This window comes from Camellia sinensis, chromosome 9, assembly GCF_055761805.1.
Source record: "Camellia sinensis isolate YWXY chromosome 9, ASM5576180v1, whole genome shotgun sequence".
In the NCBI taxonomy this organism is placed as follows: Eukaryota; Viridiplantae; Streptophyta; class Magnoliopsida; order Ericales; family Theaceae; genus Camellia; species Camellia sinensis.
In genome coordinates, this window is record NC_138969.1 from 67,255,526 (window position 1) to 67,327,614 (window position 72,089).

At 39.5% G+C, this 72,089-nt stretch overlaps 1 protein-coding gene and 1 pseudogene across 2 annotated transcripts in view; both read right to left on the reverse strand.

The window, feature by feature from the left end:
* LOC114269455 (protein DETOXIFICATION 40-like) overlaps positions 1–1,151 on the reverse strand; it is a 14,419-nt gene extending 13,268 nt beyond the window's left edge. The window contains exon 1 of one of the 2 annotated variants that reach the window (XM_082887020.1): positions 723–1,151. In XM_082887020.1, the coding sequence (XP_082743146.1) occupies positions 723–1,046 (324 nt within the window). In that variant the 5' untranslated portion in view covers positions 1,047–1,151. The remainder of the gene's footprint in view (positions 1–722) is intronic. The other variant, XM_082887021.1, reaches the window with a different exon arrangement.
* An 18,164-nt stretch (positions 1,152–19,315) lies between these two features.
* LOC145799514 (protein DETOXIFICATION 40-like) lies at positions 19,316–52,053 on the reverse strand (annotated as a pseudogene).
* Between the last annotated feature and the right edge of the window lie 20,036 nt (positions 52,054–72,089).

Consider the following 72,089-nt stretch of genomic DNA (forward strand, 5'->3'; position numbering starts at 1 on the left):
TTTTTTCATTTTGACTTTCATATTTTAAATTTTTTTAAAAATTAATTTCGAATTAAAATTAGATAGAAAACATCACATTAATTGATACATGACATAAAAATATATAATTATATTGTGATTTATGTCAAATATTTGAGTTATATATAATAAAATATTTTATGTTACATGACTGTTAGTACGTTATTATTTGTCTAATTTTGAATATAAATTAATTCTTGGAGTAATTTAGAAAAAAAAAACTTGAAATACGAAGGCAAAAGTGAGGAAAAAAAAATCAAGGGACAAAATGAAAAGGATGACAAAACGTAAAAGAGACAAAGTAAGTTTGGGGTTTGGGAGTTGGGGGTGTACTCCTTTCAAGTTGCAAGTTTAACTTTTATTAGGTGTTATTAATTTTTTGAGGTCACGCTTGATATTTATCTGATTCATGTGAAAGAGGCACTTTGCATGGATCTTTAAATTAGTCTAAGTACACTTAAACTGATCGGAATATCCCATTACCCAAAAAAATAAAGGAGGCAAAGTGTAACTTCCCATAATTTTTTTTTATTATTTTATAATAGAACAAAATAAAAAAATAAAAAAAAAATCTTGTATGTGTACCAATTTTTATATGTATGTATGTTCACATATGTTACATGGACACATAGATGAATGCAACATGGATACTCACATAAACATCCACGAACGTGAGAGAGAGAGAGAGAGAGAGAGAGAGTTACCATGACACCATAGGCAAAGACTTGGATGCCATTGTTGCCAAGAGAAGCAGCAGCAAGCTCAAGATTTCCAAGATGGCCACAAAAGATTTGGGTGGCCATGGAAGTGACATTGTTGAGCAAGTAAACTACAATTGCAGGAGCCGCAAGCTTGAAGAGAGTATTAAGTTCAATGGTTGTGGCTCGTTGTAGTCTCTGTACGTACGACAAACTCATATCCGATAGCACATCTTCCAACGCCGAGCTCACCGGCTCCGGTGTGGATGTGGATTGCTCCTTTGATTCTGACATGGTTTGGTTTACCTCAGCTTCTGCAATAGTCTCCATCTCTCTCTCTCTCTCTCTCTCTCTGAGCAAGGGACGGGAGTTTTTAAATGTAAACCTTGAAGGCTCACAGAGAATAAGGTTTTGTTTGGTTTGGCTTTCTTGAGATATCTTATCTTGGGCTGTGTGAGAAGTCAAATTTTAGCTTAATTTTTTTGAGCAAGGATCCTCTAGAGTGATTTTTTCTTAAAGTTTCTTAGAGTATTATATTGTGTGGTTGAGATTTACTTATAAGTCACATCAAAAAAATTGATGTGACTTGCCAGTAAATCTCAACCACACAATGTAGCACTCTAGGAAACTTTAGGGAAATTTCACTCTAGAGGATCCTTGGTGAATTTTTTTCTCTCCATTTTTTTTAAAATCTTTTCGTAAAAAATTAAAAATTTATCCTAAACATACTAATATTTTTACATCATATTTTAACTAAAAAATTAAAAAATTATTAGAAAAACTTGTTTCCAAATAAGGCCTTAGTCTAAAATTCACAAAAAGATAAAATAGACTAAAATAATTAATAAGACAAAATATCATATTTAAATTATAATCATTTCATTTTTTGTTTCAGAAACATCACATCCAATTACAAAAAAAATTATTTATCTTCCAAAACACAAAAATTTAACCTACTAAAATAATTAAAAACTAAAATAGTCTATTAAAATAGCAACTTCTCAGATATCCACCCTATCCACATTAAAGTTTGGCATGTGGTCAAAAAGTCAAAAAGTTATCCAAAAAATTAAAAGCTATCACCATTCACCAGAAGTCAAAAATTATGGCTGCACAACTCACAATCCTAATTTTTCCCTACACACTAATTTATATAATTTTTTAATATACATTTTTTCATAAAAAGTCAAAAAGTTAACCCAAACAATCATATTTTTTTCCTCAATTTTTTAATCTAAAAATTCAAAAAGTGCACTTATTTAGGACATTCCAAACAAATAATCCTACTGTGTAAATGTGAAAATCAAGAAAAGTAACTCAATATCTTATTTTCTTTTTTGATAAATTACAAATATATCCGCTGAGATTTGTTTAAAATATAAATTATTCATTATGAAAAATAAAATAAAATAAAATAATTATGATTTAGATGTGTTATTTTGTTTTATTGACTTCTTAACTTATTTTATCTTTTTATGACTAAAATAGTTTAAAAAAAAAATTAATGCCAAACATAAATGTGGTATTTGTAAAAGGAAAATTTGAAAATGTAATTTTTCTTTTTTTGTCTTTTTAGTTATATCAGCCATTTCCTTTTTTTTAAATTGATGATAAACCAATAGAGGTGGTGAGAGGGTAATTTTTGGGAAAAATGGGCCGAGCTTCGAGTTGGGTTTTGAGGCCCAAAACGCAGAGGACTAGGTAAAAAGGCCGTACTGAATACTCAGGCCTAGAGGGCAAGGTTACTCCGGCCTTGGGGAGACAAAGTTACTTCGGCCCAAGGAGGTGAGTTTATTCCGGCTCAAGAAGAGATAGTTGCTTCGGCCCAAGGAAGAGTAAGGCTACTCCGGTCTAGAGACAACTCGGAGTAGGGCCGGTCTTAGAGTTAGTCCGGTCGCAATATGTTCTGGGAAGACCGGCTTCGGAGTTAGTCCGGTCATGACATACTCTGGCTAGGTCAGTCAGAACTTGTTACTTGGAAGTTTGATCTAAGCACACCAAGGTTGAACAGGGGCAGCCGAAGTAATGAGTTAAAGGAGAAGACCGAGCTAAGGATAGTTCGGCCTTCTCTGTGGCTCAGCATAGCCAGTGTTATTTCGGCCGTGTGGTAGTTCGGCTATGGAGAAAACCATCCCACTTGGTTTAAGCAGTGGGGGAGGGTGTGAAAGGATAAGCATTATCCTTAAGAGTATGAATCCTAGGAGGACTCTGCATGGAGAAATACAAGTCCTACCAGGATTGTGCCACGGGAAACTTATAAAAGCCTACAAGCATCACCTTGGAGGAGGTAATTGAACACAATCTTTCTGAGAACTTAGAGCTTTGTCTATTTGTCAAGTTTTCTGACTTAGGCATCGGAGAGGTTTCCGGCACACACCCGCCGGCTAGCTCACGTTTGTGTTTTCAGGTGACAAAGCGACGTCGTACGGAGGAGCGTGGACTTGGTCAACAGGATTATACGAGGAGAATTATTTCCTCCCCGTACAGGTGGTATTTGTAACAAAAATTTAAACTTTAAGTACGATTATTAGTGTTATTTCAAAATTTCAATATTAATTTCTGTAATTATCTTCAATTTCAAAGGCAGTCAATATAAATTATAAAAGAATAAAAATAAAGAGAAGGTGAATATAAATTATGAAAAAATAAAAATAATCAATAAGTGAAAAACATAATTAATTTGAATTCAATCATTGATTAGTACATACGATTGAGTTAAGAAAAGGATAAAGGTTAGAACCAGCACTACTTATGAACCTTGACCCAATTGTCAGTTTTATCATGAACACAAGTGCCGTCACAGGATTATTATTATGGATAAACGTCACTTTATCCCCTTATAATATAAGTCATATGCGGATCACTTCTTGACGTTGAATATCACTATATAATTTTCTGTGATTGATAGAATGAAATGCATAGTTAGTTTTTTCATTTATTTTAATAGGCTGTGCAACACACGGGAGGGCTGTGCAATTGGTTATGGAAAGATAATTTTTCATCCGAATTAAATGATTAAAATACCCTCATCTTCATTACCAATTTTCAAACGGCCATGCTACAGACCCCAGTGGGGTGACCCCCACTGACGACCCCCAGTGACGTGTCGCACTGGGGTTGGCCGAAAATCTAAAAAAAAAAAAAAAAAAAAAAACAATTTTTTTTGTCCAATGGGAGCTGACCCCCAGCACCCCCAGCTGGGGGTCTCAGTCATTTTTCATTTTCAAAACAGCCTTTCTTCTTCATTTTTTAAAGCCCAGATTTAGAAATCTCTACCAAAAAAAAAAAAAAAAAAAGAAAGTAAATTTACAAACTCTCACCGGTACCTCCATTATCAAACCACTCCCAGTGAAAGTAATAAATTACAAATGTTTAACAAACAAATGTTTAAGTTTGATGGTGTTAAATTATGACATGTAAATAAAAAGGAAAACAAAATTTGAATAACCAACTCTAACATATATATATATATATATATATGTATATTTATAACCTGTAAATGAATATATATTATCCAATCATTCATTATTCTACAAATCAATTTAAAATCTAAATACTAAATTCCTAAAATCATCCACAGCGATGGGTATTGAAAAATCTAGAAATCCCCCATATGTTGATTTGTGATTATGTATCAATTTTAAACAGTATATAACAATCTCAATCAAACAATCAAGATAAATCGACACAACGATTTTACGTGGAAAAACCACAATTGAACACCTCCAATTGTGATAAAAAACCACGGGCAACAGCCACAAAACAATTCACTAAGAAAATATAAAGGAATTACACAGGTATACTCTCAATTACCTAGCGAATCCATGCCCGAATTGAACCAACCTCTATGTGCCTTTTCCAACCCCGTCTTCACCTCGGAATTGTCTTGACAATGAGCCACTCCGGAATCCACCAAAGCTTCAGGCTCGAATTCTTCAGAATCCACCGAAGAACAACTCTCTCTTTTGTGTAGAACAAACAAATAATCCTTTGATGTATACTCTTTAAACCATGAGTTGAATACTCAATCAAAACATTAAAGAAAACTAGCAAAATATCTCCAGATATAAACTCTAGAACCCAAGAAGAAAATCTGGAGAAGTAATCCTAGATTTGGACTGAAACACGTATTTATAGAAAACTATCCCGCGATCTCCGCTCGAGCGTCAAATTGGCCGCTCGAGCGGACCTACGCTCGAGCGTGGAAAGTTCCGCCTGAGCGGGAAAAGACAACATCCAGTATTTTTGCAGGCAAACAAACTTTTGAAACCCAACATTCTCCGCTCGAGCGGGAGAATGTCCCAGCTCGATCCTCATCATAATCAGCAAAGTGGCAATCTTGAAAGTATTAACATCACAAACTTCTCTGTATGGTATAATTTGGGTTGGATTCGCATCTAAGAAACTCATAGCCTCACTGAAATAAAAGTACGAAAACAAGTACAACTGAAAGGAGTTTTGTCAAACGGGATTGCCAAGAATAAAAACGTAACAAGTATCTCTCCTCTTTCTCGTCCAAGACATTGTCATTTTGATCATCTTCGTACACTTCGTATATCACCTCTAATGGTGCTCACACATCCTATTTGACGAACAATTCAGCATAAAATGGGTTTGGTTCCAAACCTATTTCTATTTTGAACTTAGAATTTGATTCGATCGAGACCCATTTGCGATCATTGACTGTCAAGTCATGATGATGATGGGTTTATTCTAGTTCGGTGGAATTGAAAGTAGAGGTTCGACTGTTGTCGGTGGTTTATATAGATCATTATGATTGTGTACAGGTTCTACCTGTGTATTTCTAGGTTCGGCCATGGATGTAACAGTCCATGATTGCTGTGTTTTGTTATGTAATACTTATTGTTTTTGCTAGTTTTGGTTAGTTCTTGATGGTGCAAAACTACTGACTTCGTTTAGTGTTTTGTCATTATTTATCTGATAACTTGGGTGCTGTGTAGAGATGGTCTCGCCATCCATAGTGGCGGTGTTAGTCGTCCACTGTGTTTTTCGTGGGTTTCATCCGTCTATGGTTGTGATTTTGTTTGATTAGAGAAATGGTAGAGTTGTAATTTTAGAGAGAGAAGGAGGAAGAACATGGCATGTCTTTGTTGTTTAAATTAATTTGTTAAATCAAAACCCTAAGTTCTCTCTCTGGTTCTTGTCAAATGCACAATTGTTGAAGAAAAAATGTTAAACGAAGATTTATACATATAAGGGCAAAATAGTCTTTTTAATTCTGATGTTAACAGTGTTAATTGTGCACTTCACCCCATCAATCAAAGGGGGGTTATGCGGTGATATTCGAACATCAGGGGGGATGATTTACACATGGCCTATATCATAGGAGGGTAAAGTGAAGTTTGTCCTGTTATCATATTAGTCACTTGTGTTAGCCAGTGTTTCATTAAATCCACCAACTAATTATTGTCTTTTAATCAATCAAACAAAAAAATAATCATGTCATGGCCAGGTTTGGATGAGTGATTATTTGGTAGTTTGGAAATATTATTCTATATCATTTATCATTTATCATTTGTTAGGATATTTTCTAAAATTTTAATAAAAAATATTAAGTCTCACTCTTGCAATTAATGATTCAGCCGTGCCTTATACCCCCAGTGGGGGTCACACCCCCAGTGAGGTGGCGCGCCCCCACTGGCTGCCAACCAAAAAAAAAAAAAAAAAAACTGTTTTTTTCCGCCCAATCATGGGCCTCCACCTCACTGGGGGTCGACCCCCAGTGGGGGTATAAATCATTTTTGTTAAGGATTATTATGTCGGGGGCATCGCACGAAATTATTTTTGAAACAAAAAATAATTAATTTCTCAGTTTAGATGTGTTGGGGTCTGGCGGATATTATGTAATTATATTTTTAAGTTGAGTCCTTTTAGTATGGCTTTATATTTTATTTTCAAGTTAGTTGAAGAAAAAAAAAAAAAAAAAAAAAAAATTCTAAGAGCACCCACATGTTCTACATATTAATTAAGATAATATAATTTTTAATTAATTTAACCAAATTAGAATGCTGTTCAACCAATTCAAGGTTAGTTGATCAATATTTATAACTAATTCTTTATGTAACTACTATTGCATAATTTATACTCAGAAAAAATAAAGTTAAGGAACGGTAGTTACATAAATCACTCTTTCCAAGTCTGGTCCAGGGCATTAAAAATTTTTCTACCCTGACTTGAAATCATAATTCTGAATCCTATAAATTATGAGCCAATTTAGTGGACCATATCCACCACTAGTACCATTATATTGGAGAGAGGACAACAACAAATTGTTAAACAAGGTTCACGTTGTTTCTAGTTTAACTGGATTAGAGGGATTAGTTTCATGACTGTCGGTGTACTCCAAGTTTATGTTTTTTTATTCAAATTGTTAAATTTGTAAAGATTACGAAAAATCGTCTATGTAAAAAAATTAAGTTGATTGAATATTTATAACTATCTAATCGGATCACATTTTTTTTGAAAAAATAGATGACAAGTATGATTTTGAAAATAGGTCATGTATTTCTTTCAAACACATGAACTAATCACATGGTACCGATTTTATATCAACTTAAGTTTTTGTATGAATAAATTGTTCGATGATCCTTACAAATTGAACAGTTCAAATCAACAAGATAAATCCAAAATTAGGCCTACAATCATGAAACTGGACTCTTATGTTTAATTTTGGCTGGAAACAATCTGAGTTCTCCTAAACATTAGAAGAAAAATGTTAAGCATCCTAAACTCTTGCCGAATTTTATTCTAAAAATAAAGTGTTATAAATTTAAAATTCGTGGAATGCAGGTCACTGTGAGAATGATTATAGTATTGAAATTAGAAAGATCCAAAACTAAGTAATAAAATAGCAAATATAAATATATATATATATATTGTTGTTCAAAATTGTGAAATTAAATAAATAGATTTATGAAGAAAACAAATTATATACCAAGAACATATGCTGATAATTACAACTAAATTTCAACAGAAATACACAAAAAATAATAAAGGGTAAAGAGACAAAACCAAAGCCTGCACGGAAGCAGTTTCCTTAAAACAGATTTCGCTGCCTCACGGGTCGAGTGCTTGAGGAAACCCGGCGTCTGTCTCCCAGGATACGACGGTCAAAACTAGCTACGGCAGAAGCACTATCTGTCTAGCTTAGCGAACAAAACAATGGCATCACTCTCTCACAATAGGAACTATCAAGCAAACTGACTTGTAAAATTAAAACAAAAATTTCTATATTGAAACTTGACAGGAGGGTCTCAATTTATACATGTATAGGGGAGAGAGGAAAAGCCTCCAGCCTTTAAGGCTAGTCATTAAAACACCAAGCATCCATAGCCCCTTTCTACAAAATGAAAAGTATGGATGCCCAAAGGATTCACACCCTTTAGCCAAGAAAAAAGATTTAAATACTCTTTAAAATCATATTCATGAATCTAACATCATGAAGCAATTTCTTGGCAATTTCTTATTCAAAACCCAATGGTTTTGGCTCACTTGGACCCAACACAAAAAATGGTTAGGACCCACTTTAATATTAAATTAAAGTCCCCAAAAATCATTTTTTCCAACAATCCCCCACATGAATAAAAATTGACCGAATGACTCAACAAACAGACATCGTTCAACAATAAAGACTCTGAGAGAGAGTACAACGGACTAACCCCGACATCAGAGAAGGTAGCTTTTGGCTTTGAACCTCTCCCAGTGAAAATCTATCAAGTTTACTAGCAGATCAGTGAATAAGACATCTTGAACTGCTCTACCGTTTATGTAAACTGAGACAATAGATCTCACACGGGAATTACTCCTACCACTATTATGTTCTCACTGGTGTGCCCTGTGTGGCCCTGGACACTAGCCTGGTTTAGCGAGTGGTTTCAAAGAATCTTGGCCTACCCAATTCTTCTAGAAGCGGCCCCACTTCAAACTCACATAGGTGACTCTACTAAAGTATCCTGCAATACTTAGCTCAACAGCTTAACACATAAGAGTCATTAAAAGCTCAGCTTATCCTCTACACTTGCAGGTATCACTAATAGAAGGAATGGCTGGAGCTTTAACCTCCTCAGTGACATACTGTAGCAAGCCCGCGAGGGGACCTTCGCTGCTACAGGCGATTTTTGTTGTCGCGGTTCTTAATCTAAACCAAAGAGTCTAAATCTGGCAAATCGTTTTGAGAAACAGATTTTTGAAAAAGTAGTGCCAAACATGGACTGCTTTGCCAGATACAGAGTTGCCACCTAAATATTTTTAAAATGGGGAAATTTAGGAAACCCTGACTCGGTGCCGAAGGCCACATGTCCGTCATCACCGGAGTTGTCTCGGCTCGGGAGCTTGGGTACGATCGGGAAAGGTCAGCTATGAGCACCCCCTTTCGCCTGGTCCGAAGACCGGCCTCTACTAACCATGATATCCGATTTTGAAAACGTTATGTGTTCTTAAACCAATTATTAGCCTAGCATTTACTATGTTATGCGCGCAACAAACAAGTATAGACTAGATTGCCTAATTTGGAAATAAGCATTGCATATCCGTTTGTTTTGGAAAAATGTTTTGGAATTTGCTACTCGCAAGTAGGCTAAAATACGGATTTCAATGAGTTTTTCCAACTCAAACAATCCAACCTTCAACCACAGGCATCCAAGCAGTATATAACACATAAGCATCTAGCCACATGTTAAGCATGTTGTCATGGCAACATTCACACTCGTGCGATATGCTAAAGCGGAAATACTTACATCGTACTCCGTGCCAAAACAGTAAACTAGTTAGCAAACATGCGTGTCCTAGTTCATGTTAAATTGCCTAATGCAACAAATACAAGATGCAATTAGATAGGCTCGGCTAACCTAAGCATGGCATATGAAATGCGATCAACTATCACATATTCAATTTTTGCATTGAAGTACAAATGCAGTTAGCGTGATGTACCGAGCCTAATGCATGCAATACAAATGCATGGATGCACACATACATAGCATAAGGTATGCTAAATTAAACGTGCCCTAATCTACCATCATAAGCAGGTAAATAAAAGGGAAGAAAGACGTGAGGTTGGAAGACATACACACACTCACGCACACTTAGGCCAAGTTTGGGAAGACTAAATAAGTGCATTTTTTGTCTTTTTGGACTAAAAAATTGAGGTTGAAAATATGGATGTTTGGGTTAACTTTTTGACTTTTTATTGAAAAATGTGTAATAAAAAATTGTAAAAATTGATTTGTAGGGAAAAATTTGAATTGGGAGTTGTGCAGCCGTAATTGTTGACTTTTGGTGAATAATGTTAACTTTTTAACTTTTTGAGTAACTTTTTGACTTTTTAGCTTTTTTGGAACATCCCAAACTTGGCCTTATTACATATTTACCCTCACTCGGAGGGACCAAATAAATATTACAAATTAATTAACTACGCAAGCTAATTAAATGTTACAAATTGCCTAATCAACTAAGCAAATTAACTAAAACTAAGAAAACAGGGAAAATGCCTCGGGAAACGTGCCGCCATGCGTAGGCTGCCTCTATTTTCCTTCCTTCACTCCTCTGGAGGCTGTCAAAACCTCAGGACAGAATCCCTGGACACTGGGGAGTGCCACCGGCTGAGTGGAATTACCACCGGCAGTGGTGTGTGGCCATCGGCACAAAATGAAGCTGTCGGCAGATAAATTGTTGCCGGTCGGCACCTTACACTGCCGGTCGGCATAGTGTTCCTGCAGAATCTGCAAATGACAGCAACAGAGGGCAAGGCAAAGCATGGCAGCACAATTCAAGGCATGTATGCACCAACCATGTCCCTTATCACGATAATGACTCAAAGGGGCATGTGCCTCGATTCTCGGACCACCAATCACGCATTTCCATGCATGATGGCCCAAAGAATCAAGTATGCAACTTTGATTCCAAATGCAATGCAAGCCAATCAAACCAAACAAGGCCCAATTCCTATCATCGAGTCAAGGAACAAGACATGCATGCAAGATGCAATGCAACCTAAGCATACAAGCTAAGGATGCAACATGGCATGGCAACTAACTTATGCAAGCATACAAGCATACATATGGCAATGCAAATGCATGCAAAGATGGACTTAAACATGAATTAGGTAGCTCTAAATAGGCCTAAAACAGTAGCCAAAATGCTATAATGAAGGACCAAATATACATGCACACATGCACCTAATTGAAGGCCAACACTTAAGCACAAATTGAACAACCCTCAAACACATTTGAAAGGGAGAATCATGGACTAATTAACATGCAACATAAGCATTGAAATCATGCTAAAACATGGTGCCAAACCAAGCAATACATCAAGCCAAATATGCAATAAATAGCCCAAGTGTTCAAAGCAAACCAATGGGGCATTGAACTACACTTAGTAAGACCAAACATGGCATGAACTCATTGACTAAAAACAGAGTTTTGGGACATTAATACAAGGCCTAAGGACCACTTAGATGGCATCCAAATGACTCAAAAAAACAAAGGCATGCATAATGGTCAAAACATAGAGCATTGCTACACAAGCTTCCAAAGCATTAAAGAGGCATGCAAGGCAATCAAACAAGCATGGAAATGGGACTGAAATAACATGTGGGGGGACCCCAAATCACCAAATTGATGCAAAGATGTCATGCTACACATGCACATACTCAAGGCCAACAAGCCCAAATACAAAGGAGCTATATCAAGCATGCCAAAATCAACCCAAACAACCTAGGACAGACCTAGAACATGGAAAAACATGCACAAAATCTTCACAAGACTAAGCCTAAAACATGCTCCCACAAAGGCTAACAACCTAAGACATGTTAAGGCATAACAAGGCATTACAAGGCAACTATGATAAGCATGCATGGAGTACCAAAACCAACTTAAAATCATGTTATATTATGGATATATAAGCATGAAAAACAGCCCAAACATGCTCAACACACACTCAAGCATAATGCTCTCTCAAGAGGCCAAAACATGCCCTTTTCAAGGACAACAAGGAGAGGGGGTGGCCCTCTCCTTCTTGGGACTTCAAGGCATCATCTTCACCACTGAAATCCCTCAAGATTTCAGTGGTGAAGAGACCCCAACACCAAAATCCCGGAGCTAGCACAAAATGGCCCAAAATGAGGCCTTTCAAGGCTTAAGGGGGGTCAACCACCCTCAAACAACAAAACACTCTTAATAAACAATAAAGAGGGCTTAAAAACAGAACTTTTTTATGTTATACAATAAGCACAAAAACAGCTATTATGCAAAAATGGGGAATAAAGGTGTAAGTTTCTTACCCTTGATGATCCCTTCACAAATGGTGCTCCAATGACCTCCTTTAGCTTGAATCCAATACCAAAACTTCAAAATCAGTCCCTTAGAACCTCAGTTCCAAGAGGAAGGTGAAACACTAGGTGTTTGTGTGCAATAGTAAGACACAAAACACCTAGTGCACAAAAGAGAGGGAAAGAGATATAGGGAGTGTATCTAACTCAAACCCTAAAACCAGAGCTTAACAATGGCTGTTTTTGCTCTCAAAATATCTAAACTCTCTCCCCCCTCAAGCCAAGAGAGCCTCTCCTCTCCATATGGCACTTCTTGTCTTGTAAAGCTTACAAGACAAGCTTCATAAGAGGGAGATCCCTTCATACACGTGTATGGAGGGGAGCAAAAGCCAGACAGCTGTCTTAAAATATCTGCAAAAGCAGATGCACAGTAATCGGTCGGCCAAAAATGCCATCTTGGCCAAAAAGAGTGCCGGCCGGCACTAAAAAGTGCTGACCGGCAACAAATAGTGCCGGCCGGCAATATACATTGCCGGTGGCAGCAAAAACCAGCCGATGGCCTCTAGCCATTGCCGGTGGTGGGTGGGGATGGTCTACAAGCCCTACCCTGCCCTTGCAAGGCAAAACACAAGTGTTTGGTGCAAAACCAGACACTAAACGGTCGAGTTCGGAGATCCTGGCACGCGAGCCGAGGCCTCCGGGAACTCCAAACGAACACAAACATGGATGATCACCGAGTGTTCAAACGGTGACGTCCAAGTCTTGAGGACGGTCAAAAATGGGGTGTCTACACATACCATCGTTACACGCAATTAGGTTGTCCCATTGAACCTAGATCTTGGGATCTCCAGTCAACTAGGTTGGGTTTCCATTCCGGTAACTTCCAAAGGCCTTAACCCCATTCCTTTTGACGACGTTTCGACTAACACTCGACTTAACCCTTTGGTTAGCGGATCTGTAATGTTGTCCTTAGACTTTACATAGTCTAAAGGGACAACTCCATTCGAGAGTAGTTGTCGTATGGAATTATGTCTACGACGGATATGTCTAGACTTTCCATTATAAATATTACTCTATGCCCTACCAATTGCAGATTGACAATCACAATGAATACAAATAGCTGGCACAGGTTTAGACCAATGTGGAATATGTTCAATGAAATGGCGAAGCCATTCTGCTTCTTCCGTTGCTTTATCCAAAGCAATAAACTCTGATTCCATCGTTGATCTAGATATACACGTTTGCTTGGAAGATTTCCAAGACACGGCTGCCCCACCAAGAGTGAACACATATCCACTAGTGGACTTTGAGTCATTTATATCTGATATCCAATTCGCGTCACTATATCCTTCAAGCACCGCTGGATATCGAGTATAATGCAGCCCATAATCCCGAGTATAGCGTAAATACCTTAACACCCGCACAATGCCCTTCCAATGAGAAGCATCAGGATTACTTGTGTATCTACTAAGCCTGCTAACCGAGTAAGCTATATCTGGCCTAGTACAACTCATCAGATACATTAAACTTCCAATTACCCGAGAATATTCTAACTGAGAGACACTCTCTTTATTATTCTTGGTAAAGTGTAGACTTAAGTCTACAGGTGTCGATGACACACTCGTATCTGATCCACTAAACTTCTCAAGTATCTTATCAACATAATGAGACTGAGAAAGTACAATTCCGCCAGAGATTCTGGTAATCTTAATTCCCAGAATAACATTTGCAATGCCCATATCCTTCATGTCAAATTTAGAGTTTAACAACTTCTTGGTAGTTTTGATCATTTCATCGTTACTACCTATAATGAGCATATCATCAACATATAGACACAAAATGACATAACCTCTGTCAGTATCTTTGACATAAATACACTTGTCACATTCGTTGATTCGAAACCCATTTGACAACATTACATTGTCAAACTTCTCATGCCATTGTTTAGGCGCTTGCTTCAAACCATACAAAGATTTGACAAGTTTACAGACTTTCTTGCTTTGTCCTGGAGCTGAAAACCCTTCAGGTTGCTCCATGTAGATTTCTTCATTCAAATCCCCATTTAAGAAAGCTGTATTTACATCCATCTGGTGTATCTCAAGATTACGCAAAGCTGCTATCGCAATCACTATGCGAATGGATGTTATCCTAGTTACAGGTGAGTACGTATCAAAGTAATCCAGGCCTTCTCGTTGCATGTACCCTTTGATAACGAGCCTCGCCTTATACTTGTCAATAGACCCATCAGCCTTCATCTTTCGTTTAAAAATCCATTTGCAGCCTAAAGGCTTACAACCTGGAGGTAAATCTACTAACTCCCAGGTGTGGTTCTGTAAGATGGAGTCAATCTCACTTTTGATCGCTTCTTTCCATAAAGGACTCTCAGGAGAAGTCACAGCTTTGTGAAAAGTTTGAGGTTCGTTCTCAACCATATAAGTCAAGAAGTCTGGACCAAAAGATTTGGATGTCCTAGCCCTTTTACTCCGTCTGGGCTCATCTAAAACCTCAATTTGATCATCACCTGGATCATCAACATGATCATCCTTACTAGCAAGCTCATCAAATTGCTCCAAAGACCTTGGAACCCCTGCATGGGTTCGGTAAGGAAAAATGTCTTCAAAGAAACATGCATTCCTTGACTCCATGATGGTATTCCTGTGTATGTCTGGAATTTCAGACTTATGAACAAGAAACCGATATGCACTACTATTATGTGCACAACCAATGAATATACAATCCACAGATTTCGGGCCTATCCTAACCCGTTTGGGTGTAGGAATCGCCACTTTTGCAAGACACCCCCATATTCGTAAGAATTTATACGAAGGCTTAACGCCTTTCCATAACTCATACGGCGTCTTGTCTACCTTCTTCTGGGGTACTTTATTCAGAATGTAATTTGCAGAGAGAATTGCTTCCCCCCACAAGTTCTGTGGCAATCTAGAACTTATCAACATTGCATTCATCATTTCCTTTAGCGTCTTATTCTTCCACTCAGCAATCCCATTAGACTAAGGAGAATAAGGCGCTGTGGTTTGGTGGATAATCCCAGATTGAGCACAAGTCTCAATAAACGGAGATTCATACTCACCACCACGATCACTACTTAGAGCCTTAATCTTGCGGCCTACTTGATTCTCAACTTCATTATTATAAAGAACAAACTTGTCAATTGCCTCATTTTTGCTTTTGAGCAAATAGACATAACAATACTTAGTGCAATCATCAACAAAAGTGATGAAGTACTTATTGCCACCACGTGATTGTATAAATTTTAAGTCACACACATCACTATGTACTAAATCTAACGGTTCTGAACTTCTTTTAATAGAATGAAACGAAGATCTTGTCAACTTCGCTTCAACACAAGTTTCACACTTATGTTTCGGATTAATCTTAAAAGATGGTATGTGATCTAGCTTGATTAATCTACGTAAAGATTCAAAGTTCACATGTCCTAGTCTACCATGCCACAAATTGGAAGACTCAAGCATATAAATAGAAGAAGATGCACCTTTATTCATCTTTGGGATAACAGTCATAACATTGAGTTTAAACATACCCCCCAATATATAACCCTTACCCACATACATTCCGCTTTTGGTAAGAACGACCTTGTCGGACTCAAAAACCATGCGAAAACCATGTTTACTAAGAAGAGATCCTGAGACAAGATTTTTACGAATGTCCGGAACATACAGGACTTCGTTCAAGGTCAGCTCCTTTCCTGACGTCAACTTCAGGACCACCTTTCCTTTCCTCTCAACAATCGAGGTAGCAGAGTTTCCCATAAACAACTTCTCACCGTTTGTAACCGGTTTGAAAGTTGTAAACAGTTTCTGCTCGGAGCAGATGTGGTGTGTAGCTCCAGTATCAATCCACCATTCTCTTGGGTTTGAACCCACCAGATTTACCTCAGAGACAACGGCAGACAAGTGCATATCATCCTCCTCATGGGAGTGCTCTTGTAAGTCTGCCATATGAGCACGAGGTTTGGTCTTGTATGGCTTCTTCTGCTTACGGCAGTCACTAGCCCGATGCCTCTCGTTATCACAGTTATAACACTTTCCAAAGAACCGATAACCAGGTTCCTGCAGTTTGTAAGCCGACTTCTTTGCAACACCACACCTTGGCCCTAGCTTAGAGCTCTTGTTCACAGGGGGCTTCTTCCTTATCCCAGAAGATTTGCCATGCTCAACAACATTGGCTTTTACTGAGGAGGTACTCCCTCCTTTCTTTCTATTATCCTCTTCAATCCGGAGTCGGACAACCAGCTCTTCAACAGACATTTCCTTGCGCTTGTGCTTCAAGTAATTCTTAAAATTCTTCCAACCATTGGGAAGTTTCTCAATGATCACAGCAACTTGGAATGACTTGTTCAAAGGCATCCCCTCAGTATGAATTTCATGCAAGATCACTTGGAACTCCTGGACTTGGCTTATCACAGTGTTAGAATCTACCATTTTAAAATCAAGGAAACGGCCAACCACAAATTTCTTTGCCCCGGCATCCACAGTCCTGTACTTTTTGTCCAGAGATTCCCATAATTCTTTTGCTGAGCTCTTGGAACAAAACACACTATAAAGTGAGTCTGCCAAGCTGTTGAACACATAGTTCCGGCAAAGATAGTCTGCCTGCTTCCATGTGTCAAGCGCCATGACTTTCTGCCTGTCAGGCTCATTCTCTGCCACGGCTAGAGGATCCTCACTCAAAACCTTGGCAAGGTTTAGCGTGGTCACGTAAAACAGCATCTTTTGCTGCCATCTCTTAAAGTTTTCCCCAGCAAATTTTTCTGAGCACTCATGGTGACTAAGCGGTCCTCCCGGAACAGTCGGAGTAACACCAGGGTTGACCACAGAGGCCACAGCAGTAGGGGTTGGCAATCTAGTTGCCCCAGGGTTGAAATCCCCACTAACATTAGCAGTAGCAGCAGCATCAATGATAGTTTCCATTTCAAAAATTACACCAGAATATCACTTCTGTGTTTCCAGAAATTAAACTTAACCCTTAGAAAATCCCCTTAGAAGAAAAATTAATTCAAAAATTAGTTTCACCACAAAACCTAGAATCGAACATGGTCAAGAAAGTTCCTAGGAAGACTGGAGGGGTCACATCGGTCCCACTTAAAACCCAGTTAACCTTTTGACAAAACTTTTAAGAGCATATTGACTCCTAGTCCGTGATAAACAAATTAAGAATTAAATTTTCTTAGGGATGAACTAGGTTAAAGCAAACCAGGGTCCAAAACTTTTACAAGCAATGTAAAACCATTCCTACAACAATATAAGCAAATAAAACTTGCTACTACAAATTGGTAAACAAATCAATTACATCTCAAGCAAACATGCTTCAAACATTTTGATAAAATAGCCAATCCATAAGGATTCTATGTAGTCCAAAAGCTTTTCCACGCTTAGGTATTCCTATTCAACACAAACGTTAGTAGTTCAAACATTTTTGTTTTTACATCCCAAATTCTATTCATTTGGTTTTATATTTGTATTTCGCATTGGTATCCCTACAAAGAAAGTTAGTAGCAAACCACAACAAAATACAAACAAATAATCTAAAAAATTTAATTATAATAAATAATTGAAACCATCTAGCTAACTATTAATTATATAAGTAACCAACTAATATAAGGTACCAAAACAAAATACAATTTGTAACTTCAAAATTAAATTACAACTTTAAAATAAAGTTCAATACTCATGAGTCATGAATGAAATTAATTCATAATAAACATTTAAACTAATAACTCCAAATAGATAAGTCAAATTCAAAGTTAATGCACCTAATTAAATAATTCAGATTAATGCACCTAATTAAATAATTCAGATTAATGCACCCAAATAAATAATTTAGATTAATGCACCCAATTAGATAATTTAGATTAATGCACCCAATTAAATAATTCAGATTAATGCACCTAATTAAATAATTTAGATTAATGCACCTAATTAAACAACTCAGATTAAAGCACCCAATTAGATAATTTAGATTAATGCACCTAATTAAATAATTCATATTAATGCACACAATTAGATAATTTAGATTAATCATGTACACAATTCATAAAACTCTATAACTCCAAATACATTAAATTATGTAATCTAGCCTAGAAAATAATAAGCATGTAACAAATTGAGACTAGAATAGAATTAGCATGTCAAAATTGCAACATCCACAAATTATATTTTATAACCTTAAAATTCATGCAAATCATGGTAGGGAAATGATGAACCATACGTATAAAACAAGATTATACTAATACAATTAAGTATGCAAATTATAATAGAGCATTCTAATTAAACTAAGCAATTAGAGAGTACCATTTCATAATTTACAATTATTGAAATAGTGAGCAATTCTGCAACAATTCCTAGTAACATTATACAAAGCTAACCTAATAGTCTATATAAATCTATTTGATCAATTTCATAGAAAAGATATATAAAATCTGTTTTAAGCTTGTTGTTCAAAATTGTGAAATTAAATAAATAGATTTATGAAGAAAACAAATTATATACCAAGAACATATGCTGATAATTACAACTAAATTTCAACAGAAATACACAAAAAACAATAAAGGGTAAAGAGACAAAACCGAAGCCTGCACGGAAGCAGTTTCCTTAAAACAGATTTCGCCGCCTCGCGGGTCGAGTGCTTGAGGAAACCCGACGTCTATCTCCCAGGATACGACGGTCAAAACCAGCTACGGCAGAAGCGCTATCTGTCTAGCTTAGCGAACAAAACAATGGCAACACTCTCTCACAATAGGAACTATCAAGCAAACTGACTTGTAAAATTGAAGCAAAAATTTCTATATTGAAACTTGACAGGAGGGTCTCAATTTATACATGTATAGGGGAGAGAGGAAAAGCCTCCAGCCTTTAAGGCTAGTCATTAAAACACCAAGCATCCATAGCCCCTTTTCACAAAATGAAAAGTATGGATGCCTAAAGGATTCACACCCTTTAGCCAAGAAAAAAGATTTAAATACTCTTTAAAATCATATTCATGAATCTAACATCATGAAGCAATTTCTTGGCAATTTCTTATTCAAAACCCAATGGTTTTTGGCTCACTTGGACCCAACACAAAAAATGGTTAGGACCCACTTTAATATTTAATTAAAGTCACCACACTTTAATATTAAATTAAAGTCCCCAAAAATCATTTTTTCCAACATATATTTGGAAGGTGGTAAAACTTGTTGGCAAAAAAAAATAGGATTGGACTTGCGATAGAGAATTAAAGTAAGAGAATTTCAATATTTGCCTATAAACTTTAAAAGAAAAGAAAAAAAAAATTACTTACCAGACAAAACAGGTTGAACACCCTTGAGTACGACGGCAACTACCAAGAAGGGTGCAAGTTCGGAGACTGCTTTGCGACGGTGGTGATGCCGGTGAAGGCGTAACTGATGACGCGGCACAATATTACAGCGATAAAAAATGAGCTTAAGGTTACAATTATAACCACAAAAGAGACTGATTTTGGATGTCTTGCCCCAAGTTCGTTGCTCACTCTCACACTATAAAAATTAAAATAAATTTTATTCTCAATAAAATCCTTGGAGATAATACCATGTTGTTTTGTGATATTAATTTTATATGCATGTACACATGTTTATAATAAAGTCATCATGGTCAATTTGAATTTAGAGTTTATTAATGGAGTAACATCCATGCTACAGAAAATTTTAAACATACTTTGGTTAAAAAAAAAAAAAATTGTACCTAAACTTATTTTTTTTTATTTGAAGTCTATGGTTATGCAATTGCCGTTGACATAATTGAAATTTTGAGAATTAAGATGGTATAAAACACATAATTTAATCACCAATGATTTAAAGAAAAATAGCAAATGAGTGGAACACTCATAAAATAATTGCATTATAGATGAAATCTTTTTTGGTACAATTCTGACACATAAAAAGACTTACACTAAACACAAAAATAAACTTGCATCATATACATAGAAAATTTGCTCCACTATAAAAATGAAATTATTTTTCCATTGCTTTATGAAATGCAATTTTTCAACAGTTTAATGAAAAAATTGATAATTTTAAATATTTTAAGAAGATATTACGGATTTACAATTTTTCATAATTTAATTACCCCTATGAGTTAAAAAAATACATACTTGGCAGCGGCATTAAACCCCCACAGCAATCGTGTACACCCATCCAGATATAGTCATACTGCATGTGATATGATATCTCTTAGCTTCTTTACAACAGTGTCTTGTAGACAGTAGCTTGCTTATGTTGGTGAAAGTAGAGTGCAAATTATTTATGGTGGTTCACAAAAAACAAATACAAGAGAGAATGTATAATTTAAAAAACAGATTTATTTCACTCAAATATTTAAAATACACTGAGGAAATGAAAAACATATTTTTTACTCTCTAACTCTCTTCTTTCTCCCACACATTGAATTCTCAAAATACAATAGCTATACATAGATAAAACTAACAATGTGAAAATATTAAATGCAAATACGGCTGAGGCTACGAATTTCAAACGGTTACAACCACTTTTGACAAACTTGATTGCAGCCTCTATTCTTAGGCCGGTGGAAAAACAATTTTTTATATCAAGATTACTTCACAATATTCCCCCTTAATCTTGATTCTCCATGCTGCTTCATCCCGAGCATCAAATTCATTCTGTTGAACAGATCATTTTTTAATGGCGTCGTGAAAATATCTGCAAGCTGATCTTGAGATTTGTAAGGAGATAATTCCACCTCTTTATTTTTCACATGCTCTCGGATGAAATGATAGCGGGCGTCAATATGCTTACTTCTTTTCATGATAAACTGGGTTCTTTGCTAATGCTTTAGCACATTTCTTAACCAAATTTCTTAACATAGATCTCAGTAGGATTTTCTTGTGAAAATCCTAAATGCTTCAGCACATTTCTTAACCAAATTGCATGACACACGGCTGAGTTGGCTGCAACATACTCAGCTTCGTAGGTTGATAGTGTCACAATAGCTTGCTTTTTGGACGACCAAGTGAAAGCTGTATTTCCCATAAAGAAAGCAAACCCAGTAGTGCTCTTCTGCTCATCTAAGTCACGTCCCCAGTCACTATCTGAATAACCAACAAGGTAGCGAAGAATAAACCATCATCGATTGTACCTCTAATGTAGCGAAGAATTCTCTTTGCTGCATACAAGTGTGACTGATCCGGTGTTTCCATATATCTGCTAATCAGTCCTACTCCATAGAGTATGTTTGGCCTGGTGCAAGTAAGATAGCGAAGACTTCCAACTAATCTCTTGAAATAAGTTGGATCCATATCACCAACATTTGTACCTTTTTTGAGCTATACTCCACTGTCTACAGGAGTGTTCACTGGATTGCAATTCTCCATTCCATATCTCTTGAGAATCTCCTTGGCATAGACACTTTGGAAATAAAAATTCCATCTTTTCTTTGTGCCACTTCAATGCCGAGAAAATGAGCCATCAATCCAATATCTGTCATTTCAAATTCTTGGATCATGCTTCTTTTAAATTCTTTGAACATGGCTGGATTGTTTCTGATGAAAATTAAATCATCAATATAAAGACAAGCAAGCAACATGCTTCCATCAGCTTCCTTCTTCAAATATAGTGCGTGCTCATATGGGCATTTTTCAAAACCATTGTCATGAAAATACTGATCAATTCTAGCATTCCATGCACACGGAGCTTGCTTCAATCCAAAAAGTGCTTTCTTCAATTTGTAAACTTTGTCTTCATGCCCATTTTGAACACAACCCGAAGGTTGTTCAATATAGATTTCTTCCTCAAGAAAACCATTAAGAAATGCAGATTTCACATCAAGTTGATAGATCTGCCATTTGTGCTGAGCAGCCAAAGAAATCATTAGCCTGATAGTCTCAAACTGGGCAACTGGAGCAAACACCTCTCCATAATCAATTCCAGCTCTCTGCTTGTAACCTTTTGCCACTAATCTTGCCTTATAGCGTTGCACTTCGCCTTGTGCATTCCTCTTTGTCTTGTATACCCATTTCACTCCAATGGGTTTGTGCCCCTCCGGTAGACTGGTAAGCTTCCATGTGTCATTTTTCTCAATGGCATGAATTTCTTCATCCATTGCTTTCTTCCATTTATCTTCTTGGATGGTTTCTGAGAAAGTAAGTGGATCACTATCTGTGAGTAGACAGAACAAATTCAGATCTGCTTTTTCTGTAGCTTCATATATCTCCTGCAAATTTCTCATCAGCCTAGGTTGTTTGAAAAAACTATCATCTGATGATGATGATGCATCACTTCTGAGAGAAACTGGCGATCTAGGTACCGGTATTCTATGTGGAGGAGTTTGTGGCTCATCTTGAACGTCTCTTGTAATTTTAATCGGAGCTTTTGATGTTTCATCTTCAAGAATGAGTCCTGCATCTTTAACAACTTCATCTTGATTCCAGTTCCAAGCTTCTTCTTCTTCTTCAAATATCGTATCTCTACTCATGATCACCTTTCTGGTAATGGGATTATACAACTTGTATCCCATTGTTCTGTCTCCATATCCGACAAGGATATATTTTTCTCCCTTATCATCGAGCTTGGTTCTTCTTGCTTCTGGAATCTTGGTGTACGCAACACATCCAAATATTCTGAGATGGTTAGCACTTGGCTTATGTGAACTTCAAACTTCTTCTGAAGTCATAGAGTGAAGGATCCTACTTGGACATCTATTTAGTAGATACACAGCACATGATACGGCTTTAGCCCAAAATTGCTTGGGCAATCCTTTTCCTTTCAACATGTTCCTTGCCATATCTAAGATTTTGCGATTCTTCCTTACAACAACACCATTCAGCTATGGCGTATAGGATGGTGTTGTTTGATACTTGATTCCATGCTCTTTGCACTAATTCTCGAAAGCATCTGATGTATATTCTCTACCTTGATCTGACCACAATGTCTTGATTTAGTAGCCGCTTTGTTTTTCTACAAAAGCTTTGAATTCTTTGAAGATAGTGAACACCTCCGACTTTCTTTTAATAAAATACACCCATGTCTTCTGGCTATAATCATCAATGAAAGTGAGAAAATATCTATTTTGTCCATTTGATATTGGCTTTAATGGACCACACACATCGGTGTGCACTAGCTCCAGCGGCTTTATTGCTCTCCACTTCACTTCTTTGGCAAAGCTAGTTCTGTGATGCTTGCCAAGAATGCAGCTTTCACAGACCTCATTAGTATGAGCAATATGAGGGAGCCCTTTCACCATATTCTTGCTTGACAACAACTTCAAGCTTCCAAAGTTGAGATTTCCAAACCTCAAATTCCATAGTTAGTCTTTGTCTTTGATGATGGCACTTAAACACTTTGAAGCATCATGTTGGATGTTCAATGCAAACATCCTATTCTTGGACATTCTCAACCGAGCGATCAAATTACCATGACTGTCTTTGATGGTAAGATGACAATCTTTCATGCTGATGTCGTATCCTTTCTCTAGGAGTTGTCCTATACTTAAAATGTTGTTCTTCATCGCAGGAACAAAATAAACATTGGGAATGTAATCATGATCTCCATTCTCGAGCTTGCTCAGCATATTGCCTCTTCTTTTCATTGGAGTCTTTGAAGAATGACCAAATGAGACTTGTGCTTGTCCAGTCTCGTCAAGCTCGATGAACAACTCTCTTTTACCACATGTGATTACTGTCTCCCGAATCTAGATACCAAACATTATTTTGGTTTTTAGTATCTCCATGGTGGACAAACAGGACTGTTGGTCCAACTTTGTTTGTTTCCTGCTCGGCAAAATTTACTTGCTCTCTGGCTTCTGTTGTTGCTCTACTCCAGCATTCATTGTTGTAATGTCCGAACTTGTGGCAATAGTAGTTCTGAACATTGCTTTTGTCAAATGCTGGTCGGTTGTTGTAACCACCTCCTCTTTCTCTTGCTCTTCCTCTTGGAGCAAAATGTGGTTGACTTCTTCCTCCTCTAGCTGGACCTCTTCTACCTCTTCCTCGAAAAATAGAATTTCGGTTGTTGTAACCACGACTTTTTCCTCTGCTTCTTTGTGATGTCCCCCCTTGCTCGTTTTTGTCATCTCTGAAAGATAGCTTTGATTGAAGAGCTTGCTCTAGGGAACTTGAGGGAGTCTTCTTGTTGATCATTTGTTCATGAATCTTAAGTGAGCCCATCAACTCATCGGTGGTCATGGCACTGAGATCCTTGGGCTCTTCTATTGTTACAACCACGTGCTCGAACTTGGGACTGAGTGATCTTAGAATCTTCTCTATCACTTGAAGAGATTCCATCTTCTCTCCATATTTTCTCATCTGATTAACAATGGTCAATGTTCTGTTGAAATACTCAGAAATTGACTCATTCTCATTCATGTGCAACATCTCGAATCACCACGTAACACCTGGAGGTGAACTCTGATCGTCTTCTCAATTTCTCGGTGTGAATTATGAAGAATACTCCTTGCCTTTTTAGAGGTTGTTGCTGCTGAAATCTTCTTAAAGCTTGACTCATCAATGCCTTGATAAAGTAGATATAAGGCCTTTTTATCTCTCTTCCTTGAATCTTTTAATGCCGTCTTCTGAGTTTCATTTAAATTTTCTTCATCTTCGAGAATAGTTGGCTCGTCATATTCTCGATCCACTAACTCCCACAAATCTTGTGAGGCTACTCCAATTTTCATAGTTCTCCTTGCTGAGTTTTGGAAACTGTGGCTGAAAGAAATTGTTTATGTTGGCCATTGGTTGACTTTAAAAATCTACAAATTTTTAGGATGTTATTTGCAAATTCTGATCTTACAGATGTGTCCGGAATACTCCAAATAGTTGAAAAACACTATTGGATCACCAAAAACAGACTTCAAACGGCTTAGATCCAGCAAAAAACAATTGAATGGTTAAGATCGGCTGAATCTGAGACTCTGAGAAGCACCAGATAATTTTTCGGATCGGATGATGTCGACGTGATGTCAGCGACGTGGCGTCTTGGCTAGGCTCGGTTTGTGGCTTGGCAGCGCGGCTCCTGCAGCTCGGCTGGGCTTGTGGCTCGGCTTGGCTGAACGACTTGGCGTGACGTTAGCAATGACGTCAGCTCTTGGAACGGATTTGAATCCAGGCTAATGGACCAGATCGTGTTCCAGATGGGTCAGACCCTGCAACTCTGGGCGAAAAAGACGCGTGGTAGCGCGTGGGCACATTTCTACGCGTGGCGACGGTATCAATAGGCACGTGTGGTGCGTGAGGGCTCTGTGTAGCTAGGTTTTCAACATGATTTTTTTCAGTGTGATCGTCTCGATGAGACCCACACATTGGTGTGATCAAAAGTTTATTTCAACAACTTTGATTTCTGGGCAAGATTTGAAACGACGCTCTGTTCTACTATTTTTTTGAAAAAACAGACCCTCTTGGTGCTCTAATACCACTGTTGGTGAGAGTGGGGTGCAAACCACTTATGGTGGTTCACAAAAACAAATACAAGAGAGAATATATAATCTGAAAAATAGATTCATTTCACTCAAATATTTAGAATACACTGAGAAAATGAAAAACACACTTTTTACTCTCTAACTCTCTTCTCTCTCCCACACACTGAATTCTCAAAATATAATAGCTATATATAGATAAAACTAACAATGTGAAAATATTAAATGCAAATACGACTGAGGCTATGAATTTCAAATAGCTACAACCACTTTTGACAAACTTGATTTGCAGCCTCCACTTTTGACAAACTTAATTGCAGCCTCTATTCTTAGGCCGATGGATAAACAATTTTTTATATCAAGATTACTTCACAATAGTTTATAACATTAGTCTATGTTTTTCAACACAAACACAGTTGGCTTTGTTTGTTCCTTACACCTATGGTAAAAGGATATAGGAGAAATTATATATAAAAAAAAAATTAAAATTTGATTCTTGTAGTAAAATAAATTTTGAATTTAATTAATTTTAATCTTTTGATTTATTTTTAATCTAAATCATCTGCTTATTTTCGTTGGATAAAATAGACAAAAAAGATATTTTAGTCATTAAATTCAATGTAGGTATATATAAAATATCTAATTTTTTTTTTCTTCGATTTAATTAACGGAAATAATCAAAGGATTTAGTTATTTAGGGTTTAAATTGATAAAATTAAAAATTAAAGATTTATTTTATTACAAGGATTAATCCTAATTTTTTTTAATATAATTATATATATAATGAATATTCACTATGAGTGAACAATACAAATACACATACAATACAGCCACCCCTTAATTAATAAAATTAATTTCTATATGTCCTTGCCACTACAATATATAAGCGTTTTAGACATTAAATTTTTTAGACTCTAAAAGTAAAAAATTTGTTGCAAAAGATAATTAGGGACCAATTTCTATCATCTTGAGGATAGTCGTTAAAAGCTCGTCTCAAAAAGTCAAAAAAAAAAGTTTTTAGCGACAAAATTTTGAAAATGTCACTAATAAATAAACTTGTAGAGACAAAATAATTTAATCTCAGAATGGTTTATTTTTTGAGACAGAAAAGATAATAATTCATGACTAATGTTTAATTTTCATTACTAAAAATATAATGACATTTTTTGCAACAAAAATACTTGGTCCTTAAAAAATAATTTTACTCCTAAATTTTGGTTTCTAAAACTTTAATTTTTTGTGGTGTGGAAGGCACTTGACAAAAATCAGCACCAAATGCAAAATATTATTTGAAGAATGAGTAATGATAGTATAAATAGAATATTCATATAGAATTTCTATAGAAAATGATATGAGTTAATACTATAAAATAAATTTTATCTATCTATGTTTAGGGGTGTTTGCAGATTGGGTTGGGTCGTATGGCTTCGTTCGTCATCCGTTCGAACTTAGGTAGATAAAAAAAAATAATATGTTTCTGTCTGCTTAATTAACGGATGCGAACTGAGCAAGCCGTGCAAGTTGATAGATGAATATGGATTGATTGGAAAGTTTAGAACTTACTATTTTAAATTTTTTTTAAACTACTTAGAGTAATTTTTTACTATTTTGGACCTTATTTGAGTCCAAACTTTTTTGTTCTTCATTTTTTCAATTTTCATATTTCATAAATAATTAATATTATTACTAAATAAAAAGTTTTGTTTTTAACATACAAAGTATGAAAGCATAACATCATTTTTTTAGGATGGATTGGCAGACCGGGTTGGATCAAATGGCATCCCATCCGCCATACATCCGAACATAAGCCAATAAAAAAAATATTAGATTAGATTGAACGATTTTAACAGGTCCAACTCGGTCTGTAAGAACCACTAGCAAAGAGATTTTTTTTGTTTTTACAAAATAAGAACTTCATTGAAAGATTATAAAAAAACATACATAAGACTACTCATGTTCAATTTACATACGCAGATAGAGAATTTACACATCGAAAGTTAGTTGTGGAGATAGGGCCCCAAGGTCTAGGAATGGCAACGGGGTGGGGCGGGGCGGGGCCGGGGATCACCCTCTCCGTTCCCGATCCCCGATGGTAAAAAAATCCCCGTCCCCGTCCCCGATCCCCGACAGGGACGCCATCAACCCCCCCCCGCCCCCGTCCCCCAACGGGGATCGGGTTTCCCCGACCCCGAAAATCCCCGACTTGTTTGTTTTTTTTTTTTTTTTTAATAATTTTGTTCAACACAAAATAAATAAATAAATCTGTTTTTCAGTATATTTGTTCAACACAAAAAAAAAAACAATTAATCTGTTTTTCAGTATATTTCATCAACAATCATCCTCAACAACTTAAAAAAAAAAAAAAAAAATCTAAAATTGTATATATCATCATCATCAACTCAACAACATAAAAAAGAAAAAAAGAAAAAGAAAAAAAAAGAGAGATATGAGATTGTTCATCTCACACACACACAGACATATTTATATATATATATATATATATATATCTATCTATCAGCATCATCAACAATCTGTTCAGATTTGTTCAGAGAGATTCACGTTTCACGATCGGTGGCAACGGTTCACGATCTGTTCAGATCGGTGATCGGTGGCAACGGTCACGATCTGTTCACGAGCAGCGGTGAGGGAGGAGCGACAGCCATCGGTGTCGTGCGTGACAGAGTGAGAGAGGGAGGCGAAAGCAGCGACAGTGAGGGAGTAGCGAAAGTGACAGCCATCGTGTGTGTGAGAGAGAGGGAGGGGAAAACAGCGGCAGTGAGGGATAAGCGGCACTGCCGTGCCGTCGTTGTGAGAGAGGGGGAGGTGAAACCCTAAGCGGTGAGAGAGAGAGAGAGCAGCACCTAATCTGTGAGTGTGTGAATGAAGTGAAGTGAATTAAACCTAAGCATAAACATATATATATATATATATATACTGGGCATAATGGTAATTTTACATCGGGGCTATTCGGGGCGGGGGTCGGGGCGGGGGCGGGCCGGGTTCGGGGCTAGGATATGTATCCCCGTCCCCGGCCCGAACATCATCGGGGAATTTTTTTTTAATACCATCCCCGGCCCGTAGGGGATATTTTTCGAGAAATAACCGTTAAATTCGGGATCAGGGGGTCGGGTCACCGTCGGGCCGGGTTCAGATTGCCATCCCTACCAAGGTCCCTACCATAAAACACACACTTCGAAGGGTACAGATATATATACCATATACTTTTGTGTTGTGCTCCTTTGAACTACCTACTTATATCTTGAGTAACAAGGAAGATTTGTTCTACAGTTTTGATTTTAGAGGTTTGTTTGAATTTGAATTTTTTATTATATAACTGATTCACATCTTTTTTGGGCTTTTCTAATTGGCTAATTTCTCTTCCATCCGTTCAATTTCTATATTACTTTGATTTATAACTCTAGATTTCTTAGAGAAACCTTCACCAGGTACTAAGTCAGAGAATGACTTAGGCTATGTTTGGTTGTGCTTTTGAAATGTGATTCTACATGCTAGTTTCAGCTCCATGTTTGGTAAGAGTTTTGGAATTAATTTTCCAAAACTCTGCCGAAAGCTCTGTCCATTCTGCGCGTTTTTTGTATTTTTTTTGGCCAGGGGAAGACAGCCCGGTCGTCCCCAGGGACTACCACCCGGACATCCTTGGGGACATCCACCTGGATGTCCTCTGCTATATAGATTTTTTTATTTTTTTTTTGCAATTGATTTATATAATTGGGAAAATATTTTCTGAATTTTTTTTTAATTTTTAATGTGCTTTAAAATAATTTTGAGTTGTATGTTTAGTTAGGAGTTGTAAATTTTTGTATCACATATCAAATATCACATCAACAATTCCCACTCAAATCAAACATCTTTTCCAAAACTATTTTCAAAACTCTTTACCAAATAAATTTTCTACACTCAAATTATAATTCTACAACACACAAACTTAAAATATAACTCATACTCTCAAATCACATTTACAAAACACAACCAAACGCAACCTTAAATATTCTTTCCATAATAGGTAATTGTAGTTGTCAATAGTTAGTTCTACTTAAGCTTTGTTGATCTGCAACGACTTCCTGCCTAATTAATTTAAATGGCTTACAGCCGTCTACGATTTAGGTGTTACACCAGCTAACTACTATAATTAGTAGGAATATAAAGAGAGACCTAACTTAAGGATTGACTTTGATATTAAGGACTCTCAGGTTATATAATCTCAGTGACAGAAGCTAATTGAAAATTAAGATCTCATTTGGTAACATAATTTTTTAATTTAAAAGTTAAAATGTCACTAAAAAAATCAAAAAACTAACAATTTATATAAAAAAGTCAAAGATTCTATTTTCTCTTTACTTTTTGCACATCTTTTCATAAAAAATTAAAAAATCATTCTAAACATACTAATTTTTTTTACATCATATTTTAATAAAAAAGTCAAAAATTTACTATAAAAATCTGTTCCCAAACAAAACTAAACTTTTGTAACAATTTACGTTGTCGATTTATATTAATTTATTTTTATTTTATATTTGATTTAATATTAACAAGTTTTTTTTTTTGGGTAATAATATTAACAATTCTTTGACTTACCTACCCAGCCATAGAATTGGCACATCGAAAGTTAGTTGTGGAGAGACCGCGTCAAGGTCCCTCCCATAAACACACACTTCAAATGTAGGGATATATATGACTCTGTTTGGTAAGGTTTATTTCTAATTTATTTTAATTTTTACTTTAATTTAAGTTATTTTGATGTATTTAGTTCAGTTTAACAATATAACTTATAGTTTTTTGTAAGTCAAAAATTAACTTATTCTGTGAGTGGGAGAGGAGAAGCTTAATTTATAAGTCAAAAATCATCTTATGTTCACAGTTATAAGCTATAAGCTATTAAACTATAAGGTATAATTACTTTCTCACAGCTCTACCAAACGGGACCTATGTATACTTTTGTCGTGTCCTTCCTGGACGGAGAATATCTCATTTTTTTTTTGTATCAAAAAGAAAATTTCTTTATTCTATTAAAAATTATTTTATTATATTTAAATATAATATATATATGATTTATATATCATATTATATATACATATATATATATATAACAATTTTTTTTTTCTTCAAATCCTCCAATAATAAAATTTTGATTCTATCCTATACTCTTGGAAAATATTTGAGAGCCACAATAGCTCAAAATTGTCAAAACGATGTCGTTTTGACATATTTTGCACCTATAATGACGTCATTTTGACAATTTTAAACTATTGTGATCATAAAAATTGTGATCCTTTAACAATATTGTATACTCTTTTGAACTTTGTTTTTTGTTTTCCTTTTCTGCTGGGAATGGTAATGATTGGACTTGATTCATGAAAGGGATTTGCATGATTGGACACGTCGCACAATACACTTTTTATTGTCATAAATGACAAAATCGTATACATTTAGATCTTATTTGGGAAGCATCGGTTTAGTCAAAAAATTATTAAAAAAATTAAAAAATTAATAATCTATTTCTCTATATTTTTACACATTTTTTTGTAAAAAGTCAAAAAATATCTCAAATATACTAATTTTTTTTACATCATATTTTAACTAAAAAGCCAAAAAAATATTTAAAAAACTTGTTCCCAGGCCTTAGTATTCTTCTATTTTTATCAAAATTTCATTTTAATATTTTTATTTATAATTGTAATAGTTAATTTTTTTTATATTTTAAAATTAAGTTTTAATTTCATCTTTTTGTCAATTTATCGTAATTGAATTATTTTAATTTTAAATTTTTTTTTGAATATTCTACATATAAAAGTCTATAAAACAAATTATGCAAATAATTAGAATGAGACAGATCACATAAAACTGGACTTCTTGTCGTTGTTTTTATTTATTTATTTATAATTTTTGTTTGACATTTCTATCAAGAATGTTAGAGGATCAGGACCAACTGGTCCAATGGTGATATGTGCTTGTCAAGAGTAGAGATGGTAATCTGAAACCGGTCCGACGGTGACCCGACCCCCCGTCCCCAAATTTAATGGTTATTCATCGAAAAATATCCCCTACGGGCCGGGGACGGTATTTAAAATTTCATCCCCGATGATATCCGAGCCGGGGACGGGGATAGATGTTTCATACCCGGACCCGGCCCCGCTCCCTGGCCCCGGCCCCGCCCCGCTAATTCCCCGAGACGAAATTACCTTTTTGTCCTTGCATATATATATATATATATCATATATGCTTGTATTTGATTAGGGTTCCTTTCATTCAGACACCACACCAAACTCCCTCTCACACTGTCACACACGGCGCTCCTCTCCCTCTCTCGCAGCTCGCCACTGGTCTCTCCCTCCTCACCGGCGATCCTCCTCACCGGCGACCCTCCTCACCGGCGATCCTCTCACTCACCCACGGCGCTCCTCTCTCTCTTTCTCGCTCACCACTGGTCTCTCTCTCTCGCTCGCCACTGGTCTCTCCCTCTCTCTTTCATCTGTCACCGCCGAGCCTCCCTCCTCACCGGCGATCCTCCGATCGTCCCTTACCGCCGCTCCTCCGGCTCTTTCTGTTTCGGTATCTCTCTCTCTCTCTCTCTCTCTCTCTCTCTTTCTAGGGTTTACATATATATATATATATATCTGAGTGTTTAGTATTTAGATCTGTAAATATTTTGTATATTTGAGTTTAGATCTATAAATATTTTGTGCCAACAGCCTCTAACCCTATCGTAAGGATTGCCTAAACATTATTTTTATTTTTATTTTTATTTTCATTTCTTTCGGGGAAGTTGTTTGGGTGTAAATAGAATTTCCTGCGAGAAGAAGATGGAGAAGATCCAATCTTCGACTCGCAAACACAAACACACAGAGAAAAAGAGAGTGAATGTGTGTGTGTGTGTGTGTGTGTGAGAGAGAGAGAGAGAGAGAGAGAGAGAGAGAGAGAGAGAGAGAGAGAGAGGGAGAGGGCTGTTGATTTGGGAGGTGAAATCATCGGCTCAGATGATCCTTGATTTGATCATCTTTTATGTTGCAGAGAGGGGCAACCACCCTCAAAAACGTCCCAATCTCTCTGCTGGGAGCCTTATTCATTCTTTGAGCCTAAACCTGTAATTTTGTGAGATTCATGAACCTGCCTATTCACTATTCTTCATATTTTGTTATACATATGACCATTTTATTTCACAAAGATAAAGATTATAAACTGTATGATTGAATTTAAAATCTGAAAATTAAAATGAATTTGGAAAAATGAAAGTTGAGAGATTTGAAAAAAATCTTTAGCCATTAGGACATTTTAATCTGTTTTGGGCCTTGAGTTTAATTTGAAAATTTTAGGCCTTGAGTTTAAGCCTAAAAATCACCAAGCATGTATGTACCAAAAAACAGTCATGGAAAACAGAGATGCCTACTTATCAGAACACAAAGAGTCCAGGCTTTGTTCTTCCACAAGTTGATCTGCAGTATCAAGAATGGTGCCTACCTGCAAATTTTAAAAAACACACACACACAAAGAAAACCAACACATAGACTAGCATGATTAAATCACTGGCCAAAGAAACTAAAATTATATAATTTTTGCCAAATACCAAAGCATCATAGGAAACTAAGTGGCAGGTCAGTTAGCTAACTAATTAAATTTGATTTCTCTATGTGATGCACAATCATAATGGCACACGAGAAGGCCTAGTAGGACTTCAAGTTCAGTTTCATATTTGGATTTTACTGCTCATTCTGTTCATTATCATGGAATTTTAGTAGGAACTAGGCACTTGCACTTCTAATAGTACAAACTTAATTCTATCTTCTAAATTTTAAGCCGAGCTTCAATGAAGCTGTCAAACATCATCCACATTTGGATTGAACTGAAGCCTAGTCAAGACAAACTTAAGGTGATATCAAACATATAGATGTTCTAGTGTCAGCTCAATTACACACAAAAAATGTACCTTTTATAATACATAAATAAATAACCTAGACAGTTTTACTTATTTTATCCTTTTGATGCCCATGGTTTATAAGGCCTTCATACTCATTTTAGAGGGTATCGGTTTGCTTCTCTCTCAATGTCTATGAACAAAAAGACACAAGTTAGTAGTCAACTTACAGCTTACAAATTGGAACTTATAATCATATTGAATCAACTCTAAAGTCTAATGTGTACCACATCATAATTTATTCATAGTTATTTCTATTAACAAAACAACTGCTGATAATCCGAGGCATGCTAAACAACACTAGCAATGCATTCTAATGATGAAAATAAAAAATTAGAGAGCTCCATTACATCTAAGTAGCACAGACCTGCACGGACATTGACTGCACATTGTAGTTGTTACATAAATACTTTGATATGTATACAAATTATATCATACCATATATAACTTTGATATGTTTGGTTTCTATGTTAACAGTTCCATAACATGGAATATGAAATCTGACATCATTTACCTTCTTCTTTTTTTATAGTAGTACCACTTCTCCCATTAATTTTTTTCCTAACATTGTTCCTAACTTAATTCAATCCATATTATTTTTATAAAGGTTCAAAATGTCAGATGTTAACTCTGAAGTAGCAGTTAACTCTGAAGCACCCGTTAACTCTCAAGTACCATTTGAGAGTGACGCGTCACAACATTCATCGCCACCTACGAACGCACCTATGAACTCACCGTCTCCCCTCTCTAATCAAAATGTTATTGATTTAGAAGAGTCTAATACTACTTGTGGAGGAACTAAAAGAAAATCAAGTGTTGTGTGGGAACATTTTAAAAAACAAGAAGTCAATGGGGTGTGGAAGGCAATATGTAATTATTGTAATAAGCATCTAGGAGGTGATTCAAAAAATGGAACAAGGCATTTGCATGATCACCATAAGAGTTGTACTAGGAAGAAAGTGATGGACATAAGGCAAAAAGTGTTAACTAACAACTTTAATAGAGAGATTCCAAAAATGAATTCTTATATCTTTGATCAAGATTTTGCTAGGAAAGAGTTGTCACATGCCATAATCTTGCATGAATATCCCCTCTCTATCGTAGACCATGTTGGTTTTAAACGATATTCAGCAGCACTTCAACCATTGTTTAAAGTGCCTTCCCGAAATACGATAAAGAGTGATATTTTAAAGATTTATGATTATGAGAGGGAGAAGACATTGAGTTTGGTGGAGCATAATAAAAGTAGGGTGGCAATCACAACTGATATGTGGACTGCTAGCAATCAAAAGAAAGGATTCATGGCTGTCACCGCACACTTTATTGATGATTCATGGACATTGCAAAGTCGCATTTTGAGGTATATTTTTGTAAATTTGCAAATCATTGAAAAATTCTATCTTATTCAGTTCAGTTTGCATATTAATACTTGTTTATGAACATCATATTTTAGGTTTATTTATGTTCCATGTCCACACACAAAAGAAGTTCTTTGTGATACTTTGCTTGAGTGTTTGATGGATTGGAATATTGATAGAAAAATCTCGACTGTTACTGTTGATAATTGCTCCACAAATGATGCCATGATTATCATGTTGATGGATAAGTTAAGTAATTCATCGCTTTTGTTGGGTGGTACTTTATTTCATATGCGTTGCTGTGCGCATATTTTAAATTTGATAGTGAAAGATGGATTAGATGTCATCCGAGTTGGTGTGGAGAAAATTCGAGAAAGTGTAGCTTATTGGACAGCAACACCAAAAAGAGTAGAAAAATTTGAAGAAACAGTCAATCAATTGCGTATTCCACATACTAAGAAATTAGGACTTGATTGTGCAACTAGGTGGAATTCGACCTACTTGATGCTTCAGACAGCCTTATTGTATAAGGATGTCTTTTCTAGGTTGAAAATTAGAGAGCCCCAATATAAGACTGTGCCAACTGAGCAAGAATGGGAGTTTGCTAGAGAGATTAGTGGGAGGTTTAAGATTTTTTTTTCTATCACTGAGTTGTTTTCTGGTACAAAGTATCCCACAGCCAATGTTTGTTTCCCAGCTTTATGTGAGATTAGGATGACACTGTCTCAATGGCTCTCTTGTGAAATTGAAGTGATCGGAACAATGGCATCAAAAATGGTGGAAAAATTTGATAAATATTGGTTAGTGATACATGGTGTTATTGGGGTTGCAGTTGTACTTGATCCTAGGTATAAGATGAGTGTATTGGAGTTTTATTTTGAAAAACTTTATGGAGACAAAGCTGAAGATGAAGTTGATAGGGTTCGTCATATTTGTTATGATTTGTTGCAAGAGTATCAGCACCGAGTTGGTATGGAGACTGATGTTGTTGTTGGTGACTCTTCTGCTCATCCAGAAATTGTTACAGAGACCCTTTCTGAATTTGATTTGTTTATTAGTAGAAAGAGAAGTAAAAAAATGAAGAATGTAAGATCAGAGTTGGACCATTATTTAGAAGATGATGTTTTGCCGAGAACTTCGGGTTTTGATGTTTTGAATTGGTGGAAAGCTAGTGGACCGAAGTATCCGACTTTACAGGCAATAGCTAGGGACATTTTAGCTATTCCTGTATCCACTGTTGCTTCTGAGTCAGCATTTAGTACTAGTGGAAGGTTGGTGAGTCCACATCGTAGTAGATTTCATCCAAACACATTAGAAGCATTAATGTGTGCACAAAGTTGGTTGTGGGGTGAAGAGATGAAATGTATTATTTCATCCAGTTTACATATTATTATTTCACTTTTTATTATTTATATTACCATGGAATAATTTCACTATTGAATTTATATTCTTTACTTTTTAGGAAATTCAACATTGGAATCGGTGGGCTATGCAACTATATATGATGATGATGAGATCGAGTCGGATTAGTCATGTGCCACTTTTGTGTTAGTTGTTATCTTTTTTGTTGTAATTAACATTTTTTACATTTTATTATTAGTATTAATTATTTATTTTTTTTCCTTTTGTTATTTAACAGGAGTTCAAGTTGAAGGAGATAATGGAAGTTGTGTGGTTTGTATGGGTTTGAAGAAACAATGGAATTGTTTTTTTTGTTGTAATGGATATTTTTATTTTTATTTTTAATTTCAATTTTTGGGTAACCTATCCCTTGCGGGTTGTGCTTGGGATTAATTATTTTATTTGCTACTTGTTGAATTTTGTTGTGTGCTGCTGGACACATGTTTTGGTTGTGTTATTTTGTTCATGTTTTGGTTATGTTATTTTGTTGCTACAGGATGCTTTGTGTGTGGGTTGTGTATGTATGGGCTACTGAATTAATGTTTATTAATGTTTTGCTACAAGATGTTTATTGATATTTATTGATTAGGATGGATGTTGTTACAAATTTATTGATGTTGCTACAGATTTATTGATGATAGCTTTGTTTATGGATGTTGCTACAGATGATGTTTTTTAAATGGATGTTTATTGATATTTATTGATCTAATTAATTAAAAAAATGATATTCCAACTGATAGATGTTGCTATAGATTTATGGATGTTGCTACAGTTTTAATTAATTAAAAAAATGAAGCTATTAGGGTTGATATTGATAAATTTCAAAATTTATACATCCAGTATTGAAGGGTGATTGAGAATGTTTATTAATGTTTATAGAGTTTTACATTAAAAAAAAAAAAACCGGGGATTATCCGGGGTCGGGGATCCCCGATCCCCGATCGGGGGCTGGGATGGGGCCGGGATAGGGGTCCCCGTTGGGGATCGGGAACGGGGACGGGGGGGAGTATTACTTTCGGGGATCGGGGACGCGGGGGGGGGGGGGTAGTCCCCGGCCCCGCCCCGCCCCGCCCCGCCCCGTTGCCATTCCTAGTCAAGAGTGTGGGTGTGGTTGAATTCTCTCTGATTGTAACTTTCATCGATAAAATATATGTTGGAAATTTATAATTAAAATTTTGAATTCTTTTAAAATTATATATTAACGAGTTAGACTTTATATGTTTGTTGAGTATTGCATCTGAGATATATAAGTACATTCCATATCTTAAATTGTACTCACTAGGTCAATCCCTTGAAGTTGAATTAATTTTTGAAATTAGTTGATGAGAGGGAGATTTATGATCTGGATGTGGGCCGAGGTAACGGCCGAGCAGGTTGAGAGCCTAATGATGCATGGGGCCGAGATGACCGGTGATCCGCCCGTTGACGAGCTGACAGGAATTGGGCCGGGCAAGAGTTAGGCCAAACATGCGCCGACCAGACCGTAAAGAAGTTGCTCGGCAAGGCAGTGCTCGGTTGGACCGAGCTGCTTGATCAGGCAATGGCGGAGCCAGTCAAGCTGAGTGACCGGCGCCCGGAAAGGCGTGGTTAGCCGAGGTAATCATTTGATCGGCAGGAAGGCCGACCACAGGAGGTGCCCCGGGCTAGGCTTTGCCGAGATGCCGCCTAGCCCGGTCTTCCTTGGCCTTGGCCAGTGAAGTGCTTGGGTATTAAGCACAGCTCGGCCGTGGTTAGAGAAGCTCGGCTGCCGGGCTCTGGTTAAGAAGGCAGGCAGTTGAGATTAGGTGATGTTCAGCAAGGTTTATGCTGACAGATGGGATAGCAGAGTCACGTGTCAGGAGTTGACTGGGAGTGGATATGGGGCGCAGAAGGTATATAAGCATGTCTGCGCCCCCATACGCGACGGATGAACACCTTGTAAGGAAATTCTTACATTAAAACACTGCTCTCTCTCTTTCTCTCTCTCTCTCTCTCTATCCTAAGGTGTGTGCTAACTTGATCGTCGGAGGGTTTTTCCAGCCACACACCACCGGGTAGCTCAACGTTATTTGCTTGCAGGTGATCGGACATAAACGGAGCTCGGAAGAAAGGAGTACGGGCTCGCCGGAATATTTGCTCCCCGTACAATTGGCGCCATCTGTGGGAAGCTTGACAGACAAAACCTTGTCTTCCAGGTTCATCTGATCGCCGTCCATGGCGAACAACGACGAGTTTCCGTTGTCTGCCATAGACGGAGCCACCCCGGAGTTCATCCGAAGGAGAGAAGGTCCTCCCGCCATCCATCCAATGGCAGACTTGGGGACGCCCATTGGAGGACAGTCAATAGACGCGCGGGATAAGCGCGGAAGAAGTCATGGTCATTCTCGGAGTCCAGACGGTCACCAGCGGAGGAGAGACTCACACGCCAGGCGACTGGAAAGTAAGTTGAGAGACCAAGATGCTGTCATCCGGCGAATGGCGGTGGAGATGGAGGATCTGAAGCGGCATGTCAAAGGGAAAGGTGTAGCTGGAGTGAGAGACCACAGTGAGCGCACCTCATCCCGCCGCTCAGGCGGACAGAGTCAGCGACGTACTCAGTCCATATCTATTACCAGAAGTTACCAGGTTGGTGATTCCGACGCGGGTGCAAAGAAGTCCAGCGCGCAGGACAGCACCTACAAACCCTCACGTCCGGAGACGACGTCGAGGTACTCTTACTCCGCTCATTCAGAGGATTTGCGGGCAGTCTTAAAGGAGCGGGCTCGCCGGCGCGAAGCTCAGAGAATACCGGCGTTCCAGCGGTTATCCTATGGGGTTCACGCCAGCGAAGAGGTCGGAATACCTCCACCCCGCCAAGCAGTGCCACTCTTTGAAGATACGGACTTGGCCAGGCTGAGCGCCACCCCTTTCTCCTTGGAAATAGAAACAACACCGCTTCCGGCAGGTTTCCACCAACCTAAGTTCACACTCTGCGACGGAAAAACCGATCCTTACATGCATGTGAGCCACTTCCGACAGGTTATGGCCGGACATAGGCGAAATGACGTACTTATGTGCCTAATCTTCCCGTCAAGTTTAGGCGAGCTAGGCTTAAAGTGGTTCGAGAGGTTACCGGAACGGAGCATACAAAGGTGGCATCAGTTGGCCGAGGCGTTTGTTACACGCTTCAAAACCAACACAAAAACACCGAAGGAAGTCGATCACTTGCTGAGTGTCAAGATGGAACCGTACGACACACTGAAAGCGTACAACTCAAGGTACTGGGAAACCTTCAACGAGATCTTGGACTGCCCGGTCAACCTCGCAATCACGCAATATAAGCGTGGTCTCTCGGTCGGTCATAGATTGCGGGACTCGCTGACTATGTACCAACCGACCTCCATGGGCCAGCTCATGTAGCGCATCAATGAGCACATCCGAGTAGAGGATGACGCGTCAGCTTCTACCGTGAAGGCAATTCCGGTAGCAACAGACAAGAAGACAGCAGGCAAAGTGCACGTAGTTGGGCAAGAGTCCAGCCGCACAAATGAACGAGCAGAGGAATCAGACCGTGGCTCGAATCGCAAAAACCGGGGTAGAGGACGTCGGAACGACCGGGATGACTACGCCCAAGATGATGTTGCGGATGCTAACAGAAGATTGAAGGCAAGGACTGGCATCACCACGGTTTTCAAGATTCCAATTTATCGCATACTTAGTGAAATCCGAGACGAGGAGTATGTCCAGTTTCCTGCTAAGTTGGGTGATGGACAGAAGGGCTACAATCCGCGGTATCGTTGCACATTCCACCGGGAGAGGGGCCACCGAACAGAGGATTGTTTTTCTTTGCGGCAACACTTAGAAGAGCTGGTCACGGCCGGGCATCTAGATCTTTACATTGATGGCGGCGTAAAGCCGAATCAGGCTCCGGTCGATCCCAGGGGACAGGATGACCGAGACGCACCACCACAGAGAGTTATTAATGTCATCCACGGCATCGTGGAACCGGAGCGTGTTTGCGAACTCCGGGGCATGATAAAAAAGGCAGAACATATGCGGGAAGTTTTTTCGGTATAGCCTGCCATCAAAAGGGGAAAGACTGAAGAAAAAGACGTGATTAGATTCACCTCAAAGGATCTAGAGCGTATCCAGACGCCACACAATGATGCCCTAGTAGTAACACTGCGCGTCAAGGAATTTGATGTTAAACGGATCTTGATCGATCAGGGAAGCTCGGTCGAGATCATGTATTATGATGCGTTCAAGCAGCTCAAACTCCGGGAAACAGACTTGGCTCCGGCAACCTCGCCACTGGTTAGATTCAACTCACAACCGGAGTGGCCCTTGGGAAAGATTATTCTGCCGGTTAAAGCGGGATCCGTGGTCAAGCAAGTGGAGTTTTGGGTGCTACAAGTGCCTTCGACGTACAACCTTATCCTTGGAAGGGGATGGCTTCACGCTATGCAAGCTGTAGCGTCGACCTACCACCAGGTGATGAGATTCCCCTCGGCTATGATCGAGGAGATTTGGGGCGATCAGGTCATGTCTAAGCAGTGCTTCGTGGCAGTCAACGGGAGCCGGGCTGCCAAAGGATTCGTTCAATGAATGAGGGACCGGAGGACCAGGGTGTCCTGGATAATGTGGGCACTAAGGCCGAAGACAAGGCTGTTGAGGAATTGGTTGAGGTGCGAATTGATACAGAACAGCCGGACAAGTTCTTCTTGCTCGGCTCAAGTCTCACGACCATAGAGAGGACCGAGATGGTTGAGTTTTTGATGGCCAACATCGAAGTCTTCGCGTGGTCGCCTTACGACATGCCTGGCCTTGATCCAAGTTTCATCTGCCATCACCTCAATGTCTTCCCTGGAGCGAAACCAGTCATCCAGCGAACGAGGAGATCGGCACTGCATCACGCCGAGGTAGTTGCAGAGGAGGTGAAGAACCTGCTTGAGGCACGAGCAATTCAGGAAGTGCACTACCCTCGGTGGATTTCCAACACTGTAGTGGTGCCCAAGAAGAATGGAAAGTAGCGAGTTTGTGTCGACTATAAGACAGTCAACCGAGCTTGTCCCAAAGATAGCTTCCCTTTGCCGCGAATTGACCAGCTTGTGGACTTGACGGCTGGACATAATAGGCTCAGTTTCTTGGATGCCTACCGCGGCTACCATCAGATTGCCATGCATGGGCCTGACCGAGAGATCACCTCTTTCACGACTCCAAGGGGACTCTTCTGCTACCGAGTCATGCCTTTTGGTTTGAAGAACGCCGGAGCAACCTTTCAGAGGATGGTGACCAAAATGTTTGCTCCTTTGCTCGGCCGTACAATGGAGGCTTACATCGATGATATGGTGGTAAAAAGCCGACAGGAGGCAAACCATTTGTTCGACTTAGCCGAGATGTTTGCCATTTTAAAGAAGCACCAGCTGCGCTTGAATGCATCGAAGTGTGCCTTTGGCGTGGGATCCGGAAAATTTTTGGGGTTCTTAGTCACGAACCGAGGCATCGAAGCAGACCCTACTCAGATCAGAGCCGTGCAAGAGTTGAAGCAGCCCAGCTCGGCTAAGGACGTGCAGCATCTGGCCGGGATGGCCGCCGCGCTTAATCGGTTTATAAGCCGGTCATCAGATCGCTGCCGCCCTTTCTTTCAAGCGTTAAAGTCAAAGTTCTCGTGGGATGAAGAGTGTGACCGAGCTTTGGCCGAGCTCAAGGAATATCTGTCCTCTCCGCCACTGTTGGTTACCCCAAAGCCGGGTGAGGAGCTCTATCTTTACCTCGCCGTCTCCCAGCACGCAGTCAGTGCGGTGCTAGTCCGCGCTGCAGGAATCAAGCACCTCCCAATTTTTTATGTCAGTAAGACCTTGCTGCCGGCTGAGACGAGATACTTGCCGCTGGAAAAGCTTGCGCTGGCATTGATGATGGCTTTAAGGAAGTTGGCGCATTATTTTTACGCCCATACCATCATCGTACTGACTGAGTTTCCCCTCAAGGCCCTGTTTGAACGGGCAGACTTTTCAGGCCGAATTCTTAAGTGGGCGGTCGAGTTGGGACAGTTTGATGTGAAGTTCCAACCGCGCACTGCAATCAAAGCCCAGACTTTGGCAGACTTCGTTGCCGAGTTCTCACCTGGCACTCATCCGGTATGCCCGGTCGATATTACCGTGGCAGATGATGAGATGCACGCAAGACCATCTGAGATACAACCAGTTGGTGGAGGTAGCGACGCGGAGTTTGCGCGCACCGTCGAAGCGCCCTCAATTTTCACGGTTTTACCACCCGGTGATGCGACGACAGAGTTGAGTATCACCGACCCATCTGCTCTGTCCGGTCCCGCATCACCAAGGGGGGAAGAAATGGAGGAACAAGTGGAACACCACAGCTCAGAACCTGCGGCCGGCATAGCACCGCAACCTGATGATTTGCCTACAGACTTGAGCATTACAGACCGACTTGCTGAGTCCGGTGCCGAATCACCAAGGGGGGCTGGAGTGGAACCCATCATCACAGAACTTGAACCCAGACAGCCGAGAAACCGTGATCCCATTGCCCTTCGCAACTCTCAAGACCCATTAGACTGCTGGAAGCTTTTTGTGGGGGAAATGTGGAAGCTTTTTGTTGATGGAGCGTCCAACCGTCATGGTGCCGGCCTAGGTATCGTTCTTATCTCCCCGGATGGCCTAACCATTGAACATTCTATCATGCTTGGCTTCCCCGCATCTAATAACCAGGCTGAGTACGAGGCCCTTCTCGCCGGGCTCAAGAGCGCTATTCAAATGAAGGCCGCCGAGCTACTTGTGTACAGTGATTCCCAGCTTGTGGTTAACCAAGTCTCTGGGATTTACGAAACAAAGGACGACAGGATGGCGAAGTACCAAGCTCTGGCAAGGGAACACATCAGGCAGTTTCAGGCAATCAGAGTCCAACAGATTGGCCGTGAAGAAAATAGCCGAGCTGATGAGCTGGCCGGCCTCGCTTCCATGGTAGATTATACGTCTCCAAACCCCCTGTTAATTGACTTTCTTCCACGGCCAAGCATTGAAGACGCCGGGCAGTCGGATGTTCTCTGCGCCGCGCTGGGTCCTTCCTGGATGGACCTCTTAATCTTGTTCCTCAGAGACCGGACTCTACCCACTGACAAGAAAGAAGCACACAAAGTCCGGGTGAAGTCAGAGCGGTTTTGGCTCTCTCCATCTGGTGCATTGTATAAAAAGTCCTTCACCGGTCCTTATCTAAAGTGCGTGCACCCGAGTAGTGTGGAAGCCTTCTTGTACGAAATTCACGAAGGCATTTGTGGCAGCCACATAGGGGGGAGGTCCTTGGCCTACCGAGCTATTTCACAGGGATACTGGTGGCCGTGCATGCAGGCCGACGCACAAAAGTACGTCCACATGTGCGAAAAATGCCAAAAATTCGCCCATCAGATCCATCAGCCTGCTAGGGAACTTCTCCCCCTCACCAGTCCTTGGCCCTTCGCCATGTGGAGGCTAGATATAGTGGGGCCACTGCCAACAGCACCGGACAACCGGAAATTCTTCATTGCGGCCACAGATTACTTCACAAAATGGGTTGAAGCTGAGCCATTGGCAACAATCAAAGAGAAAGACGTGAAGCGGTTTGTCTGGCAGAACGTGGTCACGCGGTTTGGGGTGCTAAAGATCTTGATCTCTGACAACGGCACCCAGTTTGACGGTCGCCTATTCCGAGGATTTTGTGAAGATTTGAAGATTGAATTCTACAACTCCACTCCGGCTTACCCGCAGTCCAATGGTCAAGCCGAGGCATCGAACAAGACTATTCTGGATGGGTTGAAGAAATGGCTGGAGAAGGCAAAGGGAAAATGGGCTGAGGAGTTACCCAGCGTCCTTTGGGCATGCCGAACAACCCCGCGGCGATCTACCGGGAAACTCCATTTGCTTTGGCTTATGGCATGGAGGCGGTCATACCTTTGGAAGTTGGAATGCCCACCCTTACAAGCGAGAGTTTTGAGCCCGAGCTGAACGCCGAGGCTATTGCCTTGGAGCTGGACCTAGTGGAAGAACGTCGGGAGAAGGCCCTCATCCATGTGGCCGCCTACCAACAAGAGCTCTCAAAGAAGTATAACAAGACGGTGCACCCCAGACCATTCAAAGTTGGTGATTGGGTTTTGAGGAAAGTTATGGGTAACACCCTGGTGCCAGGTGAAGGCAAACTAGGGGCAAATTGGGAAGGACCCTACAAGATCATCGGTCTAGCGGGCAAGGGGGCTTACCACTTGGAGGATCTAGAGGGAAGAGCAATACCCCGGCCATGAAATGCGGCCAACTTGAAACTGTATTATTTTTAAGCTTTTGCTTTCTTTTCTTTTGCAAAGGGGATTTTTGGGCATTGCACTCCAAAATGTAATTCTTTTTGTCAATATAATGAAGTAATTTTGCTTTAACATTTGGACTGTTGTTTTAATGAAAAAGTCGAGATGATTTACTCCGGTTGGAAGAGTTGGTGTTTTGTCCAACTTTGGATTCCCAACCGAGATGGTTTACTCCGGTTGGAAGAGTTGGAGTTTTGTCCAACTTCGGATTCCCAACCGAGATGGTTTATTCCGGTTGGAAGAGTTGGTGTTTTGTCCAACTTCGGATTCCCAACCGAGATGGTTTATTCCGGTTGGAAGAGTTGGTGTTTTGTCCAACTTCGGATTCCCAACCGAGATGGTTTACTCCGGTTGGAAGAGTTGGTGTTTTGTCCAACTTCGGATTCCCAACCGAGATGGTTTGCTCCGGTTGGAAGAGTTGGTGTTTTGTCCAACTGCGGATTCCCAACCGAGATGATTTATTCCGGTTGGAAGAATTGGTGTTTAGTCCAACCCAGGATTCCCAACCGAGATGATTTACTCCGGTTGGAAGAGTTGGTGATTTGTTCAACTTTGTTATTGCCAACTGAGATGGTTATTTCGGTTTAAGAATTCGTTTTGTTCTGCATAAGTACTTCAACCGAGTTATGAATTCCGGTTGGCGAGGTGTTTTGCTGAAGATGGAATTGATAACAACCGTGGCGAGGTGTTTTGCCGAAATTTGAGTTTTTTCATTGATAAGAAAGTAAATACAAAAGGTGGGGACAGAGCCCGGTTACATCAAAAGCGCGAAAGCAAAAATAGAAAAATAGAAGAAAACCTAAACTAAGGGGGAGAGATTGGTAAACTCGTCCTTGGCGGCTTCAAGGTTGATGGTTGGACTTTTGTCTTGTGCACCGGGCTCGTCATGGCCGGGCTGCTCCTGCACCTCGGCATCCTCCGCCTCTGAATCTGTCTCAACGTCTCCCTCTTCAAGCCCTTCCTCGACCTCAGCTTGTAAAGCGCTGAATACGTCGTTTGCGTATGGCACGAGGTAGACCGGTAGCGAAGCAGGAGAAGGATTGGCAAATACGTCGGTGTCAGAGCCCTGGCCGAGATGCTCACAGGCGGTCTTCCAGCCAGCTTTGAAGTAAATGTCTTGTGCTGCAAAGACTTGTTTTTTATAGCTCTGCTCGGCTTCGTTGAAGCCGGCGTTGTTAGCAGCCCGGCAGTCTTTCTTCTTTGACTTTTTGAGCGCGCGTACCTCGGTCTGGAGCTCATCCCGTTTTTTCTCAGCCTCTTCCAGCCGACCGAGCAGTCTGTTGTTATCTGCGTTTGCCATCTCAAGCGAAGACTTTGCCCGGCCGAGCTCGGCTTGGAGGCTCTCGACTTGGCTGGCTGTGTCATTGGCCTTTTGTCGAAGTCTATGGATGCGCTCCAATACGAGGTGTTGTTTCTAAATGGCCTGCAAGAAGCAAAGTTGATTAGAAAAGGAACCGGGCAAACACTTGTGAAATTTTTAGTGGTACATTGACTTACCCTGGCCATGGACTTCACTGACGATTTTACCAACCGAGTGTCAGGGACGTGGTCGCTGTCGACCACGTCGCTCAGTAGAAGAAGAGCTTTGGAAAGATCGAAGGCGAGCAAATACTCTTTATCGCCCTTGATCGAAGCCGTAGCCGGGATGTCTTGACCCCGGTGCTTCAACTGTGGACGCCAGGCCGGCATTGGGACAGGAGCGTCAGATGGATGCTCGGTAGTCAGCTCGGCGACAAGCTCGGCAGAAGGGTCTGCCCGAGCTCTTTTACCAGCACGGCGTGGAGCAGGTTCTCGGCTAGACTGCCCGGTCGCTTGAGAGGCAAGAGCAACCACGGCGCCGCTGGATTGATCGGCGGTTGGCGAGCGAGTGACAACGCTCGGCATCTCGGCGGATGTGGCGGTGAGCAGGTTCTTGATTCTGCTTCGTTTGGCCATTTCTTGTTCCTCTGTCAGGTGAATGAGGGGAACGTCTGGCAAAGTTGGATCTGGTGGAGGTGTTGGAGCGCGTAGGAAGTCTGTAACTTTACTCCGGCGGGGAGCGGAGTATTTGTATGTGGGACTGTAGCCGAGCAATTGGTTGCAATCTCGGTCGCGATAGCGGAGCGCGGTCCTGATTGCCTCTATGTTGGGGAAATGATAGTTGGCTTGCAAGGCTTGGATTGCTACAAAAGAAATAAGAAAGAAAATGATTAAAGTACAAAAACACGAAGGAAGTGTATTAACCGAGATAGTTTGCGCGGCTTACATGTGCTGCCAAAGTTTTTGCTTATCATCCAGCCCGGTACCTCGGCTGTCTCGTAATTGCCAGACACCCAGAAGAAATCATCGTCGTGAAGATCCTTGTCTGGTGTGCCGGTCACGATTTTCTCTCTGCCCGGTCTAATCTTGAGATAATAGGCGAGACCGTCGCCGGTGTGGCCTAGGGTGTATTGGCGCAGGATCTCGGCTAAACCTAGGCTTATGCCTAACCGATTGTTTAGCTCGTGCACGCCGTTTATTATCCGGTAAGTGTTGGTGGACACTTGGGTGGGTGCTAGCCCGGTTCAGCGTAGGAACTCGGTGATAAGTGGGTTCAAAGAGAAGCAGAGGCCTCCTTCGACGATCGACAGCATGGTGAAGGGGCATTGTTCTGTTCTACCCTAAGGCGTGGTCTCTTCTTCGGCGAGCTCCAGGTGGACATCGGTCGGGACGCCGTATTCCTCCCTGAACGCAGCCAGCGCGGCCGGAGTATCCACTAGGAAGCGGAATTTCCCCATTTGTGGCCGGCCTAGGATAGCTCAGCTGAGGGGTTTGGCACTGTGGTAATTGGTTGCTACTCAGTCCTAAAAGCCTCAGGAATGGACAGTGGTCCCCTTGGACTCTGCAGGAAAAGGATGGCAAGTGTAAGTGTGAGCACGGTCGCGCGAAAGGAGCTGGACTTTAGCTCGGTCATTAAGAGTGCCAAACCACCTCGGTTGTCTAATCTAACTAAGGAGCTCGGTTGCCCAAGCAGACCAGATGTTAGCCCGGTTGAGCGGCCAAGTCCTTTTGTTATCTCGGTTTTTGCTGGGATTGAGACAAACATGTTATTTGCTCGGTTAGATTGGTTTTTTGGATCAAACGAAGACCAGAAGCCCGATCCGCCCCAGTTCTTCAGTGTTCTTCAGGAAAATAAAGAACACCAAGAACAGTGGGAGGTTTGGGACGGTTTCTATGGCCTATGCCCTAAGAGCTACGTTTTAGTGCCCTAATGTGTGTAATATTAAAGAAAATAGCAACTAAAGAGGGATCGGAGGTCTTACCAATGAGGGGCAACTACTTTTCCTTCGAGCACAAACGCAAAGAACGACAAATGAGGCCTGGACAAAGATGCTAGAGCTCTGGAGTCGAATAGCAGAATGGCAGTAAGAGGAAATTGAGTTTGGGGAGGTCTTGTATGTATAGACAAGGGTGAGACCGCCCAAATTCAAATTCTGGCAAAAACGGCGGGTTGGCTGCTCGAGAACCAATGGCAGCCCGCCACGTGTCCCCATTTATGGCGACGTCAGAACTGAGGAGACAGGTTGAAGAGTCGAAGAGCCAACCGGGCTACTTTCGAAGAAGAGGACGTCAGCCGAGGAGTATAACCGGGCAAGTTTGCAGACAGTTATGTTAACTAGCCCGGTCGCCCTTTGTCATCTTGGAGACCGAAGAAATGTTACCCCGGTCGCAGTATAGGTAATCCCAGTCATGCTCGCGCGGACGGAATTAAGGGGCAATTGAGAGGGAGATTTATGATCTAGATGTGGGCCGAGGTAACGGCCGAGCAGGTTGAGAGCCTAATGATGCATGAGGCCGAGATGACCGGCGATCCGCCCGTTGACGGGCTGCCAGGAATTGGGCCGGGCAGGAGTTGGGCCAAACATGCGCCGACCAGACCGTAAAGAAGCTGCTCGGCAAGGCAGTGCTCGGTTGGACCGAGCTGCTTGATCAGGCAATGGCGGAGCCAGTCAAGCTGAGTGACCGGCGCTCGGAAAGGCGTGGTTAGCCGAGGTAATCATTTGATCGGCAGGAAGGCCGACCACAGGAGGTGCCCCGGGCTAGGCTTTGCCGAGATGCCGCGTAGCCCGGTCTTCCTTGGCCTTGGCCAGTGAAGTGCTTGGGTATTAAGCACAGCCCGGCCGTGGTTAGAGAAGCTCGGTTGCCGGGCTCCGGTTGAGAAGGCAGGCAGTTGAGATTAGGTGATGTTCAGCAAGGTTTATGCTGACAGATGGGATAGCAGAGCCACGTGTCAGGAGTTGACTGGGAGTGGATATGGGGCGCAGAGGGTATATAAGCATGTCTGCGCCCTCCATACGCGACGGATGAACACCTTGTAAGGAAATTCTTACACTAAAACACTGCTCTCTCTCTGTCTCTCTCTATCCTAAGGTGTGTGCTAACTTGATCGTCGGAGGGTTTTTCCGGCCACACACCGCCGGGCAGCTCAACGTTATTTGCTCGCAGGTGATCGGACATAAACGGAGCTCGGAAGAAAGGAGTACGGACTCGCCGGAATATTTGCTCCCCGTACAGTTGAGATATACATAAACTACGTCACACACCTCAATTATAATAAATAATAATAATAATAATAATTAAAAATAGACACATTCTATGTTGTTGCAGGTAAAACTTAAGGTAGACTTTTTAAAGATTTTGAATTTTCGTACCAAATAGAAAGAGAGTCCAAGGCAATCTCAGCATCTTCAAGTAACCCAGCAATCAAAACAAGAATCTGATAATACCAAGTCTCCAAACACAGCATAACTCCAGAAGCAGCAGACAGTTCCAAGAAATTCCACAGCCCAGAAAATGCTAGCAAACTGAACCCACTCCATCTCTTCTTGCACCTACTAATCATCAATATATACACAAATTGAGCCACCACCAGAATCCACCATGACAAACTCAACACCAGTGGAGTTGGCAGCGTATGCGAAGATTTGTGGGATGAGACCGTATACGAATATGGCAGCTGCAGACGGTATTTCTGATGATTCGCCGAGCAAGAGGAGGGGCTTAGAGAATATGTAGATGAATGTGAGTGGAATGCCTGTTGCCATGAGGAGGATTGTTGATCTTTGTAAATATATGCCTAGCATTCCATACTTGTGAGCTCCATAGGCTTGGCCACATAGTGTCTCCACTGCACTTCCCATTCCAAGCTGAAACATGTATTATCATGTATACATTTGTTAATTTATATTGTATATACCATTTTAATGTTTGTGTTTGATCTTAACATATATGTACATACTTATGTGTATATACGACATGTATGTTTATAAAATTATTATTGATTTTTGGTAATTCATTTTTTTATGTCTATGTTACAATACTCATCTGGCTCAAATAAAAAGAAATTACTAATATATATCACTTTTCAACAAAATATCAATAATATATAAATATTTAAGTAAAATGGCCCCCTTGCTTCTGTTTTGTGGGCTCCATCAAATAAATAGATGGCCCAGGGCCAGTCTCTTCCCCCCCCCCCCAAAAAAAAAAGAAAAAAGAAAAAAAAAAAAAAAGCTGAATAGAAGGAAAAGAAGAAAGAAAAAAACCTAAGGGTTTTAACTTGCTGCAGCCACGCCGTCTTATTATTGAAAGCATAGAGTTTTCTTGGTGTCAAATAAATTTGGGAAACATAAAAAAAAAAAAAAAAAAAATCTTGCTTCTGTTATTAATTTCCTCATCATTACAAGTATGTGATTCAAATTTTCTTTGTTGTTTTCAATTTGTAATATTTTTATTATTTTTTTTTCAATGTCATGTTGATACAGTTGTAATTTTTTTTAATTTTACATATTAAGAAAAGAATCATGATTTAGGACGTATGATTTCAATTACTAAGATTTTTTTTTTAACCATATTTGGACAAATTTAATTTTATTCCGATTACGTGTTATTTTTTACGTACTAATTTACTATTAAATTTTAATTTACTTTTTGAATTCAAAAAAATAATAATTTATATCAATTCATATAAAAATATTTATTTATGTCTTGACCACAGCAAATGAATTTTTGATTCTGTTCTTGAGTGGAATGGAATATATTAAAGTAAATTATTGAGTTGAATCAATTTAACATTCAAAATATGTGATATAAAAATATATTATTATATTGTGATTTGTGTCAAATATGTGAGTTCTATAAAATAAAACGACAATGCTAGGTAGTTCAAATTTTTGTAGCTCAAATGGCTCAAATCTGTCAAAACGACGTCGTTTTGACAGATTTTAAGTGTAAAACGACGTTGTTTTGACAGATTTGAGCCATTTGAGCCACAAAAATTTGAGCTACTAAACATTTTCCAAAATAAAATATCTTTATGTTCATTACTGGTAATGTGTTATTATTTGTCTAATTTTAGACATAAATTAATTTTTGGAGTAATTTAGGTGGGGAAAAAAAAGTTGAAACTTGAAGGCAAAACTAAGAAAAAAATTTTAAGGAACAAAATTTTTAAGGGTTTGGGGTGTACTTTCAGGTTTCAAGTTTAGATTTTATTAAGGTTAAGTTTGGCTATTCTAAATAAGTACACACTTTTTATCTTTTTTTTATCACATCATTTCTCTATTTTTCTGCATATTTTTTCGTAAAAAAACAAAAAATACACTTATTTAAGTCATCTCAAGCAACTCCTAAGTATTATTAACTTCTTGAAGCTACACTTGATATATGTCTGATTCATATGAAAGAGGCCTTTATCTCTGAATTAGTTTAGGTGCCCTGAAACTGATCCGGACAGTCCATCATCAAAAAAATAAAAAAAATAAAAGAGACAAAGCGTAACTTATCATAATTTTTTTAATAGGACAAAATAAAAAAGAAAAAAAAATCTTGTATGTGTACCAATTTTATATGCATGCATGTTCACATATGTTACATGGACACAAAGATGAATGTAACATGGATGCTCACATAAACATTCACAAACATAAGAGAGAGAGAGAGACAGTTACCATGGCACCATAGGCAAAGATTTGGATGCCATTGTTGCCAAGAGAAGCAGCAGCAAGCTCGTATCCGATAGCACGTCTTCCAACGCCGAGCTCACCGGCTCCGGTGTGGATGTGGATTGCTCCTTTGATTCTGACATGGTTTGGTTTGCCTCAGCTTCTGCAACAGTCTCCATATCTCTCTCTCTCTCTCTCTCTCTCTGAGCAAGGGACGGGAGTTTTTAAAAGCAAACCTTGAAGGCTCACAGAGAATAAGGTTTTGTTTGGTTTGGCTTTATCTTGGGCTGTGTGAGAAGTCAAATTTTAGCTTAATTCTTTTCTCTCTAATTTTTACACATATTTTTATAAAAAAATAAAAATTTATCTTAAACATATTAATTTTTTTACATCATATTTTAGCAAAAAAGTCAAAAAGTTACTAAAAAAACTTATTTCCAAACAAGGCATTAGGCTAAAATTCACAAAAAGATAAAATAGGTTAAAATAATTAATAAGATAAAATGTCATATCAAAACTGTAATCATTTTATTTTTTCTCTCACAAACATCACATCTAATTATAAAAAAATTCAATTACCTTCCAAAAAACAAAAATTTTAACCTACGAAAAAATAATTAAAAACTAAAATAACTTACTAAAATAGCAACTTTCCAAACACCCACCTTATCCACATTAAGTGTAATAATCCCGTTGTATAAATGTGTAAATCAAGAAAAGTAACTCACTATGTTATTTTCTTTTTTGATAAATTATAAATATATCTGTTGAGATTTGTTTAAAATACAAATTATTTATTTTGAAAAAAATAAAATAAAATGATTATGATTTGAATGTAACATTTTATTTTATTGACTTTTTAACTTTTGTGACTAAAATAGCTAAAAAAATTAATACCAAACATAAAGATGGTATTTGTAAAAGGAAAAATTGAAAATGTAATTTTTCTTTTTTGTCTTTTTAGTTATATCAGCCATTTCCATTTAAAAAAAAAAAAAAAAATTTGATGATAAACCAATAGAGGTGGTATTTGTAACAAAAATTTAGAGTTTAAGTACGATTATTAGTGTTATTTCAAAATTTCAATATTAATTTCTGTAATTATCTTCAATTTCAATGAAAGTCAATATAATTATAAAAGAATAAAAGTAAAGAAAAGGTGAATATAAATTATGAAAAAATAAAAATAATCAAGAAGTGAAAAGCACAATTAATTTGAATTCAATCATTGATTAGAACATATGATTGAGTTAAGAAAAGGATAAAGGTTAGCACCAGCACTACTTATGAAAGTTGGAGTCCGGATTCTCGGCCGCCATTCTCGGCAGCTCTTCCCTGCAGCCCCCAAAACGACGTCGTTTTGGGGGCAAATTTTCACAAAAAAATGAAAAAAAAAAAAAAATGAAAAAAAAGACCATGTTGTTGGTGTTGGTTTATGAATACTTGTGGATTGAAAATCTGAGGCTTTGACTCTGGGTTTTCAAGCTAGTAGATCAGATTGTTGATTGAAGAACCCAAAATGGGGATTTGTGTGTTGTTATTGTTGAACCCAAGATTTGAAGCTCTGGGATTTCCTGTTTCAGAAGAAATTTTTTGGCGTAGATGAAGATGAACGAGAACCACCATTAGAGACACCGTCTACGGTGGTGGAGCCTTGATCGACGACGGCGGCGAGGGCGACATTGCCGTCGTCGAATTCGGTTACAATCCACCGGAGAATATACTCATCTTGACCCGATTCAGACAACAAACTCTCCCAATCTTCCAACCCAATCCCAAATCTTTCGCCACCGGAAACCTCCAGTGCCGCCGGAATCGACTGATCTTGACCCATTAAATTGCATTCCTATCATCTAAACAAGTAAACACCCAAGAAAACGAAGATCTGAAGGGTATGAAAGAGGGGGGGGGGAAATGGATTTGGGTGTTTCAGATCTGAAGGGTTTTTTGAAGTGTTGTTTAATGGGTTTTGAAAGGTTTAAGTTTTAAACCAACCTCAAAGCCATGAATCTGAGAAGAGACCCATTTACCCAGAGAGCTCACTCTGTTTTCTTTCCAGCCTTTTCTCTTCCTTTTGAGTGCCATATCACCATATGATGAGCTTCATTTACTTTGATTTTCTCCCTCCTCCTCCTCTCCCTCTGTTCTGGTTTTGTGTGTGTGTTTTTTTTTTTTTTTTGTGAAAATTTGCCCCCAAAACGACGTCGTTTTGGGGGCTGCAGGAAAGGGCTGCCGAAAATGGCGGTCGAGGATCCGGACTCATGAAAGTTGACCCAATTGTCAGTTTTATCATGAACAAGTGTCGTCACATGACTATTATCATATTAGTCACTTGTGTTGGTCAGTGTTTCATTAAATCCACCAACTAATTACAATAAAGCTTGGTAGCTCAAAAAATAATTGGTCTGAATGGCTCGATTGTCTAAAATGATGTTTTTTGGATAATTTTATTTATATTTATATATATATATATATATATATCTAAAACAGAGGGAGGAAGGAAGAGAGGGAGAGATAGAGATACAGAGAAGAGAGAGCCACAACATCTACTCTGCCTTCGTCTTCTTCTATACTCTCCAATTTCCCTCTCTTCTCTGCTCTCATCGCCTTCACCATGGCTCAATCCACCAAGTTCTTCACCTTCTGGTATAGCCCCTGTCATGTTTCATATGTATATACATAAACGCAATTAATTCAATTGCAATTTTACATCTTAATTTTTTTGCCGATTTAATGAACCAATGAAGAAGTTATTGGGTATACCTCCTTATTGGAGTGTGGGACCCAATTGATTTGTTAAAAGGAATTTAATTTGGTTTGGTATTAGTTATAATATATTTTTATATATTATATCTAATTTTGTGGGGACCCAATTCAGTTTGGAAACAACTAAGGTTTTGATAATAAACCCTAGATTCACAATATTTTAGGTATTGTTTTTGCTCATCCCGAAGTTGAGAACGACTGCTACACACACTCCACTTTGGTGGAATCAATTATTTGGGTGTGTGAAAAGTGGAATTAATTTGGCTGCTTCTTTGCTTCGTTTTCGGTGTTGATTTGGTTCGTTATTTTAGATCTTCTTCAACTTTAGTTCTGAAGATTTTTTGTTCATCTATTTGGTGAGATTTTTCCTCTTGTTTATTTGTGATTATTTGGAATTCACTTAAGGGTGGTTTGTAAGACTATTCGTGTCTCGTTTGTAATCGTTTGGAAACTTATTTGGTTGATAGTGGAATCAGATTTCGATCCCGTGGACGTACCTTACATTGAGGGAACAACGTAAAATTCTCGTGTTGCCTTTGATTTAATTTTTCCGCATTAGTTTTATTCCCATTAATTGATTTACTTGTGGAAAATCATATATTTTCCCTAACAACTGGTATCGGAGCTTACGGTTTATTTGGGTTTGTTTGTGTAAATCAACGGAGGGAAATGTGGGTCGCATGTCTAGCTTCAATGGAAGTAATTGGGTAACTTGGAAAACTCAAATGGAGGACCTATTATTTTGTAAAGATTTGTATGGATCCATTGAGGGTGATAGTGGCAAACCCGAGAGTATGAAAGATGATGAATGGAATAAGCTTAATCGAAAAGTCGTTGGTGTTTTCCGTCAATGGATTGATGACAGTGTGTTTCATCATGTTGCTGCTGAAGCTTCGGCACATGATTTATGGAAAAAATTAGAGAGTCTTTATGACAGAAAATTAGCCACAAATAAAGCCTTTCTGTTTCGTAAGTTGGTTAATTTAAAATATAAAGATGGTAGTCCAATTCTAGAATACTTGAATGAAATAAAGAGTTTTGTTAACTAACTTGCTTTTATGAAAATTATTTTTGATGATGAGTTGCAGGCTTTGATACTACTTAGTTCTTTGCCCGAAAGTTGGAAAACTTTGATTGTGACGGTTAGTAATTCGGCATCTGATGGAGTTGTCACAATGGGCCAAGTCTATAGCGATCCCGGTTGTCCCTTTACTGTTTTGTTGTATTCTGGACTCGGTTCCGTGAAGTTGGTAGTGGTATCTATCTTGTTGCTGTCCTTTAATTCCCCTTGATTGAGTTTTAGGATGATTTGAGCAGGGTTGTTACAGGTTGGTTAGGCCTTGGTTTCAATTCCTTGTTGTCCAGTTTTTAGACGTTCCGCTCGAGCGGGTCTTCTTGCGCTCGAGCGGGGATTGCAGAAAGCCAGTATTTCGTGTTCCTGCAAAACTTCTGCAGATGTGATTTTTACGCTCGAGCGGGTTTGTTTACGCTCGAGCGGTGGCGCTCGAGCGGGTCTTATGGCGCTCGACCGGGTGGTACTTTCTGGGTATAAGTTCTGGGAGGTGGAAATCTACACTCGAGCGGACTGGTTTTCACACTCGAGCGGAAGTGCTTTATTCTTGTGTCTTGGCGCTCGAGCGGGCCTTATTGCGCTCGAGCGTGTTCAGAATTTTGTTCTCGGCGCTCGAGCGTTGTGTTCTCCGCTCGAGCGGGTCATACGTATATGAGTTATCCGCTGGGTGATTTTAAATCACTTTTTGCTTTTCTTTCTTTCTCATACTTTTTCTAAAACCCATTTTTGAGAGCCTCTCTCTCTAGAAACTCCCTTCTCTCTAGGGTTTGATCTAGTTAGAGTGTCCTCCTTCTCTTCGGCCTTTGTAAAAGTTGTGTGGATCGTCGAGGGCGTCGTTTTGATCCGAGAGTCTTGGTCTTTGGAGCATTTTGGTTTTGGCTTCTTCTCCATCCGAGCTCTAACTTCGAGGTAGGGATAGCCTACTCCTTACTATGAGCTTTGTCTTTAAATTTTAGTATTTTGAGATGTTGGGGTTAGTTTGGTAATTTTGTGAAAGTTTGGGGCCTTTGTATAATTTTACAAAAGTTGGGGTTTTTATTTATATAAAACCAAAGTGCATGTTTGGCATGGGAAAGTGGAATTAATATTGAAACATTAATGAAAAATGGAACTTAAGGGTTGTAATGTTAATTATGGAAAATGCCTTAATTACATTGGTTGATTAATTTGCATAATTAATTATGAGAAATGAGGAATTGATTTGGAAAGGTATGGGATTAAAGGGTGTAGTTGGATTACTTATCGCTCACCTAGTTGAAATGTTGATTATATATCCAGTGTTGCATTTATTTTCTATATAGAAATAATTGCTTTGGGCTATCGGTGGAAGATAGTCTTGATTGTTGTAGACAATGCATGATGATTAGGCAAACTGAAACTAATCACTGGAATGTGTCATTGAGTATGACGTTTGAAAGAATACATTAAATTTATGTGTTGTGTGTTAATGTGTATAATTATTGTTTATATGCATTATGTTGTGTTGGAGGAGATAGGGGATGTACTCCACGGTTTAGGGGAAGATAGGGGATGGACCTCTAAACCGGATGTGTTGGGAGGAGATAGGAGATTGACTCCATAGATAGAGCTCATATGCTTATCTATTAATGTGTTGACAGAGCTCATATGCTTGTCATTGGAAGTGTGATAGTACTCATATGCATATCTGTGGGAGTGATGATATAGCTTGTATGCTTATCTGTTAGTGTGTGATATAGCTTGTATGCTTATCTATTATGAAATAGGAAAGTGCTTAATATGAGTTACTGTCTCATATGAGTTGTTTGGCCAGGTTCTGAGCCGTGGTTATAAATTGAGAATTTGAAAGGAATTGGAAAATGAATGGTGATATGGACTTGTATGTCATGAAAATATAAAGTGTGATAAGGGAAAGTATAAGTGTTGGCCATCTATCAACTGTTAATCTTTTAGTCATTGTTCATATTTGGTTTAGTATATTTCTACTAGGCTGTGGCTTACCCTATATGAGAACATCATTTTCAGGTACAGGTAGCATGCCACATCCAAGGACGTAGCTTGGGAGGCTAGAGGCAGACGAGCTTTTGTTGTTTTATTTCTTTGATGTATTACATGTATATTCAAGCCAAGGGCTTAATGTGTAAATGAGTTAGCACTCTTTTTTTTTTTTTTATTCTAACCAAGTGTTAACTTGGAAAGTTGTAAACCTTTAGGGCATTTGCTTTTATTGTTAACATGTAATACTTCTGGTAATGAAACTCTAATGAATAGAAGAAAGTGGAGCTTTTATATATCAACGCATGTTTCTGTTGATGGGTTTAATGTTATTATTTTGAGGGCGTTACAACTTGGTATCAGAGCGTACCGGGTTCGAATGCTTTGGGTACGTGGGAAGTGATTAGCATCACAATGGGTTTGTCTCGCTTGATAGAGACTTAGATGTAGAATCATATGCTATGTGCTTAATTGATAACATGCTTATATGACTATGTGGGTATGGGATTTAGTTTCTAGGATGTTGATTGGATCCTTGGGTTTCTGTGAGTCTTGTTGGAAAGGCACTTGATCAATGCTGTTTCTAACCGGAACTCTAGTAACGCCTCGGGACTATCATTATCCGGAAATGAAATTCGTAAGTGCTTATGTGTTTATGTGCTTACGTGGAGTGAATTACAGTTGTCCATGCATTAGGACGTGAGTGTTTAGTTTTGGCACATTTGTGAATGTGCTAATAGTCTTGGTTGCCTTTATTAGGATGTCAGAACGAGGACGTGGTAGGCGTGGCAGACGTGGGAGGCAGGAGATGCCATTACCGGAGGAGGTTCCGGCAGTGCAGGAGGGAGTTGGTCAGGCCAATGTGGCCGAGCCAGCAGTTCAGCAGGCTATGAGTGCCTTGGCACGAGAGATAGCAGGAGCTTTGGGTATTCTCAGAGCAGGGAATCAGGCAGCTGAGGCAGGGCCTTCTTTCTTGAAGAGGGAGTTCTTTCGGTCTAACCCGGATGAGTTTGTTGGGGATCCAAAGGAGCCACTGAAGGCTGACGAGTGGTTGGAACAAATGAGTAAGACGTTCGAGATGCTTGGCATCGAGGACGGAGCTTTGAAAGTGACCTTGGCATCCTTCCAGTTGAAGGGAGATACGGGTCAATGGTGGAAGTACAAGAAGGCTCGTGTGGGTGGTACATGGGAGGCGTTTGTGAATGCTTTCCAGGAGAGGTTCTTATCTGCAGTTGCTAGGGAGAAGCTGAGGGATCAGTTTAGCCGGCTTAATCAGCAGGGTATGTCTGTGGCAGAGTTTGAGGCCACTTTTACTAGTTTGTCCAGGTTTGCTCCTGAGTTGGTGGCGTCCGAAGAACGCTGTTGCTATGAGTTTGAGCGGAAGTTGAGGCGGGGCCTCAAGTTGAGGGTTGGTGGGTCTTACATCCAAGAGTATAGACACTTAGTGGATGCTGCAGCTCATATGGAGCTTATGATGCAGGAGGAAGACGAGGAGAAACATAGAGGCTCCAAGCGGGGCCAGGACGGTTAGGGTGATGGCAGGAGACAGAGAGGTTATAACCCTCAGTAGTCTCAGGGTGGAGTTGCTAGATCGACCTTCCCGGTGCTGAGTGCAGGCTCGGGGAGAGGTAGTCAGGGAGGCTTGACTTGTTTTGCGTGTGGCTAGCTGGGTCACAAGTCTTCGGTTTGCCCGTAGAAGGGAGGGGGTCAGCGAGCTGCTTCCTCTTCAGCTAGACCTCAGGGCCAGAGTCAGGGCAGGGGCTAGCCCTTGTCTTGCTATCAGTGTGGTCAGCCTGGGCACCTGAAGAGGTATTGCCCGCAGTTGAGTGCTATTTCAGGAGCGTCTGGTTCTAGGCAGACGCAGAGTTATCAGCCAGCTCAGTCTGTGCAGGCCTCGAGGGCCAATCCGGGAGCTTCGTCATCGCAGTCAGTGCAGCAGTCGTATGCTCCAAGGGGTGAGCAGGTGGATCAGGGGCCTACAAGGCGTGTGTATGCTGTTACCGCGCAGGATCTAGTACCGGCTCCATCAGTAGTGAGAGGTACCTTTTTGTTTTGCAACTCGGTTTCTAATGTGTTGATTGATACAGGTGCATCTCATTCTTTTGTATCTGCTGCATTTGCATCTGTTTTGGAGTTGGAGTTAGCACAGTTAGCATCTCCTATTTGTGTAGTGTCACCTCTTGGGGATGAATTGATCTTGAAACAAGGTGTTAGAGGTTGTGATATAAAGGTCGCCGATCATAGGCTTCCTTTTCCGTTTGTTGTCATGCCCATGAAGGGCTTTGATGTTATTTTGGGTATGGACTGGCTATCGTCATACCGGGCTGTTATCGATTGCTACCGCCAGAGGGTTACGTTATGTACCTTGAGCGGGGGGTGGTTTCATTTCTTGGGAGACCGGGTTGGTAGTGTTTTGCCACCGGGGTATGATTCGCGAGGGCGGAGTGAGCTTAGTGGTCTACTTGCTAGCTTTGAGAGTGGCGAGTGTGGTGAGACCCAGCTTGTGTTGCCGAAGGTGGTTTGTGAGTATTCGAATGTTTTTCCCGAGGATCTCGTTAGTTTACCACCTCACCGAGAGATAGAGTTCTCTATTGATCTAGTGCCCGGCACGGTGCCGATTTCTATGGCACCTTACCGTTTTGCTCCAGCAGAGTTGGTTGAGTTGAAAGTTCAGCTCCAGGAATTGCTAGATAAGGGTTTTGTTCGCCCTAGTGTTTCGCTGTGGGGAGCACCGACCCTCTTTGCTAAAAAGAAAGATGGTGCCTTGAGATTGTGTATCGACTACCGAAAGTTGAATCGGGCTACGGTCAAGAATAAGTACCCTATGCCCCGTATAGATGATTTGTTTGACCAGTTGAAGGGTTCCCGTTGTTTCTCTAAGATAGACTTGAGATCGGGTTACCACCAGTTGAGGGTCAGGGAGGAGGATATTCCTAAGACGGCATTCCGTACGCGGTATGGCCATTATGAGTTTTTGGTGATGCCATTCGGGCTTACCAATGCACCGGCAGTCTTTATGGACTTGATGAACCGGATCTTCCGGGAATTCTTGGATCGATTTGTAGTCGTTTTCGTGGACGACATCCTAGTTTACTCGCCTTTAGAGAAGGAGCACGAGGAACACTTGAGAGTGGTGCTTGAGTTGCTTAGAGCCCATAGGCTGTACGCCAAGTTCGGGAAGTGTGAGTTCTGGCTAGGAGAGGTGAAATGCTTAAGCCACGTGGTATCCAGGGAAGGGGTGTCCGTTGACGCGTCCAAGGTGGAGGCAGTGCAAGATTGGGCACAGCCTAAGAGTGTGTTTGAGATCCGCAGTTTTCTGAGATTAGCTGGGTATTACCGTCGGTTTGTGAAAGATTTCTCCAGGCTAGCTTCGCCGTTGACCAGATTGACGCGGAAAGGGGTCAAGTTTGTATGGAGTGAGACTTGTGAAAAGTCGTTCCAAGAGTTGAAAGTTAGATTGACCACCGCTCCGATTTTGATTATTCCGGAGAGAGGGTTGGGTTACGCGGTTTATTGTGACGCCTCACGAGAGGGTTTGGGTTGTGTGTTGATGCAAAAGGGGAACGTGGTAGCTTATGGCTTACGTCAGTTGAAAATTCACGAGAAGAATTATCCTACACACGACCTAGAGTTAGCAGCAGTGATCTTTGCCTTGAAGATTTGGAGGCACTACCTTTATGGTGAGAGGTTCGAGGTGTTCTCGGACCACAAGAGTTTGAAGTATCTGTTTACACGGAGAGACTTAAATTTGAGGCAGAGGAGATGGATGGAGTTCATTGAGGACTATGATTTTGAGTTGCACTATCTTCCGGGGAAGGCCAATGTTGTGGTCGATGCCCTTAGTAGGAAATCCATTAGTGATGTAGCTTGTATAGCCATCCGGGAATGGGGGATGTTGGGTGTACTTGGCGAGTTTGATTTGCATCTGGGCGAATCTGTTGAGGCTGCGGCCTTGTTTTCTGTTGTTGCACAGCCTACACTTGTGACTAGAGTGTTAGAGGCACAGAGAGGTGACCTTGAGGTAGAGTCCTTCCGAGAGAAGATCTCCGGTGGGAAAGTTGAGAAGGGTTTGACGGTGTATCCTGACCAGAGTGTGAGATACCGAGACCGTTTGTTTGTGCCGGAGTCTTGCCAAGAGGAAGTACTCTGAGAGTTCCATCATTCACGCCTTGCGGTGCATCCGGGAGGCACTAAGATGTATCGGGATTGGGTCGCCAGTTTTGGTGGCGGGGTATGAAGAGAGATGTGACTGTTTTCGTATCGAAGTGCCTTACTTGCCAACAAGTGAAGGCCGAGTATCAGAGGCTAGCGGGTTTGTTGCAACCCTTGCCTATTGCCGAGTGGAAGTGGGAGCATGTCACTATGGACTTCGTTGTAGGTCTTCCAAGGACTCAGCGGGGTAGTGATGCTATTTGGGTGGTTGTAGACCGGTTGACTAAGTCGGCATACTTCATTCCCATGCGTGTGAGAGATTCCGTAGATCATCTCGCCGACTTGTATATTCGGGACATAGTGAGATTGCACGGGGTCCCAGTGACGATCGTCTCGGATAGAGATCCTCGTTTTACTGCTAGGTTGTGGCAGAATTTGTAGAGTGCCTTGGGTACTAAGTTGACCTTTAGTACGGCTTATCATCCTCAGACTGACGGGCAGTCCGAGCGTACTATTTAGATCCTTGAGGATATGCTTCAGGGTTGTGTCCTTGACTTTAGTGGGACGTGGGAGAGGCACTTACCATTGGTAGAGTTTTCCTATAACAACAGCTTTCAGTCTAGCATCGGTATGGCACCGTTTGAGGCCTTGTATGGCTGACCGTGTAGGTCTCCAGTTTGTTGGGCTGAGGTGGGTGACGCACCTCTGTTGGGTCCGGAGTTGGTTAGAGAGACGACGGAGAAAGTTGAGCTTATCCGTAGGAGGCTTGTTACAGCCCAGAGTCGCCAAAAGAGTTATGCCAACCGTAGGAGGAGGCCTTTGGCGTTTGAGATAGGTGATCATGTCTTTCTGAAGATATCACCTAGGCGAGGTTTGATGAGGTTTGGGAAGAGTGTGAAGTTATCCCCTCAGTTTATTAGGCCTTTTGAGATCCTTGAGAGGATTGGCGAGGTTGCTTATCGTTTGGCTTTGCCGCCACAGTTGTCCGTAGTTTAGGACGTATTTCATGTGAGTATGCTTCGGAAGTATGAGCCGGATCCATCGCATGTATTAGATTGGACCGACTTAGAGGTAGATGAGGATGCCTCATATGAGGAGAGACCGGTTCGGGTCTTGGATAGGCGGGATCAAGTCCTGCGTGGCAAGACCATCCCTTTGGTAAAGGTTTTGTGGAAACGTCACAGAGTGGAGGAAGCCACTTGGGAACGTGAGTTGGAGGTCCGTGAGAAATATCCGGACTTGTTCATTGGTGAGTAATCTTACATTTAAATTTTGTAATATTGTTGGATTTAAGAGCTTTATATATGTCTTAAGTTGTAAAACATTGGTAATGTTTTGGTTTAATGGAAGTATGTTGTAGAACTTACCTTGACATGGGTGTTGTTTATGATATTGCATATGTTAGCTATATTGTAGAATTGAAGTTATATCATGTATACTGATGATGATATGAACTGTGAACCATGCATGTTGGAAATGGTTGGAAATGGAAGAAAATTGCATGTTGATAATGCACTTGTAATATATGTTGTGAAATGCCTCTTGAAAAGAGATGGAATTGACCGGTAATGGGTCGGGTTGTTTAATATTATGTCATAATATTGTTGAGAATGGAGAAAACCTATTTTTGAAAAACTTGTGCTTAATTTCGGGGACGAAATTCTTTAAGGGGGGGAGGTTATAGCGATCCCGGTTGTCCCTTTACTGTTCTGTTGTATTCCGGACTCGGTTCCGTGAAGTTGGTAGTGGTATCTATCTTGTTGCCGTCCTTTAATTCCCCTTGATTGAGTTTTAGGATGTTTTGAGCAGGGTTATTACAGGTTGGTTAGGCCTTGGTTTCAATTCCTTGTTGTCCAGTTTTTAGACGTTCCGCTCGAGCGGGTCTTCTTGCGCTCGAGCGGGGATTGCACAAAACCAGTATTTCGTGTTCCTGCAAAACTTCTGCAGATGTGATTTTTACGCTCGAGCGGTTTTGTTTACGCTCGAGCGGTGGCGCTCGAGCGGGTCTTATGGCGCTCGACCGGGTGGTACTTTCTGGGTATAAGTTCTGGGAGGTGGAAATCTATGCTCGAGCGGACTGGTTTTCACGCTCGAGCGGAAGTGCTTTATTCTTGTGTCTTGGTGCTCGAGCGGGCCTTATTGCGCTCGAGCGTGTTCAGAATTTTGTTCTCGGCGCTGGAGCGTTGTGTTCTCCGCTCGAGCGGGTCATACGTATATGAATTATCCGCTGGGTGATTTTAAATCACTTTTTGCTTTTCTTTCTCTCTCCTACTTTTTCTAAAACTCATTTTTGAGAGCCTCTCTCTCTAGAAACTCCCTTCTCTCTAGGGTTTGATCTAGTTAGAGTGTCCTCTTTCTCTTCGGCCTTTGTAAAAGTTGTGTGGATCGTCGAGGGCGTCGTTTTGATCCGAGAGTCTTGGTCTTTGGAGCATTTTGGTTTTGGCTTCTTCTCCATCCGAGCTTTAACTTCGAAGTAGGGATAACCTACTCCTTACTATGAGCTTTGTCTTTAAATTTTAGTATTTTGAGATGTTGGGGTTGGTTTGGTAATTTTGTGAAAGTTTGGGGCCTTTGTGTAATTTTACAAAAATTGGGGTTTTTATTTATATAAAACCAAAGTGCATGTTTGGCATGGGAAAGTGGAATTAATGTTGAAACATTAATGAAAAATGGAACTTAAGGGTTGTAATGTTAATTATGGAAAATGCCTTAATTACATTGATTGATTAATTTGCATAATTAATTATGAGAAATGAGGAATTGATTTGGAAAGGTATGGGATTAAAGGGTGTAGTTGGATTACTTATCGCTCACCTAGTTGAAATGTTGATTATATCCATTGTTGCATTTATTTTCTATATAGAAATAACTGCTTTGGGCTATCGGTGGAGGATAGTCTTAATTGTTGTAGACAATGCATGATGATTAGGCAAACTGAAACTAATCACTGGAATGTGTCATTGAGTATGACGTTTGAAAGAATTCATTAAATTTATGTATTGTGTGATAATGTGTATAATTATTGTTTATATGCATTATGTTGTGTTGGAGGAGATAGGGGATGTACTCCACGGTTTAGGGGAAGATAGGGGATGGACCTCTAAACCGGATGTGTTGGGAGGAGATAGGGGATTGACTCCATAGATAGAGCTCATATGCTTATCTATTAATGTGTTGACAGAGCTCATATGCTTGTCATTGGAAGTGTGATAGTGCTTATATGCATATCTGTGGGAGCGATGATATAGCTTGTATGTTTATCTGTTAGTGTGTGATATAGCTAGTATGCTTATCTATTATGAAATGGGAAAGTGCTTAATATGAGTTACTGTTTCATATGAGTTGTTTGGCCAGGTTCTGAGCCATGGTTATAAATTGAGAATTTGAAAGGAATTGGAAAATGAATGGTGATATGGACTTGTATGTCATGAAAATGTAAAGTGTGATAAGGGAAAGTATCAGTGTTGGCCATCTATCAACTGCTAATCTTTTAGTCATTGTTCATATTTGGTTTAGTATATTTCTACTGGGCTGTGGCTCACCCTATATGGGAACATCATTTTCAGGTACAGGTAGCATGTCACCTCCAAGGACGTAGCTTGGGAGGCTAGAGGCAGGCGGGCTTTTGTTGTTTTATTTCTTTGATGTATTACATGTATATTCAAGCCAAGGGCTTAATGTGTAAATGAGTTAGCACTCTTTTTTTTTTTTGTTGTAACCAAGTGTTAACTTGGAAAGCACTAAGCCTTTAGGGCATTTGCTTTTATTGTTAACATGTAATACTTTTGGTAATGAAACTCTAATGAATAGAAGAAAATGGAGCTTTTATATATCAACGCATGTTTCTGTTGATGGGTTTAATGTTATTATTTTGAGGGCGTTACAAAGTCACTAGTAGCTTGTTGAATGAAGAAACTAGAAGAAAATCAGGGGGTTCCTCTCATTCAAAGCCGTGACAAATCAAGAGATTGTTTTTTTTCAAAGAAAGACATTAAGTGCTATTATTGCCATGAGAAAGGGCCCATGAAGCGAGAATGCCGAAAGCTCAAGAACAAGGAGAAAAGGCGTGACAAAAGTGTGGATTAGAAGCAAGAAGACACAACAGCAGTTACTACCGATGATTTCATGGTCGTTTGTGAAGATGATTGTATCAATTTTGTTGGCCAAGAGAGAAATTGGGTGATTGATTCTGGTGCTTCTTTTCATGTGACTTCTCGAGTTAAGTTCTTCACTACCTACACCGAAGGAGATTATGGTTCTGTTCGAATAGGTAATGAAGGTTTGTCCAAGATTATTGGCATGTGTGATGTTTGCTTGGAAACAAATTTGGGCTGCAAGTTGTTGCTTAAAGATGTGAGACATGTTCCCGACATTCGCATCAATTTGATCTCTACTGGGAAGCTAGATGATGAAGGCTTCAACAACAAATTTGGTGATGGAATATGGAAGCTCACAAAGGGTTCTTTAGTGGTGGCTAAGTGCAAGACGACTCATACACTTTATTCGATGCAAGGAAAAATTTGTAAAGGTGTTCTCAATGCACTTGAAGATGATACTTCTACCGAATTGTGGCACAAGCGGCTTGGCTATATGAGTGAAAAAGGGCTACAAGTTTTGTTCAAGAAAGAGCTTCTACCCGATTTGAAAGGTACACATCTCAAAACTTGTGTTCATTGTTTGGCAGGTAAACAACATAGAGTTTCTTTTCATAAAAATGTTACTTCTAGAAAAGAAAATGTTTTGGAGTTAGGGTTGCAAACGAACCGAACCGAGCCGAGCCGAGCTTTGCTGAGCTCGAGCTCGGCTCGTTTACTTATCGGGCTCGACTCGATAAGGAACTGGGCTCGAGCTCAGCTCGGCTCGTTAATTTTAATAAAATTCGAGCTCGACTCGGCTCGGCTCGATAAATTTTTTTTAATATTATTTATATTTATATATTATTTAATATATAAATAATATATTTATTATATAATTTAAATAAAGATAAACGAGCTGAGCCTAACGAGCCGAACACATGTGAGCTCGAGAGCTCGAGCTCGGCTTGTTTACTAAACGAGTCGAGTCGAGCCGAGCCCTTAACGAACCGAGCCGAGCTTGTTTACGAACAGCTCGGTTCATTTGCAGCCCTATTTGGAGTTGATTCATTCGGATGCTTATGGTCCTTTAAAAGTTAGAAAACATAGTAGTGTACTTTATTTTGTTACTTTCATTGATGATTATTCAAGGAATGTTTGGGCTTTTCTACTAAAAACTAAAGATCAAGTTTTAGAAGTATTTAAGCATTTTCAGGCCATGGTTGAAAGAGAAACAGGGCAAAAATTGAAGTGCATCCGATCAGATAATGGTGGTGAATACATTGGGCCATTTGATGAGTATTGTCGCAGCCAAGGTATTCGGCACCAAAAGATAGTTAAGAAGACTCCTCAACAAAATGGCGTTGCCGAGAGGATGAACCGCACCATTGTGGAAAGAATAAGGTGTTTGATTTCACAAGCTAAATTGCCAAGATCCTTTTGGGGTGAGGCAATGAAGACAGCGGTTGACGTGATCAATTTGTCTCCTTCCTATCCTTTGAATGGTGATGTTCCAAAAAGAATTTGGACCAGCAAAGATGTGTCTTATGAGCACTTGAGAGTGTTTGGTTGTCGAGCTTTTGTTCACATTCCAAAAAATGAGAGGTCCAAACTTGATAATAAGTCAAGACATTGGCTATGGGAGTGATGAATTCGGGTATAGATTGTGGGATCCGATGAACAAGAAAGTCATTCGAAGCCGTGATGTTGTGTTTCTTGAAGACCAAACAATTGAAGACTTTGGCAAAGGTGATCAACCGGAGCCAAAAACTAGTGATCTCATTGACATGGATCCATCTCCTTCGTCTTCAGTTGATGATGAAAATGAGGGAGATGTGCAGTCACCTATTGAAGATGTAGAGGATGATACTAATCCTAATGAAGTTGAGCCAGAAATTGAGGAAGAGCATCCAACTCGAGTACTGTCACCACAACTTGAGTTGAGGAAATCTACAAGGGACCGGCAACCTTTGAGAAAGTATCCTCCCAATGAGTTTGTGTTGATTTCCGATCAAGGGGAGCCTGAGAGCTACCAAGAAGCAATTGAGCATGCAAAGAAAGATGATTGGAAAAAGGCAATGGAAGAGGAGATGAATTCCTTACTTGAAAATCACACTTATGATTTAATGAAGTTGCCTAAAAGGAGTAAAATTCTGAAAAATAAGTGGGTTTTCAAATTGAAGAATGATAGCAAGAATCTGAGGTACAAGGCACGTCTTGTTGTGAAAGGCTTTGGGCAAAAGAAAGGTATTGACTTTGATGAGATTTTCTCGCTGGTTGTGAAGATGTCTTCTATTCGGGTTATACTTGGCATGGTTACAAGTATGAACCTTGAAGTTGAGTAACTTGATGTGAAGACTGCATTTCTTCATGGTGATCTTGAAGAAGAAATTTATATGGAGCAACCGGAAGGTTTTGTGGAAAAAAGGGAAAGAGAAATTTGTTTGCAAATTGAAGAAAAGTTTGTATGGTCTCAAGCAAGCTCCGCGGCAATGGTACAAAAAATTTGACTCTTTCATGATGAATAATGGTTTTTCTAAAACCACTTCGGACCATTGTGTGTTTGTGAAAATTTTTCCAGATGGTAAATTTATTATTCTTTTGCTTTATGTTGATGATGTGTCAATTGTGGGTCATGATTCTACCATGATTAACAAGTTGAAGTTAGAGTTGAGTAAATCTTTTGCTATGAAAGATTTGGGACCGGCAAAGTAAATACATGGTATGAAAATTGTTCGTGATGGCAAAGAGAGGCTGATTTGGTTGTCTCAAGAAAGCTACATTGAGAAAGTTTTTGAGAGGTTTAACATGAATAAAGCAAAACCGGTTGGTTGTCCACTTGCGGGTCACTTCAAACTTAGTTTGAATCAATGTCCTACAAGTGAGAAAGACAAGGAAGAGATGTTGAAAATTCCTTATGCTTCAGTAGTTGGTTCCTTGATGTATGCCATGGTTTGTACAAGGCCGGATATTGCTCACGCCGTTGATGTGGTGAATCAGTTTCTCTCTAATCCGGGTAAAGAGCATTGGGCAGCGGTAAAATGGATTTTAAGATATCTTCGAGGGACTTCAAAGGTGTGTTTGTGTTTTAGGGATTGTAAGTCGATGCTTGATTGGTTCACAAATTCTGACATGGCTGGTGATATTGATTCTAGAAAATCTACTTCGGGGTATTTGATGACATTTGCAAGGGGAGCTGTGGCATGACAATCTAAATTACAAAAATGTGTTGCTCTCTCGACTACCGAAGCTAAATTTATTGCTATTATGGAAGCTTGCAAAGAAGAGTTATGGTTGAAGAAATTTTTGCAAGAGTTGGGTTTGAAGCAAGAAAAGTATGTGCTTTATTGTGATAGTCAAAGTGCTATTCATTTGAGTAAAAATTTTACTTTTCATTCGAGATTGAAACACATTGATGTGAGATACCATTGGATTCGTGATGTGTTAGATTCGAAACTGTTGCAACTCGAAAATGTTCACACAGATGATAATATTTCGGATATGTTGACAAAGACTTTGTCGAGGGACAAACATTTAAAGTGTCGAACTTTGGCGGGTATGGTTGATATCTCCACCTAAGTCGGTAGGGGGAGAATTGTTGGGTATACCTCCTTATTGGAGTGTGAGACCCAATTGGTTTGTTAAAAGGAGTTTAATTTGGTTTGGTATTAGTTATAATATATTTTTATATATTATATCTAATTTTGTGGAGACCCAATTCAGTTTGAAAACAACTAAGGTTTTGATAATAAACCCAAAATTCACAATATTTTAGGTATTGTTTTTGCTCATCCCGAAGTTGAGAACGGTTGCTACACACACTCCACTTTGGTGGAATCAATTATTTGGGTGTGTGAAAAGTGGAATTAATTTGGCTGGTTCTTTGCTTTGTTTTCGGTGTTGATTTGGTTCGTTATTTTGGATCTTCTTCAACTTTAGTTCTGAAGATTTTTTGTTCATCTATTTGGTGACGTTTTTCTTCTTGTTTATTTGTGATTATTTGGAATTCACTTAAGGGTGGTTTGTGAGACTATTCGTTTCTCGTTTGTAATCGTTTGGAAACTTATATGGTTGATAGTGGAATTAGATTTCGATCCCGTGGACGTACCATACATTGAGGGAACCACGTAAAATTCTCGTGTTGCCTTTGATTTAATTTTTCCGCATTAGTTTTATTCCTATTGATTGATTTACTTGTGGGGAATTATATATTTTCCCTAACAGAAGAAGATAGGTTGCATTTGAAAATTTGTACAAAAAAACCTGATAAAACTTCAACACTGTTATTGGGTTGTGTGCTTTATAAATGTTTGTCAGTAAAGTTGTTTAATTTGAAGAAACCTTACATGAATGTGATTGATATCGTTGAAGATGGTGATCTGTTGTATTTGGTTGGTTTTGATGTTTGTTAGTAAAGTTCTAAATTTTTTTGATTTTTCTTCTCCTCTATCTCTCTCTCTCTCTATTCCCCGATCTGTATTGATCTGTGTGTGTATACACAGATCTGTATAGATCAATGTATTGATTTTGATTTTGATTTTGATTTTGATTTTGGGTGTTGTGGTGGTGGAGCAGAAATTACAGAGAAGAAGAAGAAGAAGAAGAAGAAGAGAAGAAACAAATGGGTGGTGGAGCAAATCTGTGTATAAAAGAAGACGAAGACAGATCTATACAAAGGAAGACAGAGAAAAAAAAAAGTGCTAAAATGACGTCGTTTTGGCACCTCGAGCCATTCGAGCCTCGATGGATTCGAGCTACCTAGCGAGACTAAACTAATTATTGTCTTTTAATCAATCAAACAAAAAAATAATCATGTCATGGCCGGGTTTGGATGAGTGATTATTTGATAGTTTGGAAATATTAATTTATATCATTTATCATTTGTTACGATATTTTCTAAAATTTTAATAAAAAATATTAAGTCTCACTCTTGCAATTAATGATTATTATGTTGGGGCATCACATGAAATTATTTTTGAAACAAAAAATAATTAATTTCATGTGTTGGGGTCTGACCAATATTATGTAATTATATTTTTAAGTTGAGTCCTTTTTCGTATGGCTTTATATTTTATTTTCAAGTTAGTTGAAAAAAAAAAAAAAAATTTCTTAGAGCACCCACATGTTCCGGATATTAATTAATATAATATATTTTTTAATTAATTTAACCAAATTAGAATGCTCTTTAACCAATTCAAGGTTAGTTATGCAATATTTATAACTAATTCTTTGTGTAACTACTATTTCATAATTTATACTCATAAAAAATAAAGTTTAAGGAATGGTAGTTACATAAATCACTCTTTCCAAATCTGGTCCAGGGCATTAAAAATTGAGAAAAATTAAGGATTATGAAATTTTTTTTATGAAAATGATTATGAAAGATTTATGATTTTTGGATTACGTTGATTAGTGTGTGATACTTTATTCTAAGTATAATCTAAGCGTCACAGAACTTTTATAATTATTTTCATGAAAATTTTTTCATGATACTTATTATTGCTGTTAAAAATTTGTCTACCCTAACTCGATGAGTCTAAATCAGAATTCTAAATCCTATAATTTATGAGCCGATTTAGTCGACCATATCCACCACTAGTACCATTATATTGGAAAGAGGACAACAACAAATTGTAAAACAAGGTCTACGTTGTTTCTAGTTTAATTGGATTAGAGGGTTTAGTTTCATGACTGTCGGTGTACTACAGGTTTATGTTTTTTATTCAAATTGTTCAATTTGTCACGAAAAATTGTTTACGTAAAAAAAATTAAATTGATCGAACATTTATAATTATCTGATCGGATCATATTTTTTTTGAAAAAATAGATGACAAATATGATTTCGAAAATAAGCCATGTATTTCTTTCAAATATATGAACTAATCACATGGTACCGATTTTATATCAACTTAAATTTTTATATGAATAAATTGTTTAATGATTCTTACAAATTGAATAGTTCAAATTAATAAGATAAATCCAAAATTAGGCCTACAATCATGAAACTGGACTCTTACATTTAATTTTGGCTCGAGACAATTTGAGTTCTCCTAAAAATTAGAAGAAAAATGTTAAGCATCCTAAACTCTTACCGAATTTTATTCTAAAAGTAAAAGTACCGTTTGGTAACACTTACGTTTTCTGTTTTCTCTTTATATTTACAAAAATTTAAAAAACTCAAATAAAAACTTGTTTGGTAAAATTTTTGATTTATAAATCAGTGGTCTCAGTTTATAAATTTGGCCAAAAAATGAAAACACAAAAAATGTGTTTCCATTTTGAGTTTTCAGTTTTTTTTTTTTTTTACCACCCAACACTAGCCACCACCCGCCACAATTTTCCACTACCGTCTTCTGCCACCACCACCCACCACCCACCCCCCACCACCACCTGCCACCACCACCCACCTGCCACCACCGCCCACCTACCACCCACTCGCCACCACTACCACCCACCACCCACCTGCCATCCACTCGCCATCACCCACCACCCGCCACCTACTTGCCATCACTACTCACCACTCACCTGCCACCCACCCGCCACCCACCTGCCACCACCCACCACTACTACCACCACCACCCACTCGCTACCACCTACCACCCGCCACCGTCACCCACCCACCCACTACTACCACCACTACCACCACTCGCCACCACCTGCCACCTGCCACCACCA